Here is a 71,309-nt window from a genome sequence, read left to right as displayed (position 1 = left end):
ATGTTGGTCTTAACTATAATTGTAAAAAAACAAAACAGTCAATTTTGGTTAAATGACACTAAACAGGAGTAGCAATGCTTCAAAATTCACATTTGGCTCAGTATTTTTAAACTACTGCAAGTTTTTCTTCTTTTTCTTTTTTTAAAAAAAAAAATAATAATACAAAATACAATTTGTTATTCTGATTAAATTACATGCATCCCTCATAGATGAAAAGTAAACAATTCAAAATATTGTCCCAGGAGGATTATAATTATTTAATAAAAGTAACTTACTGACAACATCTGGTAATTGTGGGAAGTTATATCAAAACTTTTATAAATCATCTTCCTCAGGTAACGATTAAGGACACAAATGAAAGGTTTGAACAGTTTATTAAATTTGCTCTGTGTTGTGGGTGCGACTCCAGATCTCTAAAGACAAGAGGTAAGTGGTTATTGAAGACACAGTGATGTGTTCGGCACATGGACATATGCTGGCAGAGTTTCCAAGAAGGAAGTGTCAGTCAGAGCTGCAGATTTACCCGACATGCTAAAACTTAGAGAGTGAGGGGAGAAAGTAGTCAACGTTGTCATCTCAGTGTGTTCACCTATTGTATATCACAAGCACAGGTTTTCTGAATAGCACACAGCGCTGGTCAGTGCTCTTATATTTCCAAAGAACCGTTAAAATCTGCAGTGTTGTGTCATTGCTTCTCAAAACAAACTACGTCACTGCAGAGAGTCTGACAATTCTCAAAAAACAAGAAAAAGTGCACTTGACAGATTTGCTGGATGTTCGGCTGACTTTTGCTCATTACGTGATTGAACCAAGAGCCAGCCACATGATTTTAAGCTCTTTGAACTTCTCATCCATTTGCATTCATCCCTCTGACTCTGACAGATTTATACTCCCCCCCTAACCCGCCTAAGCGGCCCACAGACTATTAGAGATCTGTGACCTCAGCGAGACTTCTCCCTCTGCTGCTCCCTGTCTAAACATCTACTCACTGAAACTCTGTGTGCTGCTTCTTTCTCGCTGTGGCCTTGGGACAGTGTGGGAGCTGTTCAGAGAGCTGGAATGCAGAAGGAGTGCTCAGCTTCTGGAGCAGAGAAAGGCTGAAAAGGGGGATTTTCTTTTTCCCTTGGATGAGATCATGGATGATGGCGCTCCCAGAGCGGGAGCTGAGCTTGTGGCAGACGCGCCCCTGACCTCCCTCTGCACACACACACACACACACACACAGAAGGAACACACACATATACATTATTACATATCCTCAAGGGGATTATGCAGCGACTCCCATTCATGTTTAGTTAATTTCCACTAACCCTATCTAACACTTAAACTCAATTCATATCTCACTCCTAAACCTAACCCATAACCCCCCAAAAAAAGCACTTTTTCTTTGGGGCCTATAACGGGCAGTCGGTTCTCACGAAGTATATATTAGGAAAATGGTCCTTACGCTGTGGCAACACACACACACGGACACACACACACACACACACACACGGACACACACGTATAGAGGGGATGAGCACGGTTCATGGAAGCAGAGAGACGACATCTAGTTTTCATCTCTGCCCATTACACCCACAGCTAATCTCAAAATCCAGATTGTCCTGTCTTTATCAACACGCCACACACTGCGGCTTTGCAAAAGTCCCCAGTGGACCACTTTAGTGGGCTCAGCCATGCGAGGAGCTCTGCTATAATCTACCCCATTACTGGCAGAGAGATGGAGGTGATTAGTAAACCACGACAATTAGCCCGCTCAGCACCCATATGCTGACACAGCGGAGTCGACGGCAGCACTGTCTCATCTTGAGGAGTGGTCTGTTATGTGGTGCTAAACTAAGTGGATGAGGAGTCTGTGTTCACGCAACGGCAGTCGAGACGGCAGGATGATGCTTATTGTGATTCGTCAGCCCCTTGTTACCCGTGTGTGAGTCACGGAGACCGGCACTCATGGCTTTGTACCTCGGTGTGAAAAATATCTCTCTTTCCTGAGCCCTTCTCTCTCTCTCTCTCCCTCTCCCTCTCTCTCCAAACGTGACTTTTGGGAATTTGACAAACCAAAGCTCTGACAGGGGACATGAGCCTTGGTCTAATTGTGACACATCGCTGTGGGAGCATTTGTTGTTTTTATAGATCCTCTAATCATTCCTCTATGAGCTGGAATAACTGGAACCAGTGTTAGTGCTTGATTACAGCACCGAAGAGGAATAAGCTCAGTGTCTAAGCTGACACATAAAAAAGCAACAGTTTACTCTTCGGCAGTATGTTGTTGACTAGCTGCGGTCCTGATTGTTGACAGTTTGCGGGGTTTGTCTGTCACTGTTCTGTGGCCACAGAGGACTGGCGTTATGATGACAAATCCTTTTCGCACGACAGTGGATTTCACTGAAAAGTCCATGGTTGGATAAACGACCCAGTCATTTTCTGTTGAACTCCTCTGTGATGCAATGCCACTCGAAACACAGGAGTAAGCATCACATGTGGCGCTGGCCAACCAACGTAAGTGAGCCTCTATGCAGATGATAACGCACTGAACCAGAAAAATCAGACTAGATTGCTACGTGGCGTGTAGTTGACGCCTGCATATTTTTTTTTATGTAAGAAAACTGAGTCTACATTTTAACAAACAGCAATGTGATTGTGTTCATGTGTTTTGCCTTTTCAGCTTTCAGTATTGTTTTCGATCTCACCTCGCCGCTAACTCTTCGTTGGAAAACTGTTTCCTGATAACAACAACAAAACAAAGCCACCAAAAGCAGTTTCATCAGATTATTTGTTTGCCAAACAAGTTTGTGTTTTATTAAATTTGTCTATTTAACATCAGCTACAGCCAGCTGTGCTGCTCTGATTGACATTATCAAGATTGGCCTTTCAGGCTTCAGTTGAAGGCAAACAAACAAGACAGTACTTTGCATTGTATTTTTTCCTGGCATTTGAATCTTCTCTCTCAGACTCCTCAGACACCTGCCTTGGTTTCTTCTTCTGTAAGACAGCTAAATGACTGGTTCACAATGCAGGTTTGTTGGTTGCCGTGTGAGTTCCTTTGCACTAATTATAGACGCCAGCCTGACATCTTTATCGTCACTAAATTCTGTTCCGCCTGAAATGCCCCGATGGTATTTCTGTTGTTGTCTAAATTTGCTCTCAGCTCAGAGGCTGTGGAGCAGCTATGCGTCAGTGCAGGAAAGGCCTGGGAAAAGAATGAGTTTGGTAAACCACTGAGCTGCGGCCCATCTGACCTTAACATCCTCCTGCTTCTGTGCGCATTAAAGTTGTGCTTTCCAACTTGCAGTGGGGTACAGCGTCACCCTCTTGGCTACCAACAAAGACCCCACATCAGTCAGAAGGAAAGGCTGCCAGGAAGTGACGCCACCACATCAGTAGTCCTTGTTTTAAAAGCATTAGATCACCGTGAGCCCGTTTCAGTAGGAGTTGAGATTAATGAGAAGGAGAATAATGCAAAGTGAGTAAGTATTAACTGCTGTCCACAGCGAATTTCCTATAACAGACAGGAACTGTGGGTTTGAGAGGCTACAAAGAGGCTTCACTGCAACTCCTTATATAGTGACACATAAAGGGAAACTTGAAGTTTACAACGGTCAAAGTTTTCATCCTTTACTGTAACACATGAGCTCAATGTTTTTCTCTAGAATTAGTGCCCGGCCGCTCTGTCCATCTCTATAGTAACTGCAAGCAATGCCAGGCGGGGAAAACAACATCATAAAAGCTGACTGCAGTGCTTCACAGTCATTATTGGATACTATAGTGGCGTTGGGTGGGAGTAATTGATTGCAGATGTTAGTGAGAGAATGTTTGTGTGCATGTATGTTGTCGGTGTTGTTATATAGCTGACAGTAGAGATGCGTTATGGGTTTTTGCTCAAAGTTAGTCCATCGTCCTCTGGAGCTCCAACATCATAGTTCCAGCAGTTTTCATTTTCTTGTTGATGTTATGAGGGGGGAAAAAAGTCTACTATTACTAGCACAGATAGTTTTTGGTATACATTTTGTATTGTTATTGCACAGTGACAAAAACATTGCAATACCTAGGTACAAAAATTGAAACTGTTCCAGAGAAGAAGCACTAATCTTCTTGACACTCTTCTTGACAATTATACAATTATACATAATAAATCTGTGAATACATACATTTAGTCAAGAGGTTCCGGCTCCAAAAGGTCTTCAACAACCTTTATCTCTAGTGAGAAAACACTGAGAAATACATTCTCAGCCAACAGATCTAGACCCAGAGCTGTTAGGCTCTGACCACAGAGCAAATTATGCTAACTTGATGCTAACTTGATGCTAACTTGATGCTAATTGATGCTAACTTATTTTCAGACATGCAACGAGTAAGTTACCAAAATGTTTGGTTTGGCATGCAAGTGTACCCAGTGATTATAACAACTTTAATGATTAGTTGAGCGGACCCCAGCTATTTGCAGGTTCAATGTTTGCAGATTAACCTATTTGCAGATTTTTCTTGTGGAATTTAACACAAAATAATTGTGAAAAAAGTATTCGAAAGAAAATGCAGCTTGGGAAGCTGCAGTAAAGCACAGCGTTACGTGGCATGCTTATTTGCTGGCCTTTGCGAAGCTGCCAATTCTCTGCACTGATTGGTTGCATTCCCAAAAGTGGAGATGTGAAAGTGATGTGATCCGTTTTAACTCAGTAAAGTTGGAAAGCTTTCTAATCAACCCTCCTCTCAAAGTTACGGCTGTTGTACGTATAAAATGAGATGATGCCTGCAGGAATTACATGTTTTTATGAAATTCAACTTTATAATCTTCAGTAGTTTAATTCCATAAAATGCAATGAAGTATTTTAATATCTTCTTTTTGGTTGATGTTTGAGGTTAGCTGTGAACATATTCACTCATATTGTAAATTAACATCAGTGCAGGGTTCATCTCAGCTCCAGCGGAAGGAGTCACATGTTTCCTAATGATTGAGCTTTAGAAGACATGTTGTATTTTTGGATAATTAGACATGTTCTTTAAAATGACACTTAACTACCTAAATAGTGTCACTGACTATCATAAATGAATGTGAAGTTGCTGATTTATTAAAACAATTCATGACACAGTTGCTATAACGATACCTTCAAATTTATTTATTTTTTTGTTTCGCTGACATTTGCGTTGCCCCTCTGCAGTTCTTGACTTGCACATTCCTACATTTTGTCTTTTTTTTTTTTTTACATAGTTTTCCATTCTCTTATCTTGGCATCCAGTTCTCTAAAAATAACCCTTTTATCGAGACCATTGTGCCTATTTATGTCACAGAAAGCAGCCCAACAATGTGTGTCACACTTACTCCTTTCTTTTGCTTTTTATTAGCTTCTTCCTGGTATTTTTTTCTGCTTTTGCAATCTAAACTCTGCACATTGTTGTCTGTGAGCTGTAAATGACACAGCAAAAGAGAAAAAAAGGGAAAGATCTATGTTTATGTGATTTGGAAGCTTTCGTATGCGACACTGGGTGGATCCTCAGGCAACGGGAGATACGCTGTCTGCACTTAAACAGACCTTTCCCCCTGGCTGATTACCCCAGAGTCATAAACGGAAACCCAGAGCGGGACACCAATGCACAGACAGACACAGACGGAAGCCTACAAACTTGACGACACACCGCTGACCCCCACACGCCCAAGAAAAGGCCGGTCTTGCATAAACACTAAGATTGTTCATTGTTTTCCTTATTTTTCCAGCCGGCCTTGTCGTCACTCAGGGTTTTCTTCCACTTGTCTGTCAGTTTGGTTATTTTCAGAAACTTTCTGCTGAAATGGGTGTTTGTGGCCTCAACTTTGTTGAACACGCTAAATATATAATTTTCTCATAGAGTTAAAAATAAGTAAAAAAATAAATAAATAAATAAAAAGGGGAAGCAGAAGAAAATGAGGATGTGCAGGAATAGCAACAAATGTCTGAACATTGCTTAGAATTAGTGGTACAAGATGCCGTCTAGGTTTGCATGCAAAGAAGCACACAGGACTCTTTAAGCGATAAAAGCTGCCGCCTTCAGTAGCTTAAACTTTTTAAAGGATTTCTCTAATATGCATGTAAGAACCAAGGCGACGCTCAACATATGTTTTGATGAGGGAATAACATTGTAACATGACATAAAGCTCTGTTTACAGTCATAAACTTCGTGTTATTTAACTGAGATTTTATGTTAGTTACTAGTGAAATGCTTAAGTGAAAGAAAAACGGCACAAGTTCTTCAACATGAAGCGACTGAAAATCTAAAAATGTGCAGCTCTGACACCACTAAATAAAATCCAGCACAACCGATTGCATTTAGAGGTAAATTATTTATTTAACAGAGGTCAACCACATGTAATTTATTCTCAGCGTGTACACAGCTCTTATGAGAAGTCCTCTGGTGTTTGTTCAGAAATATAAGGTGAGAAAAAGCATCGTGAAGACCAATCAACACAGCTGATAAGTAGGAAGAAAGTTGTGGAGAAATGTAAGTGTTTTAGATTCTGAAACAATTTCCCAAGAGTGGCCAGATTACAGCTCTTAAACTCACAAGACATCTTCTTGTTTTATGCTGCCACTGACCATGTAGGAAGAAGGTACTCTGTGACCAGAATGTTTCCAAGCAACACGATAATGTAATTAGTTAAAGGAAAAAGACTTTGAAGAGCTGTATCAACATTTCCTTCCTTCTTGGTTACAACATTAAAATAACTGCCGTTGTATAATTTTTTTTTTTTTTTTTTTTGCCAAACTCTAGAGGTGTTGTAAGATTGCTATTTAGAAATAGTAACCAACTCTCAGCACTTCTGAGACAACACTGCTTTTTGACATACGGTAGTCCCCTCTCCCTCTCTCTCTCAGCCAGTGGAGCTGAGGAGTGAATTATGGGCCTCTTTACGAGCTCCGTTTTTATTGAGGTAGGAGGCCAGTTCCTGTAGACGTTTCAATAGAGATTTATCGTCTGTAAATTGATCAACTTTTATCTTCCACACATTCTTTCCAGGTGCAAACACAGGGTGTGTCAGTATTTGTTAACAGGGTCAGCCAGAGTTCCCTTGGTGATAATAGGATAGTTTACTTTAATATTTATATTATATAACTGAACATGTTTGTGTATTAAAATTTAACATGTTAAGCAGTGTGACCACCAACAGGAGTATGCGAGGATACATTTTTGAACTTTTTTTTTTTTTTTTTTGCTGCAAAAGGGCAATATTTCGTAAACTACACAACAACTTTGAGAAAGAGGATGAGATTTACAGAAAATGAATTTGTTTACACTCAATGTAGGTGAAAAAAAGTCAGTGTTTTTCTGGCTTAAAAACGATGTCAATGTTTTGTGGGAATAATTTTGGCAATCATGAGAGTACATCCTGACCAATGTTTACTGTAAACTTTCAAACTTGCACATGTCGACCTCTCAGACTGACGAGGTGACAAACTGAATGAAATCAGCTTCCTCTTGGCTCATGACACACCGGTTTCTGGACAGGAAGAGGTTTGTACCTGCAGATTTCTTGATTATGTTCCTGTTCATGAGTAACTGCGTTGAGGTTTAAAATATTACAACTCTGAACTCTCACACCATCCGTCTCAAACGGTGCATGAGTCCAGACTGCAAAAAAAAAACAAAAAAAAAAACTTCAAAACTGATTCACTGTGCCACCTTCTGACCTATATTACTCAGAAAAATGACATCTGGGAATGGACAACACATTGACCACTTCCCTTCTTTATTTGAAGCACTGCGGTCAGATCACCATCTTGATTTTCTTTGCAGCGATGATGTCTGTAGCTAATGTGGTTTTCTCTTTTTAATTCTTTCGTATTTTGATGTCAAAAGTCCCTCCACTGACACATTTCTACCTCCGCTGCAATTATTTCTCACAGCTTTCTTTTTTGTCTGATTTGGCTGAGTGTGTGTGGGCGCTCTCGGCTTTGTCACTGCATTCCTCCCAGACCAGGACCTGGAACGATGCCCTCAAAGAAGAAAAGAAGAGCTGAAGGCTGAAAGCGGCCAAAGTGACAAAACGGAGCGACGTCAGGGTGGCCCTGTGAGGTCACCCCTTCCAGTGATGGCATGGGGAACATGGCAGACCACCCCAACAAGGTGCTGCAGGAAAATTCAGACCTACAAAAGCACACAAACGTGACACGGTGAGTGTTTACAGTCTCTCTGAGTTAATAGCAGCGTGCGGTTTGAGAGGATGTGGCCTCGCCAGCTCACGAGTAAACAGTGGATCTTCAGGTCGTCCTCGACAAGCAGCGAGAAGCTGAAACAACAGTGTTTGAAGCTCATGAGGAAACGAGTTGAGAGGACGAAGGGGAAGCGAAGAGGCGGGGAGGAGAGGGGGCGGAGGAAGATGCTTCAGATTTTTCTCCGCTGGGTCACTTTCAGAAGACGTTTGTGTGAGAGTCCGGTCAAATAAATAAGTGGGGGAAAATGAAAGACGTGCAGCAAAACAAAACCACGCTGAGAATGCCACTGTGGTGAACGTTTCACATTTTCACATTACTATCTTGGGTTTGGTCACACCTGACGGAAATTAGGCTGTGATGAGGCTACCTCAGCTTTATATCTGTTCTCACAAAACATACTTCCTGCTTGCTCCTGGATTACAAAAACATAAATAAAGTGAATAAATAAAAGCTATTTTCCCACCTTCATGTTTATGAGCCGGGCCTGTTTCTAAAACATGTCTTGGTTTTTTTTATGACCTGCTTTGTTTCTGTGGAATGCTTATAAAACCTCACAACAAGTTTACTATACTCTGAAGTATGCGCCCGCCTCATCTGCTGACATGGAAGCTCTTACTAAGCTGCATCGCTATTTACCATTTCAACGGGAGACATTTGGGCACCTGGCCTTTTAAAGACAGATAAAAATGATTTGCAGTGGTCGATCACTCGTGCATTTGGAGGCAGTTATGGAGGAGCTTTGGAGACCAGGCAGTGGAAGAAATGTAATGGACACCATTAAGCAGCAGCGTCAGAGGTGAAGCAACGCTCCCCATTAGTGTTTCGTGACTTAAAGATTTAAAAGCGTATTTTGATGCTCCGCTTATAGGAATGAGAAATAAATAAGTAGAAAGTGTGTGGGTTTTGTTTACTCAAGAAACTAAAGTCTTTTTCCTTTGACTCGAGCTGGGCCGGGCAGAAAAGCTTGTTCTTCAAGTGGTTGACGGGGAAAAGAGAAATCTAGTTTTGCTGCCCATCAGTCCCACTGCTTTTACGCCTAATAACATCCACTCTAAAGACAGATTGGGATCTTTGGTTTGTTTTCTGTAATTAGCTGTTGGAAAGTCTGTTTCTCAAGAAATGTTTGTTAAGAGATGAGGCTGTTCCAGTAAAAAGCTTTCATTGGATGCAAAAAAACAAAACAAAAGATGCAACAAAAAATCTTAAAATTCATTTAAATACAGTTCATAATAAAAATGTGAAAATAGTAATAGAAATTAAATAGCATAATACCGAAATAGCTATACAACTTATGTATTTTTTCCTTAGCATATGCTATTGGAATATATCTGTTAAAATAAATAATCCTTTTTTTATTTAAAATTAAATCTGTTTAGGTCTCTTGTTGGAATGTATCACTCAATAAATCAATCAAGTTTATTACCATACCACACTTCAACAACAAGGTATTTCAAAGTGTTTTACATCATGAAAACAAAAAAACATCAAATTGTCACCAATTGTGAAAACCAGTAATAGACATTTCATTTTGTGTCATAGTGTCATTGTCAAAACCATCAATACACATCAAGGTGCAATCAGAGGAGTAATTCTAAGCAGGCGGGTTTTTAGTCTAGATGTAAAGGAAGTCAGTGTTTCAGATGTTTTACAGGTTTCTGGAAGTTTGTTCCAGATGTGTGATGCATTAGAAGCTGAATGCTGCTTCTCAGTGGTTCTGGGGATGCAGAGCAGAACCAGAACCAGAAGACCTTAGGGGTCTGGAAAATTGTCACAACAAATCTTTAATTTGTTTTGGTAGTAAGCCATCCAGTGATTTATAAACTAACAACAGTATGTCCTGTCTATTTTCAGTCTATTTTTTGAGCTGCAGGGAGTCAGTGTAGGGACTTTAGAGCTGGGCTTTAGTGGTTTTAGTGAGAACGCAGAGTTCTGGAACAATTGCAGCTGTTGGATTTGTTAGACAGACCTATGAAGATGATGTTGCAAGAATCTGCTTGGGTTTATAATTCTCTAGATCTTTCTGGGACATTAGTCCTTTAATCCTGACAATGTTCTTCATGCGATAGAAGGCTGACTTTGTGACTATCTTTATGTGTCTCTTAAGGTTCGGGACTGAATCCATCAGTAAACCCAGACTTCAGGTCCTGGCTGTAATAACAGATGTGCTTCATAAAGCACATCAAGTCTCTCTGTGTTTCAATTAAGTCGTCAGGAAAACACAAGATGGAGCTGAAGCGTGTGGTGGTGGTTGTGCACCAATCGGAGGAAGGGCAGCAGGCGAAGTGTGCCAAGTGTAGCCTGGAGCCACCTTCTGCTGTCTATATTGAGTCAAAGCGTGCTTTACAAAAGCAGGTCTGACTCACAGACATGATACTGTATTACAACAATTTGTGCTCTCTCTTCACCGAGGGCCCGGTAGAGCCAGCTGGAGGAACCTGAGTAAACCTATAAAAAGGCAACAGCGCTCAGGTGACTTCAAAGCGCCGTTAACAAAGGTATCACTTAGCACTGATGGAATGCTTCTCTTCCAAAGAAAAGCTTTCATGAGCTTTCAGGCTGAAGATGACAGAGAAACGTTTGATCGCTGCTTAAACGTTGGATGCGGACTGAAACAAAGGTCAGAGCAGGAGTCTGTTGTCCTTATGCTGAGATTTACAAAGACCTGATCTCAAGGTCGCCACAAAATTTCCATACAAAATCCCCTACCTTTCCTGTGTCAGTTTTCTTCCCCCTCCCCCCACTTTCTTTTTATGACATACTTGACATTCCCAGACAAAAATCTTCATCTTGTTTCATTTTTAGCTAAGTGAAACATGGAAGATATTAAGTTATCTGAGATAAATGGAGATTCTTTAAATCATACAGGTCCAGTTTGAAACTTAGAACTTTTCAATTTTTAATGAGTCAGTATTTATCTAAGAAGCAAAAATAATCATTCATTTGACTGAAGATTTGATGAGGCAAAGCAAAAATGCTCTCAGCATATAAATCAAACTACCAACACAGATTTTTTTTTTTAAATAACTGAATAATAAGACATAAAGTCTTAGAAATCAATCCCCCCCCCCCCGTTCATTTTCTTTTTTCTATTATTATCCAGATGTGGAAAAAAAAAATGATTCAATGCTTTTCCATACTTTTCAAGACTCTGAACTCTGTGATCTCCCTCTGCAGCACCTGGTTAGTGTGGAAGGAGCCTGTAGTTAACCACACCGTTCACATGCACTCCCAGCGAGAAACCACCGACGTTTTGTTTTTTTTAAAGGTTGGAATGTTTAGGCAGCTTCACATCATTCCCGTATGCAAGAGCAGGAGAATCCGTAAATTATCCAGATGGTTTCCAGTCTACGCGTTTGCCTTGTCATTACAAATGTATGTCAAAAATGACAGATACTCGCAACACTGAACCATGAACCCTGGTCGCGCTTGCAAACAGCGTGTCGTTACACAACCGGAGAGAGAGGGAAAGTGAAGATGATGCAAGGCTGTGACATCTTGGCTTCTACTGACTTTGCAATAAAACTAATCTGATGCAAACCTGTGAAACTGAAAATGTTCAATAATGCTTCCTGCTTTCTGAAACAGAGTGATGCAAATATCTGACAAATACTTTTAACTGTTGAATTTTGCAACATTATTATGGTACAGGGATTTAGTTAAAATATTTGGAGACCCACACAGAGATATGGACACGATGCTCACGTTCTCTTTAAAACAAATTAAATTTTACCTTAGAATAAACTGCTTTAAACACAAACTTAAAAGAGTTAACTTTCTTTCTATAAGTCAAAAATCCTTCTGAAGATTCGCAGTAAATCCCTTGCATTTTATTTTCTAAAGCGAATGGAGGTCGTACAATTGTGAATGGCATGTTCATGCTGACTAGCAGGTCGAAGCGCTGATTTGACTCTGACAGCTGGCGCATAAAGCTGTCTTCACCTTGTGTTTTATAAGGTTTCCGTTTAGGGTTGGGCCCAGCTGAGCAGGATGGCCCAGTGCTGCAGGTAACCTACACAAATCAAAACTTGTTCAAGAACCATTTATCATCTATAGCTAGAAAAATGAGAGGAAAAATAGTCACGATAAGAAGCATAGACAAAGCTACAATAGCAGCAAAAGTATTCATAAACTTTAGACTTTCACACTTTGCCACTAGCCTTTGTCCATTTTCTTGGAAGTCGACATAATATTTCAACAAAAAAGTAACCCACAATATGAGGTGAATAGAAATTCTGTGAAAATGTTTGGCATTCTTTTAAATTCAGCCTATTTTACACCAACATCATTAAATAAAATCAGAGCAACTGAATTAGAGCGTAGTGTGTACATTTAAGCTAAATCCTGCAGCTCTGTGAAGACCTCGGTGATCTGTGGTTGTGCCGAAATGGACACAGCAAACATGGGGAAGAGATCGGTCTGGTCAGAAGAGACCAACATTTTAATTTTCAGACTTCCGGCAGTGGACATTAAAAAAAAAAAAAAAAGGTGAAGAGTGTGACTTTAAATTGCCATGTGGGAGAAAACATATGCATTGCTTTACTGTTTACTGGTGTGCATTTGTATTTAGCTCCAAAAGTCAATGTTTGTGGAACCTTCTTTTGCTGCAACCATTTTTTTTTAAGGGATGATGGGAGTTGTAGGCTTTGTCGGCTAACATCAGTGACTCGAATTTGATGCTAGCAGCAAATGGTAGCCAGTTGAGCTTAATGCGTGAAGAGAATTAGTGACATTTATTTTATTTAGGGTTTCCATTTGACTATTATCCACCGTCTTTGTGGGTTCTTCATACAGGTTCCCATTGAAAGTTGTGGATGTAGTGTAACGAAATGTGAAAAAAGTTCAAGGAATATCACTGGTTCTGCTCGGCAGACTAGAATAATTTTCGTCATTCACAATATTTTGATATAAATTCTAGTCAGTGATTTACACAGACTCTGCCCCTCTCTCTCCAATATCATGCGTACCGGCTGCTTTTATGACCTGTTATCTGATCTCCGGTCAGTTGTCTAAGTTGATGGTAGATTTCCTCATGGTTTCCGCGCTTGGAAGTTGAGTTTCGGGTCACGCAAGCCTCCCACCCTTTCAGACACTTTAATTGAAAAGGATAATAGGCAGTTTGTGTTTGCTGTGCATGGGTGGGCCATTTTGAGAAGATGTGCCCTGCATAAAGGAGTCATTGTTAAACTGTGTCCCAGCCGTTTATCTTTGATCAGCATGTAGTCTCAGAACGATGAGGACCCATGTAGTCACCGTCTACCCAGCAGCTCCACACAGAGGCACACACCCATCATGAAACGCAGCGTCACACTCTCTGGCTTTATCTCAAGTTTCTCTGTAACAGGATCTGTCTGTTTACCGCTTTTGGGGAAAAGGTGAGCAGCACAAAAGTAGACATCCGTATTGAAGCCTCTGCTGAGCTTTCAACAATACTCCTTTTGAAACTAAAGTTCTAGGAGGACCAGTGGATATGTGTGTGTTTGTGCATGTTTTTTTTTTGTTTTTTTTTGTGGTCTAATAGGGGGACAAGACACTTTTTTGAACAACCTCAGCAATTTACTGGTGGATTTTTCCAACAATCAGCTGGTTTTATTTACTCCTTCACAAACTTATTATAGAACTGTGTGTGTGTGTGTGTGTGTGTGTGTGTCTGTGTGTGTTCTGATGAACCTTGCATGCATTTGAAAGGAAAAATGAGTAAAAAAGCATAAAGTCTGAGGTCTGTCTGCCTCAGTTTCCCTGACGAAGCGTTGCCTGCCGTGATGAAAGGCCTTGTTTATTTTTCTGTCACGTACCGCACTCCCGTCCTACAGGGAGGGAATATGCAGACGGCCCTCAGCTGCGCCTCATGGATTATGTGAAATATGCAGGGGATGTGTGGGAGACAGACACATTCAGTCTGATACTGGAAATAAAACCAATCTGAGCAGACAGGCAGTCTGATGACACCGCTGACACACAGCATCTGAGCGGCAACATGACTTTCCTGCGAGTGAGTGAGAGTTCAGTCAAATCTCAGATCACATCAGGACTTGTGTTTGTCTATCCGGACATGTAGACTTTTGTGGCTTTGGTGTGTTAGGTGGAACAAGAGCTCTTTCGGGAAGTGAAAAGGTAGTTTGAACTTTTGTCGTACATCTACAAACCAGCAGCCAGGTGCTTCACCGCTTTGCAACCTGAATATAAGAAGAGTTAAACTGCTGCTGCCTAAATTGTATGCAGCATTGATTTAGGAATCAAATCTTCCCCCCCAAAAAAACACAACAATACAGCCAAAACAAAGATCCAGTCCCGGCCGTCTATTTTTGGGTTTGCTTACAACAAATACTCTTTTATAGTGAGGTGAAAAAAAATTATGTGAGGATTAACTCCACAAAACGTTGGGCGTCCTTTGGTTGCTTTTACAATACTTTGACTTACTTCTCATTTTTCTATGCAAATACCTACATCAAATCAGGGAAAAAGGTAAATTTAAAGGATGTGCTTGCAAACTGAGGAGGAACACACGTGGCAAAATGCAGGAGAAAGGAACTAGTGGAGACCAAAGGAACAAATGCAGACAATTCAACAAATAACAAGGGGACGGAAAGACACCAGAAAGGAAGCGACTGGCCTCCAAAGCAAACAAATATGTAAATGTACAAGACAGTGCCTTCGGGAAAATGGTACCAAATATATTCTGCTGGTTTTGGAGAGAAAAATAACACTATTCGTCGACACAAACACTAAAATGAATTCCAACTGTGAAGCATGGTGGAGGAAGCATCAGCTGAGGGTCTTTCTGTGATGAATTTGAACATTCTGCCTGTCTGTGTCGCCTCTCTTCCATTTTGCTCATGTCTTTTGAGATTGCACAGCTTTGATTACTGAATATTGTTCAAGTAAACACCCCTTGAGACATGTCATCACTTCCTCTCTTAAAGCAGATAAGAGCGGAATGAAATAGTTTTTTTCCCCTCAACTCTTTCAATTCCTTTATTTGCAGTTCATTCAGGGATAAAGCACTGATTCTTCTTTTGTGCAACGCCACAGAAAAAAAAATAATAATAAAAGCACACCACTGGAGTAAAATCACAGTAAACTGCCTGGTCATTGATTGTCTTCATCTCCACAAATTCTTGGCTCGCGTGAAGTTTTTATTTAGGGAATGTTGTTTACATGCTCACCATTCAATCTGTGTTCATAATCTGCTTAAAAACTTCCTGTTTGCTATCTGTGCTGCATTCACTGACTAAAGGAAATGTTCGTCTTAATTGTGCAGAAAATAAGAACAAAAAAAAACAACAAAAAAATCAACAGCAAGTGGTTGGATTTCTAAATTAGAAAAGATATGCTCTATCTTTACATATACATATTCTACTGATAGAGCATATCTTTTAATTAAAGCAATTTGTTTATAAGAAAAAGCTCTCAGGAAGGCAAAATACGCCAGCAAAAGAGTTTCAGGATCCCATTTCTGAGTTAGAGTGGATGCAGCACACATAGTCAGCAAATCAAGTATCGATTTTTCTCTTGGTAAACATCATCGCAGTTCTCTATTGTGCAGTTTTGCAACAGAACTTCTGTTTCTGAGCGGAAGGATGGGAGTGTAACGTAAAGGACGATTAGTAACAATAACTGAAGGAGGAAGAGAGGAAAACAGAAAGCCTCCATGATTTCGAAACTGCCTCCAATCTGGGCATTATGCTGCAGAGCTGCCCAATGAAAGACAAAAAAAAAAAAACAGTTGAGGGCTATATTATTATATTATTTTATTTTTTTTAAGTCTGTGCCATGAGTTTGCTGGAAAGAAAACGGGGACAGTTCTAGAGATGAATCTTATTTGTTTTTCATTCTTTATCTACAAAACACAACAAACCTGAGATTTATTATTGTGTTACTTCTGAGACAGTTTCTACCTTATGATACGAGTCAGTGGCCTTGAAGTGCCTTGCAAAATCGTTTTTTTCTCCCAGACCTTTCCCACATGTTGCAACAGTGTATCTTATTGGTATTTGTGCGCGAATCTAACACACACCAGGATGTGAGTATGAAGTAGAAGGAAATGTTGCAAGGTTTTCAAAATTTAAAAAGTGTTTCTTGTATTTGTATCCAACTGCACTCAACCGCTTTCAGAAATCTCTTATTTAGAAAAAAAAAAAGGATTTGCTTATTTTAATTTAATCTCGGCATAAATACATCTGTTTTGCCAAGACCTCACATGTATGAAAGCATGAAAATAGTTCCGAATCTACTAGTTTCTCTTGTCCAGCTAAAGTGACCAGCTGGAGGTGGGCTCCCCGGCTCCCCTGTGGCTCAAACACACCCCCAGCCAGTCTTGTCTGCATCGTCAGGGAGGTGGAGCATGAGTGTGTGTGGCACGACCCCATAGATGGTAAACTATGCATAATGGAGAGCATAATGCAGACGAGCAACCAGGAGACTCATGCCAGCTCCTAAGGAGCTGCAGAAATGCACAACTCAGGTTGGTGAGTAGTTGTCACTTGCAGACCAAATATTTTTAATCAAGACAACAATGAACCTTATGCAAGAGTAACAGGGCCATTGTTGAAGGTAAGCGGTGAGAAGTCTAGTTTGTGGTTTTCTATGAGTCACATCGAGGAAACAGCAAAAACCAGACAGAATTTGCTGTGGAACCAAAACTGAGCTTCGTGGCTGCCAGAAAAAGACAGACGTCACAGGAAGCTAACCGCTATTAACATGCCCTTTCTAAAACATGGCGGTGGCAGCATCATGCTTTGAGAAAGCAATTCTGTAAAAAAAAAAAAAAAGAAAAAAAAGAAAGACTATGATGTAAAAAAAGGAGTGAGATGTTAGAAAAGACTTAAGACGGGGGAAGAAGTTTGCTGTCCAGCAGGAGAACGACCCCGAGCATTCAGCCAGAGCTGCAATGGATATAAATCAAAGGGTGTGGTAAAATAGTCAAGAAACATGCTAAGAGACATTCATACTCACAGGTGCTACACGTCCATTTCAACTGCATTTGAGCTACTTTGAAGAATGTGCAAAACATTTTCCCTCTGGATGTTGGAATCATAATAATTCAATACCCTACCTGCAAGGAAAGGTAGATGAATAACACAGTTTCTAGATTTTCATCCCAATAAATGTTGAAAATCATGTAAATGGGTTAAATCTTATGCTTCACATTAATATTCTACCATCTGTTTGTCTATCGCATAACATCCCTGTAAAACATAGTGAAATTGTGATTGTAACATTAAAAAAAAATACTAAAAAAGTTGAATGAACGTGAAAATGTCTGCAGGCACCGTCTCTGGTGCATTTACAAACCAGCAGGTTTCAAACTCATCACTCTCCCAGGATAAAGGTTGCCCTGCAACCCTAACCCTCCCGGTCATGAATATGTGTGAATAATGGATGTGATACTGTAAAACATCCGATTTCTGCAGCGAAGCAGTTGAATGTTATTCCAAACCGAGAGGCTGTTTCACAAAATATTCAGCAGCGAAACTGGAACCAATTCAACTGATGTGAAAGATTTAAAAAAAAAAAAAAAAAAATGATTCAGACACACGGAGAGAAAAACACTGAAGTTATAAGTGTCTAGTGGTTTACACCTTAAACTCAGAATAAGATCTTTTTGAGTGGACAAGCATAACTAGACTTGTTATGTCTGTCAAATCTAGACTTGTTTTTTGCCCTTCCACGTGAAAATGTTGACTAAATCTGAGAAGTCGCAGTCACAGATTTGCTTCTTTCCTAACCATGGCCGTAAGGGAGTTGAGAAACAGTGGTCTTATCACATAGCGGATGTAAAGAGAATAAAATGTACCTGCCAGGTGAAGGTGTGCTGTCAAAATGTCGACACCGCTCTCCGCCTGGACATGTACCTGAGCCGATTATGACATCACGCCAAGTGATTACACTCAGGAATGCGACGCAGGCTTTCCCGACTTGCCAGAGGCTGCTTGTGGTACTTTTCCAAAAGAGAAGTGGAGTGCTTTTCCAAAATAACAAACTTAATACTGATCTATTTTTACGTGTCGGTTGGTTTTGTGGTGGAACCTTGTGCTTCTTCTCCCCCTTTTGGTTTTGTTGTGAGATCGTGTGGCTTCATCAATATTGCACAAACCTTACACACCTCACAGGTTACAGCTATCAGTGCTTGCATGATTTATGGCACCTCTCTCTCTCTGTGCCACTGCATCTGCAGTCTATGTGCGCAGCACAGAGGTCATTAAACTCAGAGTGAGGAGACTAGTGCGTACGTGATCTCAGTTTACTGCCTTGGGTATTTGTTGTCTTGGACTTGTATCCAGGAAACGCTGAAAATCAGGTGTTCACCAAGGGTCCTACATTGTTTGATATCTAAGTGTTCATAATCCACCAGAGCACTTAAACTTTTTCTTTTGAAAACGCTGAAATTATGAATAGAAAATTTGCATAAATTCTGGAGAGATTTCTACCGAAATCAGGCTTCAATACACAATTAGCTAAAAGCAACTGTAAGGTGTACGATGCGCACAACTCACAAAAGGTTAGGGATATTTGATTTCCTGTGTGATTTCCTCATCTCAACCAATGTAATGAGGCAAAAGCCAACAGCAGTGGCGGATATGCCACAACAAAACAATATCAGTGTCTCAATAATGTGTCATGTGCCCTGGAGCATCAATCACAGCTCACCAACGATGCCTCATGCTGTTCACAAGTTGACTTATTGTCTGCTGAGGCAGAGCGTCCCACTTTTCTTGAAGTGTGGCCCTCAGGACGTTGGTGTTCTGGGGTGCAAAACTACAAGCCTCAGCTGAACTCCGGAGGTTTTCAATGGGATTCAAGTCGCCACTCCATTCGAGGCGCCCCAGTCTCCAGCAGCCATCCCCTAACGACACAACATCGATGAGCCGGAGCATTTCTGTTCGTGAAGATGAAATTAGAACGCAGACCATGTTGTTGTAAATGGTTTGGAATGGTCCAATTTTTATGTGCTCAGACAGCAACCTTTACATTTTTGCACCTGCCTGCAGACATTAATACTTTTGAAGTATTAATGTCTGCAGACAAAGTTTGGTGGGCTCTCTGTGAACGTTACTTAAAAGCGAAATAGAAAATCCAGGGAGGGAGTGGAAACCCCGGTGGGTGAGACGTGATGAATACTGAAGTCCCCCCAGGTGGTCTGCAGCGTTGTATGAAAGGTGTGTGTGCGTGCGTGTGTGTGTGTGAAAACAAATGATCTGCAACCTCACGATGGAGGGTTGACTGTTCAGCTTGTTACCTTTGAGCAAAAGCACAGAGTAAGAAGGCAAACGTACAGGAATTAAAAATAGTATACATTGCAGTGAGTATGCATTGCCAGCATTCTGCCCATCCTTCCTCTCTATATAGCAGCTGACGACCCCTGCACCCTCAACTCCATGACAAGGATCTTCAGATCAACATGACCTCATCATTTAAGAAGCTCTTGTGTCCACATGATTGGGGTGACAGTTGGGTAGCCAGGGGTGTTCATTTACAATTTTGCATGATGTCATTAAACTAGTCATAGACACAATCTTTTCGTGGCTCAGTATTAACACCCATCTGTCTAAGAACTGTTTTTATTATTATTATTCAGAGGTAAGTGAAAATGATACTTTACAACTTTCATCGACCCGAGAGCTTGCTTGAACTCACAGCTTTTTAATATGTGCCTTGCTGTCAGTCCTTATTATTTGTTGGATGTGGAAGTGTTTATGGGTTTGTGTTATTTATACCCCAAAGGGAGTGAGATGGGGAGATTTGGGAGGCTTCTAGTGTTTCAGAGCTCACAGGCAAATATCCCTACATGGAGAGTTTCATTGAACAAGTTAAGAACTGGACCGTCTTAACTAAAAATGCAACTCCAGTGCACCATGGCCATCAGTGCAACCTGCAGAATCCTTATCAAGGGTAAGTACACACGGACATATTCGGCGGCTGGCTCTCGTTGCAGATGTTGGACAAAATCTAGGAGCTGAATATAAAGCAAACTTGTGACTGGAGTGTCAAGAGTTTGCTATGAACATGCTGCAGGTCCCCAGAGAGGCCATTAAACTCCACATAGAGTGGATGACAACAACTGTCAACCACCTCAACAATGTGGTAAACAAAGTACCTAACCTTGGACTAGCATACTAAGACGAAAAGTTCAATCAGCAGCAAATTCAGCATCGTTTGGCGGTTCATTGAAATGAAGCAAAAACAAAGAGCGCTTCTTTAGACTTTCTTTGACCAAGTAAATGAATTGCAAGAATATTAGCTCTAAATATGCACAAAAGGCACGGCTTTGTTAAACAGAGCTGTTGCAGGCGGCTAGTTCTAGAAGATATTCAATGTGCAAAAATGCTTTTTTTTCCTGCAAAATTGATTAGATGCATGCACGCTTTGGTTTGCTGAACTGAATACGCAACACCACAGTCTTGAGCAGTGATGCAGCAGGTCTGTTTATCTGCCACTCCCTGACCTTGTCCATCTGTCTGTCTGCTTGAACTTGCTCGTCTGGTCAGCTATTTGCAGAAACGGACTGTCTATGCCACTTGTATTGACAGTTGACATGATGTCATTCAGGTGTAGGGTGCCAATACAGAAAGCCCAGGAGTCACCATCAGCTGTTTCTTCTCCATCTTTTTCTATTCTGTTGCTGGACAAACTGGACAACTGCGCGACCTGCATGACTTGTTTTGAGTCTCTGCTGTTTTGAAAAAAAATCGGTGCACAAAGAGACACTTTACAGTATTTTGCAAAAGCATTTATACCCTTTGAACATTTCTACTGTCTTCAATGTATTTTTGGTGGGAATTTATGTGATAACTAACTCAAGCATCTGGAAGCAATAGGTATCCAGCTCCCTCTAGTCTGTTACCCTTAGATAAAATTCAATACAACCAATTACCTTTTTAACGGTAATGCTATTCAGGATGTTAACCCTGCAAATCACCCTGAACACAGCATCCCCGGTCCCCAAAGTGAAGCATGGCAATGGCACCATTATGCAGAGGGAAGTCAGTTTTACATAAATAGTCTCTGGATGATTATTTTACAATATTTAGAGACAAACCGTATTTTTTCTGCATGTGTCTCGCATCTTTTCCCTGTACATGCCCGGGTTTGGTTCAGGTCCTCCGTCTTCCTCTCATGCTTGAAAAACATGCAGGTGAGGTCAGTTAGTCTCTCCCAGGTGGAAGTGAGTGTGTTCACGCACAGTTGTTTGTCCCGTGTGTCTCTGTGTTGCAAAATTGTGTTGGGTTTTTAAATAGGCAACCCCTGAGACCGGACTGTGGTGACGGATGGGCTACACGTTCCCTTCCTCGCGCTCTGGCTGTCTATGTGCTTTCACACCACCGTGATGGATACCCATCCTTCTGTAAATATAGCCTTACCCCAGATAGTTAGCATGGCTGGCATGTTCCAGGGCTGTGGTCACTAGCTAAATATACGTCCAAAAATAAATACTTCCAGATTTGATTCTCAACGGTTGTTTAGACTGCCCGTTGCATAAATCCCAAAGAAAACGAGCAAAAAGAACAATTCAGAAAGAGGCGAAATCCTTGGTCCAGTGCTCCAAAACCACAGAGCGATGCATTTTTAGAGACCGTTGGAGGGTTCTGTAAAAGCCGACTGGAGCTTTGCCCGGTGCTGTGGTGACTGTGGCAGCGAGTCACTGCTGCGGTCACAAGTCATTACCATGGTTTCCATCCAAACTCAACGTTTGCCCTTCAAATGCACTGATGCTGCGGCGTGGATGCTGTGGGCCTGCAAACGAAAACGGCCACCATGCAGCGAACCACATGCGGTGACGCAAATCCGGAGGCCGTGATGTTTGTTTGTCGCTGAAGTTTTCAATCAGGTATGAACAGAAAGGGACAACCACTCCCCTCACAAAGCTGTCCCATGATGCCGAAGCAATTATGACAAAAACAACTAAATGTAACAGATGACTTTAGAAAATGTATTAAGTTTTATCATTTATCCAAATGCTTGTCATGAACTTTGATGTGTCCTACTGAAATTTTTACAGCATAGAGCTCTGCTAATATAACTGCACATTTTTTTCCAGTGGTTTCTCTATCAGCTTTGTAAATGTAGAGACTGAAGGGTTTATTTGCCCATTCGTCTCAGTTAAAAAGTTCAAGCTCACTCAGGTTAGATGGAGGTCGTCTGTGTGAGGAGCAATTTTCAAATTTTCCATTTACTTTCAAATTGATTCATGTCTGTGAATCAGTTTGACTGGAAAATACTGTAATCCAGCCAATATTAATGCAAAAACTGAAAGCGTGGAATATCGCTTACCACGAAGCCCTGCCTTAAAACTCACAGGGGGCGCTGCACTAGAGGAGGCGCAAAAACAATGAGGGGAATTTTTTTCTCATCAGCATTTTATGTACTTAGCAGATTGTGTATGAAATGATCGATAACAGAGGAACAGCACTGACTAGGCGCCGCTCCCCCCCCTGCCAGCCGCTCTGCCCTCCCATACAGGTAGCCTGGTTCTCCCTTCGAGAACCAAGCTCTTCCGTTTTCTTTCTTTTAAATTTGAATTGCAGCGCACTCNTCCAGTGCTCGTAGGTTTTAGTTCTTCCTGTGAGCTTTGCTAAAGTTTTAAGTTTTACCCTGTTGAGCTCAGTGGCGCAAAAAGTGGTTATGCGCTGTATGCAACGCAAAGGGGCGCTGCACTAGAGGAGGCGCAAAAACAATGAGGGGAATTTTTTTCCTCATCAGCATTTTATGTACTTAGCAGATTGTGTATGAAATGATCGATAACAGAGGAACAGCACTGACTAGGCGCCGCTCCCCCCCCTGCCAGCCGCTCTGCCCTCCCATACAGGTAGCCTGGTTCTCCCTTCGAGAACCAAGCTCTTCCGTTTTCTTTCTTTTAAATTTGAATTGCAGCGCACTCGACAACAGGGAGCTAAAGATGGGGCGGCAGAAAAAACTCCGGGGCATAAAACAGAAAACGGAAGAGGGGGAAGGATAAATATGTTGGAGAGACGAAGAAAATATTTTCAAAGTGGTTGAAAGGTATACTCGGCACTATTACAAGTTTTATAATAATTTAATACAGAAATCCTCGTTAGCTCATCAGAGCCACTTGCTTTCCTCCCGCTGCAAGGCGGAGATCAGCTCCTCACCACCACAATCGCAGCTTTCCTCCCACCGCGCATTTTCTTTTAAGTCTCAGAAAAGGCAATAAAAAAATAAAATAAAATAAATAAAAAAGCCCAAAAGAAGAAATACGTCTGTAGTTGAAAAGCCCATTTCCGCCTCCTGCTCTTATCTGCAGTCGCTCCAACTCACGTGACATGGCGTTCCAGCTTCAGCCTGTCATGTGATTCACCTTGCTGACGTCAGCTGCCTTGGGCCTACGCAACATACGCAGTGGCGTGGCTAGATAAGTAAACTGTCCTATGACGTCACAGAGGGGTATGTAAGATCTCTGTTGTTTCCATTCAGCTTCCTTCACCAAGTGCAAGCCTCTGGTACGTTTAAGACACTTTTTGAGAAAAAATTAACAAAATGAGTTTTTTACAAAGAGTTACCACCTGGATCGGAGCTGGATTGGGTCTCCATGACCTTAATAGACAAAGCTTGAGAAAAAGCTACAAGATAGAGACCTTCAGAGACAACAGAACTCTGCAAAAAACTGGAATACTGTCCTCCTTCTGCCCCAAACTGGATCTGGTGAAGAAAACCAGGAGATTCTGCACAGGAGTCCCATTGCCGGCCGCAGAGCTTATAAAATCATTACATCTCCCAACTGAAGTTGAGTCGTCTGCAACACAAACACCTGATAGCGAATTCAGATATGGCAACATACCATTGCTGTCGCTGCCAGACTTTGGGGCAGGGAGGCCAAGAAGCCCTTTTTAATGCACTGGAAAGGACTGTTATTCCATTTATCTTTTTGAACTTTGTGAGGCTTTCTCTAAGGTTTTCACAGAAAAAATTGTAGCTCTTAGAGGCTTGAATACCCCGATAGATTCAGATTCCCATGAAATGCCACAATGCATAGCTATTCTTGAGCATTTTTAGCCAGTTTCTTTAGATGAACTAACCTCAGTTATTAAGCATCTGCGGCCGTCAAATTGCACCACAAATTTGGAACAAACTTCCAGAAAACTGTAAAACAGCTGAAACACTGAGAACCTTTGAATCTCAACTTAAAACCCACCTGTTTAGAGTTTCTTATGGCTAAATTAAGATTAGAGTGTGGGTTTTGATGTTTTTAATGTTTTTATCTTTTTTAATCTTTTTCAAAATGTCTTTCTCTTTCTCACTGTTTATTCAATGTCACATGCTGTTTTTATTTTAATTATGTAAAGCACTTTGAAATGCTTTGCTGCTGAAATGTGCTATACAAATAAAATTTGATTGATTGATTGATTGATAAAATATTGGCCTTTTTTGTTTCGCTCATTTTTATTTGCTGCAATTTATCCATACATCAGGAAGGAATAGGAACATTAGGAAGGCAACAAAAACCTAAAAACCATGATGGCTTGAATTGAATTTCTGTATTTTATAAGTGCATGATTAGGGGAGAGCCGTATGGACATATTCAACCAGGGGGGGGGTTGAATATGTCCGATGACATGTTCGCATACACCTCAGAAAGCATGCGGTTGCACCCCTGATCACAGGTTTTCTATATTTACTCATTAGGTGACATCTGCTGGCAGCTGAACGATTAGACTGATGGAAAACAGCAGAGGGAGACTTTGTTATGACTAAAAACAAGACAAGTTCACACAGGTATAGAGGGAGACTGATGGGGGGGGAAAAAGAACCTGTAGAAATAGAAAACAAACCTAGAAGCGCGGAATAAACCGAACCTGAACGCCAACTTTTATTTAAATAAAATAAAATCACAGTCTAGGATTCAATGCGTTGCCGCTATCATCTGAAACTCGTTTCTCGATGAAGCCAATTAATGTGTCACACACACGAGGGTGTGCAGTAATTGTCTCTTAATGGACTGACAGAGGCGGTGATGCGATGGATAAAGTTTTCTCAGCGGTGCTGTGTGAAATCTGCCAGAACTAAAAACCGATGTATCACATTTGCCTGCTGTCAGCAGTTGATCATAATCACCTCAACAACAGCTGTTTCTGTATTGTAAAGTAATCTGACGACCTGTCGACACAGATTCCCGTCACGTCAAGCTGCAGTTGCTGCATTGCATTCGCGGGGCCTTGGACTCTGTGCCTCCACCGGCTCTGTGTGAGCCGTTTGTCTGGAAGCACGCCACGGCGGTATTGGGGAAGTAACTTCAATCTGTCAGGCCAGGACAACGGATTCTTTGAGATTGGTTCGGAGGGAGCTTATCAGAGCGCTGCCTGTGTGACCACACTGGAATCTGCCACTGTGAGACTATTCTCCGCGCAACAATAGAGGGCCTTCTCTGTCTGCTAGCTCAGGCTGACACTCAGAGCTATAATCATCCAAGCATGCCTTCTGTGATTCACCCTTTTGGTTTTCTACTAAGGTTATACATTAGTCATTATGAATAGCTGATGGGGCCTCTCTTCCTACGTCAGCTCAGCGGTTCATTTTGTGCCTGGTTTTGGCCATATGTTTTCATCATTATCCTGTGGAGCGACTCGTTAACAACTCAGCTTTGGTCCATTGATAAAGTCCAGCAGATTTGAAAATTCGAGTTTAGGTATCTTGAAGAGCTATGCTGCGCTCTAGCAAGGTTTCCACGACTCTTATGATTTGTTGATCTTTAAAGTCAAAGTTGTGTTTTGCAAACGCAACACGTTAATAGTTGAATTAGGACAGAAAGCATTTGTTTGTTTTTTTACTGAATTACCTCTGAGAGAACCAGTTGGCAAATAGGTGGCGTCTCTTTATTATGGACACATGGTGACCTTGACATGTTAATCTTTGATGCAGTTGTCTAACAGTGACATTTGATCAATTTCAACCCTCCTTCAGCTTTTCAGCAAAAGAGATTATGAACGAGGATTCTGTATCCCTTAATATTTGTAGCCAAAGAAAACAGGAAATAGTAGAAAAATAATTAAAGTTTCCTACACAAAAAAGGCAGAAAAAAATATCAAAATTAGGATTATGCTACTACAATAAAAGTGGATTTATTTTAACAGTTTTTGAACATCTTTACTAATAATTGAGGGCGACGACGTATTTGAGAATATGTAATGTAGGTCTGCCTTCATGCTAATCTGTACTCCGTAGCTTTTCTGCTGCTTCAGTAGTTCAGATATCATCTCCCAATTAGCAGAATGATGTCAGAAAGTGCTATGTGTCAGACTTGAAGCATCTCTGGACTGTAGGAGGAACTCCATGTAGCTCTGACAAACGTTTTAGCTCCGCTAATAAAGAGGATAGCTTGTTCTTACAGCTACCACTTAGTAACATTTAATGTAGTTACCAGTGTACGTTGTCCAGATAAAAGCCTTTGGCCTTTATCTGGTTATTTCTTGTTGGAGGACAATACGTTCTGCAAGAAAGGCATTTTGAAAATATTTGTGTTGACTGGTAACTATCAGTTGTAAGTATTTTTTTTTCTTTTTTTTTTTGGACTTGGTGTTTGTTTTCCTTAGCTGGCAACGAACGTTTTGTGTCATTTCCCAACGATGCAAGACTGCATCCATGATAAAAGTTTATCTGTTATCAAAACGCTCCCCCGCCCATTAACGTCTGAACTGTGTTAGTCTCCGCGTGTTTATTGGTTCTTGGAAAAAAAAAATAAAAATACTGATAAGTCAAGCGGAATGCTTTGGTTGATGGAGAATAAAGGAATAACAAAACAGGCTTTTCTTTGTTTTTCTTCAACAGCACCAGCATGGACTTGGATGAAAAATGTCACATAGCAACTGCCTGCATTTTTCACAAGCAATCGGGGGGCAAAGACCTTTATGATAAATGACAAATGACAAGGCATTGAATGGACAAAACCATTAAGTTGCACTGATTGTTTCCACCTCTTCCCACTCGTCTAGTCTCGTCTTTGTCATGGTCGCCGTGATGGATGGGATCACACCTCTGTGAGCTGATTCAAATAACTCACACCTGCAATTTGTTCTAAATAAGACGCACCAAGCAAAGGCAATGACTCACGCAGGTGGTTATTGTGAAAGAATATAATTATTTATTGCATGGTGCACGTCAAAGTGTTTTCCAAAACAACAACATTTTTCAGTGCTATTTCCGTCCTGTATTCTGAAAGTAAAGATTGTGGCTTCTTAGAGATTATCAGCATTAGATGTCTTATCTAAAGCGCATCTGTGTGCCTCACAAAACTGCAAAAAGTGCTTCTGACCAAACTGCCCCTTAACCAACACAAAACCTGAAAGCTTTCCAGATGTCTTCATCATTTTCTCTACCATGTAGGTCTTCATCTTCTCTGTCTGACTTGTAAGAGTAGTACAATAACAGGTTTTATTGTGGGACAGATGTGTGGTTATAACATCTGCTGCCTTTGTACATTGAGAATCGGTCAACATCTGCTTGTTTTGAAAGTAGGAACTGTACTCCACAAAACTGTCATGGTGAGCTGTGCACATGGCGCTTTTGGTCTGAAAAGCGGCATGTGCTGCTGACACTTTTGCCTTTAGATTCTTATTGACATGCAACGCTGTGGTTTTTAGTAGAATAGCTCATGTGGGCCCACAGTCAGTGACCACAAATGCACCACTAAAAACCCATGTTAGATCACAGAAAGTGTTGACTTTTCTTGGTAATTGACTGATCGTTATCAAGTACAACTGATAACAATCTGGTTTGACTCAGATTGTTACCATTGCAGGGTAGTTTCAATTTCCATTACGTGTGGAATCATTTCTTAAAATGGACTGTGGCTCAATGTGCTGTGTTCTGTGTAAATAACCACATTTCCATGTCATTTGACCCCTAAGATGCAACTGCGATGGAAGTGTTTGAATGAGGAGTGAGGAAAATCATTTGCAACAATCATTTGTAAGTAATTAACTGTTTCTAAAAATAGCTAAATAGCAGAGGTAAGACACTGATGGCTGATGACTACAAAATCCAGGTTGGATTTCAAAATATCCAACCTCTTCTTCTATTTCTTCAGTTTTGGTTCCCACAAATTAACCAACACACGGATCTGCTGTGGTGGCGCAGGGGTTAAAGCACAACCCACATATGGAGGCCTTAGTCCTCGACGTGGCCGTCGCAGGTTCAATTTCCGACCTGGCGACCTTTGCCGCATCCCTTCTCTCATTTCACACTTTTCTGTCAATTAACCATCAAATAAAGGTCACCAGAGCCAATAAAAGCCTTAAAAACAAACAAACATGGATCTCCTTGACAACAAAACAATGTTATTGTTTTGCCTGATTAGAATAAAATTCATCCCATTTTGGAAGTCATTCACAACCCCATCAGTGCTGTTAACAGCTCTTCTATCAATAACCATTGACAGGATTTCTCAGACTGGCAAAAGTCCACGAGTTTCATAGTTTATTGCATATGCCTGATTAAGATAATTATCTGTACGCCGAGTTGGTCATGCACACCTTTAATAGCATCACATCATGGAGGTGCAAGGTCCACACAAACTAATTTACCAACTTTGAATTTATGCAAATTCAGAAGGACTAATTTAAAAAAAAATCAAAGGAAACTGAGTGAGAAGCAGAAGGCATACTTTTGTATCTTAATCAAATTATTAAAAGTCCATAAAAAAAGAGCTGTTAAATATACAAAGCCTTGCAAGTATTCACACGTCTTAAACATTTTAGAGCGTTTATCGCACAAACTTTACACCTTACATTTAGATTTTTTTGATGCACACAACTCCCCATTCATAGCATATAGCTGTCAATAGGAAGTGACATACATTTATAAGTCATTTTAAATCCACTTCAACACAAAAATATTTTGATCAAAACCATCCTGTTGGAACTCTGAGTGTAGATTTGGAGTTTTTTGAACCTTCCTGCAGCCTGCATTTAACTCCACTCATCTTTCCACCAACCCTGACCAGCTTCCCTTTCTCTGTTGAAAAATAACACAACAACCATATTTCTTTTAGCTCCAGCAGCCTTTATTTGATAATTAATTGACAGGAAAGTGGGTAATGAAAGACATGCAGCAAAGGTCGCCAAGGCCGGGAATCAAACCTGCAACAAGGACCAAGGCCTCTAATGTGGGTTGTGCTTAACCCCTGCACCACCACAGCACACCCCACAACAACCATATTTCACGTGCAGGTTAATGATTTTAAAACAATTGTTTTGCATTTCAGTCTTTCCAAGCAGAGTATCATCCACAAATCCCCTACGTTGTCAGGAGTCAACTGCAGAGGGGACATCCTGCATCACTCTGTTCACAGATAACAGAATAGAATCAGCAAAAACCATTAAGCAAACACACAACAGGAAGTGGATTCCTAAATTCAAAACACAGAATTCAGCCCAGATATTGGAACGGTCTCACTTTGAGTTGATTGACAGTCAGGTCAAAGCAATGTCCAGAAGTCCAAAAATTGATGAAAAAACACAAAAACAAAAAAACTTGCTCTTTAAGCAGAACCTGTTGGTACTGTTCATTGAAAAACCAAAATGTACCTTCTCATCGACAGGTGCAGAGACCCAGCTTCAGCAGGGCTCTGGAAATAGACGTCAAAAAGATTTTGTACAGCCAGGTTCCTTTCCCAGGGGTACTCAAACTCTGCAAAGAAGAGTCTTTACAGATTTTAAAATATTTTTATAAACCTCATCTGAATTAATTAAAATGTGCCTTGTTACGGTTTGAAGTAAGTCTAGTTTCCTGAAATAAAGGAGTCGTGGGAAAATCCTCTGATTTTCCCTAAATCAGAGGATTTAGGGAAAAAAAATAAAAATAATATATATATAATATATATATATATATATATATATATATATATATATATATATATATACATACATACATAGTATTGCGTTCAGTCTGATGTAATTGGTTGTAGAAAAGACTGCTGAAGTCTGTAAACTTTGACCCATATAATCGTCAAATACCACATGTACAAAGTCCACGGCTAACACTTACCTGACCTGTTAATATTTGCATGATAAAGTATCGCCATGTGTCCGTGGTGCTTGGTGCTATGTCCAGGTCAGCTGTTTGACACTTCTTTGGAGTTGACCGGGTAACAATGACATTGGCTGTCTTGGCAATGGGATTCCACACACACACAGTGATGTAGCCACCAATGAGACTCATTAGGAGTGGAAGATAAAAACAAGTCTGCTTTCAACATGGAGAAATAAGGAGAGTAATACATTATATTTGCAGGCTCTAAATTTACAAGGTGTAATGACCAATGTCTCTGTGGTCAGGGCTGTCCTAATTTGACTCATAGCTTTGCATCATGCCTAAGGAATTCAGTGCATACCACCTCGGAGCGAACACGTGGACTGAAACCAAACTGAAGGCGGATTCTCTGGAGATTCCCTCCTGTTAATGTTTGCCAGGCCTCTCTGCAGGCGATCCGAGCCCTTATTGGGCCGGCCGCCAAAATACGAAGAGAATATTTGACACGGCGCGGCATCAATAAGAGTTCAGACATGTAATCAGCAACGAGCGACTCAGGATCGGAGACAGCAAGAACTTGATCCTGCCAATAACTGTTGTCGTCTCAGTAGCCACACACACACACACACACCCCTCACACACACACCCATAAACACAGAAGTTTGTATTTCTACCCATATTAGGACATGTGTTGACTTCCATTCATTTTAGTAGCTGGATTCATGTCTAACACAGATATTCTCCCTAACCCCATTCATTACTATTGTGTACCGAGCCCCTAACTTTTACTAAAGCCTAATTCACACCTTAACCCAGCGGTTTATTGGTACTACCAGTCCAGACCTAACCCTAAGCCTAACCTAAACTCAATAGATTGATAGATAGAAACTTTATTAATTCCTTTGGGACTTTCCCTCAGGGAAATTGTAGAAACTGTAGTACTAATGTGCTTCAATCTAACCCTTAATGACAAAAACAGCACTTCTTCTTATGGGGCCCAGGCTTTGGGACCTATAAGGAACAGTTGGTCCTTGCAATGTAGTAGTTGTAAAAAAATGGGCCTTTTACTAGAAAAAAAAAACTGCTAAACACACAAACAGACACACACAGACTCCTGTCATTCCTTCCATTCCCATTGATCCACAGCCCAGCTCCTTGTTGGAAGAGGTGAAGAAGGACAGCGGGTAAAGTGATCCGGCTATGACATCACTCCCAGACTGCTTCATTTTCAAACTCTCATAACTTTTGTAGAAAGGATGACAGACTCATAGTATAAAGCAACAATTTCCTGCCTGGACATGAGGGGTCCTGGGACACTCGGATGACTAGACAGGTCTAGATGAATAATTTCCACTATTAACAAAAAAAAAACCCAACAAACAACCCTTTTTGAGCTGGCTTCAGGTTTGCTTCATGCTCTCTGCATAATGTAGCACCCGGTAAAGATCAATAACCTTGAAGACGTTTGCCGATTTCTAAACAGATGAGTCAGGCTGAGCTTGCTGGACGAAAAGGATGAAGCAACCACCGGGGCGTGACAGGTAGGCACGCACCACCTGGTGGAGGGAAGGAAGTCTGTATGACACACGAGTGTAAACACAGTTGTAAGGATTTTTACAACCCTCGGCAGTTATTGTGCCCTGGTGTTGCCAGGCAACAAAATGAACGCACGGTCTCAGGTGTTCCCTCGCGTCTCAGATAGCTGCTGGCTGTTGCTTCTGTCGTTCTCCTCCCCCAGTCGGGATGAGCTCACAACACGCAGACAAACACCCACTCGCAGTTTGTCCGCCTCTGCTGGGTCGAAAGGAAAGCCTTTTAAGGGTATGGGCGTGAGTGTTCAGGTGACTCCACCGAAGGTGCAAGAGTGACATTTTATTCTGCTTTTTTTCCCCCCTTTAATATACATCTTCACCAAATGTTATAAGGTTTAAGAGGGGGTGACAGAGAGATCAATAAAAATAATAACAAAAATGTTTTTGCCGAAGGCCTGAAATCACATTGTGTCATAGTTCAAAGTTATGAAAAAGCAACACAAATATAGTCCTTTTCAATAAATTAGAAGATCATTGGAATGCTTGGTAATTTCAACATAAAGTGAAACATATATATAAATAAAATAAAACTATAAAACTAATTAAAATGCAACTTTTAATGAACTGATGTGCTTGTTTAATTGTTTTTTTGGGGGGGGTTTTTAAAGTCAGGGATAAACATGAGGCAGCAGTAGTTCTGAGCTGACGCCGCATGGTGAGAAGTAGCAGTTTTATTGTAAAAGAGTGGGTTTTATTTTTATACTAAATCTTACTATTGGTGTTCTTAGATAACTCAAACTTTCTTGGAGCCCTCCCATCAAAGGAGGCCATTCAGGCAGGAGTTATGAGCACGAATGTCTGGCAGGGGACTGAAATGCCCCCATGACCTAACTTCTTCCCCTTTTAATACATGCACTTACAGTCATAGGGACAATAAAATCAGCCTTTCACTTCTGAGCAACACAGCCGTTAAAGCCAACAATTTCACTTTTACAGACAATGGAGATCTAATCTCTTGTAGCACAAGTTACTGGAAAATGTAAGGAAGCATCTATCCAGCCTACTGTTACCTAAAGGTCTGTCCTATCTAGCTGCCAAGCCCATGCCACCCACTCCTCTTTTTCAACATTCCTGATATTGAACAATGCCGAGAGGAGTTTTTTCCAGTGAATAATCAGCTGTGCTGTTGGTCCACATCAAACGTGGCTCCAGGGTGGGTCGATCTCACCCACACGTTCCTGGGCGTGCCGTGCCTTACAGACCTCCTGGGGTCGACACCTTTCAATACAGAGAACAGATCAGAGAAACAGAGCGAAAAACAGACACTGATGGAAAGAGACCAGTGGCCAACTGATGATCTCATGGTGTGTTTTGAGTGTTTGATTGAAATGTGATGTGGAGGATGTGCATGGAAACTACGTGTCCTCCACATGACAGCCTTTCTTTTTAAAAACTCAATCTTATAAACATTACTGTTGTCATGATATCTTCCGGAAAGTACTGGGTTCTTTAAAGACAGTTCGCAAACTTCTTGAAAGAAAAAAAAAAAAGCGTTTGTTGGATAATCTGGAAAGAAAATGCTGCAGAGCTGGTTGTTTCAGCTCAGATTTAATCGGATTATAGGACACACTACACTGTAAAAACTACTGGGGCAGATCAAAGTCAAATGGAAACGTGGATTTGTCTAATAGTCATTTTGAAAAAAGGCGTGTCAAGAGGTTTACACAGATTAGTGTGCTTTTCCAAGGTGTGCCTTTCATCATTCTACAGGTTGTGAAAATGTAGGTGTATGACAATAAACGTAGAAATTTAATTGACACTTGCAGAAGTTAAAAGATGCAAGTCTAGGCGGGGGCTTGTGTTCTGTCAATGATTAATATATATTGTGAATGTTGCTATGTAGTCATAACACACTTATTAGTTTGCCAGACAGCTATTAGAAGTTGTCACATTTACATAATCATTAGTTAATTTATACTACTCTGTGGTGATAATGGAAGTTTCCGGTTCAGTTGTTATAATCAAGCTAACTCTCATGCTATTTTGTCTCCATATGAGAATGTGTATGCTTTAATCTTATTTCCCCCCCACCTGGCAGTCACGTGTACACAAGAAGCCACCTGCAGACCATAAACTTTATCGTCGACCACATTAAAGAATGTGGTGGGTACTTACAAGTGAGCTCCTGGACATAGTTAGGTGCAGGTTTAAGAAGCGAAGTCGTAAAACTGTCTTCATGTGGTTGGTTCTACTTACACAGAGTAAGTAGGTTCTGTGTAACTTCCTGGCATGATCTGTTTTTCTACCTCCGGTCAAGGGGTCCCCCTTGTGGTCACACTGTGCTTCTGCAGAACATTGCATGTTTGTTTTTCTTTGTTTAAATAAAATCTGACAGCTTAAAGTTATAATTTCCTTTCAACAAGCACTATATTATCAGACTCAAAAGTAACTCATGGGTCTTCAAATCTAGTCCTCGAAATCTACTGCCCGGAAGGTTTTGGATAGATATACATCTGAATCAAATGAATATTACCAGGCTTTTGCCAAACTGCGGCATGGTGAAGAGGTAATTCAGTCATTACATTAAGACAGGTTGGTGCAAGGATGCATCTACAACCTGCAGGACAGTAGACGTAGAGGACAAGGTTTTGAGACCCCTTACTTAACCACGCTCAACATTATGCCGTTATTTGGTGTTGCACAGTGACCTCTAGTGGTTTAAAATGAAATACGTTTCATATCGACAAAAAATATGTTTCTGCGGTCATCTTCAGAACCTAAGAAGAAACCACTAGTAATCATCATATTTAAGCAATTATTAGAGATCATACATGTTTTCATATATCCATTTATAATTTTCTAGAGTATTTAACTAGTTTTATGACGTAAACAAATTTTCTTTAATAATTAAAGTGTCATGCACTTTCTCTTAGAGTAAATGACATCATTGTTTAGTTGTAAAAAAGCTTTAAAACATAAACCTATTTAAGAATTCAAAGTAACATCTTGTAAGACTAAACTAGAGTACTATAGTTAAAATTTTGTCTCATTAAAAGTGCAATTATTAGGGAAGAAAGACTAAAGAGAGGAAATTTGACGTTTGACATTTTATTGAGAGTGCTGCATTGTGTTGCAGACATTGTGTGCACAAACTCACTCAACCTGTGTAAATGCATTATTAAAATGAATATGAGGTCTTTTCATATTGCATTTTCAAGTTTCTGTGGACATTTACAGACTAAAAACACATCAGTAAATTAATAATCCCACAGATGTTTTTGCTCCTGTGCATCCCTTTAATCATCTTACATATATAAAAGTTCAGGTAATAGTTTAATGAACAGCTCATAGAAAAGGCCCACACACATAGATATTTCTGAAGACACCAACCTAAAAATCTTTTTTGTAAAAGCAGCTCAGCAAAAAAAGTATAGCAGCATCAGCAAATAAACAACAACTAAAGAATTGCTTTCTTCAGCTGCAGTGTCAAAACTCAAATAACATCACAGACTAACTTTAGCCACCCCATTTATACATAGTGTATTTTAAACTCCACAGGCTCCAGGAAGGCGGCCTCTGCCCTCTATTTCAGGACCTTTTCCCCCCAGTCGTGGGTAAGTTAGAAGGATGCCTGTGGTAATAGTCAGGTGGGGTGGTATTTGGGCTTGCATTTATCACACTTGGGACATAATACATATTCTCAAGGTACCTTTGGTCCAATGGTGGGTGGTTTTTAGGCTCTGGCTTTGATCCCTGTCCTGACGGATTCCTGTAGCTGACCCCAGGCCCACTTGGATGCAATGGAGGTGCAGCAGACGCCTCAGGATATTGGGGTGGCTGAGGTTGAACCTGAGGGTGGGCTAATGGGGGAGGAGCAGCACAGGGCATGTATTGAGGAGCCGGGGCATAGATGCTGTGGTTGTGGAGAGGTTGGAAGTGGGGTCCAGCAGGAGGGTACAGGCCTGAATGTGACATCGCCTGCTGTGGGATGAGCACTTCCACATACTGACCAGTCTCTGGGTCGAACAACATTTTCCTAAGGGGCTGCACAGGCACCTCGATATAAAAATACTTCCCTGTCTCAGGATCCAGGAGTACTCTACGTGGTGGCTGGGCATAGCTACTTTCTGAATACACGCTAGAGCTATCGCCGCCATATTCTGAACCATAGGAGGGACCCATGCTTTGGGGGCCACATAGGTACTGAGGATCTATAGGAGGCAGGACGGGAGAGTGGCTGTGGCCTGGATCACTGTAAGGAGCCCCAGTCAGATTTGGTGGCTGCTGATGGGGAGATCTGTGAACAGGAGGCCGTCGAGCTCCAATATGTTGCTGTGGCAGCAGAGAGCGGTCAGCAGGGCAGGCCTGCATGAGTGAAGGAAGGGGAACGCAGGCAGCGGAGGGATGGAGAGGCTGGTACATGGATTGTGGTTGGTTTGGACCAAGAGGGCTTGATTTTGGAGATCTCGGTTGGTAACCCAATGGCTGCGTTTCAGGTCTGCAGTGGTGAGCATGCAGAGGGGGCTGAGCCACTTGGTAAGGTAGAGCCTGACCCGGAGAGTGTGGCAAACCAGGTGGGGTAAGGTTATGGGGACTGCGATGCTGGTGAGGAGAGGTAGGACCACAGTGAGAGGGGTAGCTAGCTGTGCAGGAACAGGGAGGATGGGATGAGGGTTGATACCGATTTGACCTCGCTGAAGTCATATCAGGAAGCAAGAGCGGACTAAAGCTCTCTCTTTCGTCATAGCTTGGAGGGTCATCTGAGGTATAAAAATTTTGCTCGTCTATCCTTTGGGCATGCTCATTGGAGACTGTTCTTCTGTATGGTTGATGGGTGTACTTTTGAGTTGTGGAAACAGCAGGCACTTGCTTCAGATTGTTGGAGCTAACAGGCACAGTTTGCTCATGAGCACATGTCGCCCAAGAACACTGTTGACCCTCTGGGTCCGTTGAAGTTGATTGGTCAACTTCAGATAGAGTAAATCCAGCATTTTGATGTGGATTTGGTTGTGGAACAAGTTGTTGGGCTACATCTAAACTGGTGTCTGATGTTGCAGTTAGGGATTCAGGTTTCCTAGCATGCCTAGAGCTTAGAGGCGAAGCAGCAGATTGTTGGTGCTGACCTTGGTCAGCAACTGCCTCTGTGTCTGAACATGCTGTTGACATGTTAGAGATGCTGGGAACATTGGCTGCTGTTGTTCTGTGAGGTGGTGGTTTAATGTTTGACACAGCAGATACAGCAAGCTTTCTTGAATGATTTGATGCAGAGGCAGACTCATTGGAAATCTTCCTGTAGACTGTAGGCGAGCTCACTACAATTGTCTGCGGTCTCTCCTCGTTTCGTTGTTTCCCACTAGAGGAGGTTGTTGATGATCTCTGTGCTTCATTTGTCACATTTCCCAAATCTCCAGGCTTAAATTTGCAGTTTGGTTTCGGAGGCACTGCTGGTTTTTGAGAGTTTTTAGCTATAGATTTCACTTCAATCGTTTGAGGTCTGTGGCTTCCCAAAGACGGTGAGGGGATTTCTTTTTTCTCTGTTTCTTTTGATGGTGACCTGGTCTCACCTGGCTGTGGTTTGAATCTCCGTACTGCAGGAGACCTGGGGGGGAAGGTAGGATCTAGCCTTTTGACTGCTTCAAAATCTCCTATAGTGTCAGTTTGTTTGGTGGTTATTAGTGTTTGGTCCATTGTGTTCCTTTTTGTTGTTTCTGTATCTTTCTTTGGGGGTTTAATACTAACTCCCTCCTCTTCTGTGGGCTTTTCCAGGACATCCGCACTTTCAGTCATTGCTGAGGGGCCAGAGGTGGTGGAGGACGAGGAGAAGGTTCTCCCTCTGTGAGATTCAGGACAAACTTTTTCTGAAGGAGGAATGGTCTGAAGAGGGATCTCCAAAGAGTTCACATGCTTACAAGTAGGTCCTTTACCTCTAGTTAAGTTCTGACCATCGCTCACCACTGCGCCAATGTCAGCCTGATAACCTTTCTCCTTTAAAAGCATTGAAACTGAGTGGCCAACACTACCACCAGATGCACCGCCAGAAACAGTGGGGGCAGGTGAGAGAGAAGCAGGAGCTTTGATTTGGGCAGAAGTCTCTTCATGACTTAAAGATGCAGACATGTTGGATTTATTTGATTTCTCTCTTATTAAAACTACAGCAGTGGACACCTCCCTCTCCTTACTTGGCTGTTTAGGGAGGCTTCCGAGCATGGGGGGTTTTCGGTCTGTTCTAGCCAATGTGGGTTTGTCCTCACTGTCTGGCACTTTGTGGATTTCTATCGCATTCTTTTTCTTTTCTGCTGCGATACTAACATCATGTTCACCAAGCTTTGGGATCATCTTCTCTTCCGTCATGTGTTTTAGTCTGCTTGCTTTCGAGTTTGCATCTGGGGAAGACAACAAAGGGCTTTGGTTTTTATCGCCCAAGTCTTTCCTCATGCTTGGTATTTTATTTTTGTCATCTTTCCAACAAACAGCCTTGCATTCGATTTGCATTGGCTGTGGACCAGATGGAGAATTTCTTTTATTCTGAGTTGAATGAAGTGATATTTGATTCGTTGAATCTTTTGCTTCATCTTTCTCTTCAGGTGTTCTGAACTCTTCTCTTTCCTCTTTCCTCTCTTCTCTGCTAGCCTCCTTTAATTTATTTATTTTCTCCTCTACTGGCACCTCTTCTCTTGTTTCCTCATTGCAGTTTTCTTCATTGACGCCTGATTGGTTAAAAGGACTAACTGCCTTGAAGGACAAGTTGTATGTATTTTTTACAAGCCGCCTTACATCTCTAACTTTGTGAATGGGAGCCTTAATGCTGTCATCCCTGTCCCCTTCATCCCGTATTTTGTCTTCTGCTTTGGTCTTAGTATTTTCTTCCTTCTCTGTAGCAGATCCATCTGGTGGAAAAGATTTGCTTTCTGCCTCCGGAGTGAGACAGACATTTAGTGAGGCCTTTTTCTTTTCCACAGCCTTGAGTTTGATCTCCTGTGTTTTAGATGTGTAGGGATCTTTGTCTCCTTGTGGAAGTTGTCTGCGTTGATCTTTGTTTTCAACTTTTTGATCTCTGTTTGTTCCTCTTGCTAGTGTGTTGCCAGAAGGACGTTCTGAGGGAGCAGCTGTGTCCCAAGCAGGTGCTTTCACTGGTGCGCCTACCACAGTTTCATGTGTTTGCCAGGACTGTAAACCACTTCTTTTACCTTCAAACGGTATACCGCAGTTGGATTTTATCTCTGAAGCTGATGATTTAGTACTTCGAGTTTGGGAATCAGCTTCTTCGCTGTCGGTCTGGGAGAAGGTGACACTTCTGCCACTGCTGGATGAACTTGGTCTATAACTAGATTTTAATCCATAGTCCTTAGGGAGGGTGGCTTGATCCTTCATGCCTGTTTCTCCCCTCAATGAAAGTCTCTCAGATGAAAGGCTGTGATCTGACTGAAGACTGGAACTCAGATTACAAGAGTCAAGTTTCGGTGATTCTTCCCATGGTGCTACGGCACTCTCTGTTGGTGGGCTCGCTTCTTCACTTGCTTGCTCATCAGGCTGTCTGTCAACACCTTGCATCTTCTTTGACAACACGTTTTTGATGAGGCATGACGCAATCTTGGTTTTAGAGTATGTTTCATCCATAGAAGCAGATTTCTGGAGTTTGGACTGTCTTTCATTTTGCTGTGAGAGCTCAGAGCTGCTCTCGCTTGGGGGAGTTTCTTGCATTGCTGCTGGCGTACTGTGTTGCCTCACAAAGATACCTCTAGGGTGAGTCTCTTGAGAGGGGCTTTCCACCATCACTGGTAGCCCAGGACTGCTATTTTCACTGCTCTCATCCTGCTTCCCTTCTGTGTTATTCCTTCTCTTCAGTTGGATCTGTCTTTTTGGCACTCCTCTTCTTACTTTCCTGCAGTCCTCTCTTTCCACAGCTACATCTATGCACTCAAAGCTTCCTAACTCGCATCTTCTGGCTGGATCTAGGCAATCTAAAGTGTGAGGATATTGCTGATGAGAGGAGAGTTCATCAAGGTCAAGCTTTGGTGCAGAACCTCTGAAGTCAGCATAGGACAGGCAGGCAGCATTGACCCCAGCTGGACTGTCATGGGTAGATGGTTGAGAAATGTTTGTAGATGAACAGTGGCTGGAGTTGTACATTTCAAGGTAATCTACTTCGGGACTTGACAGGCTGCGGAAAGCCACATCTGTAAGCCACTTCACCTCATGGTCTGCTTCATCAAGTTCACTCCCCATACTGGAGCTGGAGCTCTGACACGGCCTGCTCGTGGACACGCGTCGAGGCACACTTCGCCTGTCCTGAGATGTGGGAGGTTTAAGTCTTCTGCTGGCGCTGCATCCGCTGGGGTCTGGCAGAGGCGCAAGTTTAAGCAGACCCTGTTGTTGCTGTAGCTGTCTTGTCGCAGGGAGACTCTCTGAATAAGAATGTGCTGTTGGCAGTCCCTGGCGCGTCTCTCTGGTTGTGGAAGCTGCACTGCGACTCACAGGTCCTTTTCTATTCCTGGCATTGAATGACAGCTCAACCTGTTCCCCTCTGTAACTGGCAACCCCCTGCCGCCCCTCTTCTCTTTCAGGAGCTTGCTCCTCCCTCTTTCTCTCTCTGTCTATCTCCCTACTCATTTGCCTCTCCATACCTACATCCCTCTCCTGCTCCAATGGCATTTCTCTGTCCATCTCCAGTTGCTTTCCAATTCTGACCCAATGGGCCTGGCTATTATTGTCAACAGGGTCAACATTGGGGTTTTCCCTACTTGTCGCTGCTTCCTTTAAATTACCACACAGTGAGGATGCTACAACTTCAGAGGGGCTATTGCTTCTGTTTTGCCACTTTCTGTGTGGTTTCTGAGGGGCTATAATGTGAACAGGTGTAAACCTGGTAAGAGGTGGAGAAGGAGTGCGACGTCTGTTTATATGACGGGACATGTCCCCTGCCAGCCTCTCCTTGTCGTCTTGTATAATTTTGGGTAGCAGCTGTCTTCTTGAGTTCTGAGGTGTGCAAGTCGAACCTGGTGGATAAATATTACTGTCAAAATTCAGGGAGTTAGAGGCGACCAGAGGATGGAGCTTTTCCTGTCTTTGCACAAACTCCTTGGATGCAGCTCTATGAACTCTGTGGCTTGTAATATCGTGGGAAGGAGACTTGACTTCTTCCTGAGAAAGCGGGGTTTGGGTGTTATGTTTTTCCTGAGTGGAGATGGCTACACTTGATATTTCTTGACAGTGTCCTTTCTTTTTTGTCTCTCTTCTTTCTGTGACGAGTTGTATCTGTGAATTGTACAAATTTTTATCTGACGAGACAGATATCGGAGTGCAAACTTCCACCACTGAAGAGTTTCTCTTTATTTCAGTAGCACCAGTTTCCAGTCTCTTCTCTAATTTAAATGAAGGTGACACAGCTTTCTTTGCCAGATGTGTAGGTGATGGTATTACTGTGATACCGGCAGTAATGGTCTCTGTCTGAAGCTCAGATGTGAGAGGAACAGGTGTTGTATACGGGGGGTTGAATTCTGTAGACTGTGCTGTTAGTGATTCCTGGAATATTCTCTCTGTAAATGGAGTTACAGGTGATGAATGCTGGTGCTGAGATGAATGGCTTTGGCAGTCGTCTGGTGAGCAGGTTATGGATCTTGGTTCAGGTGAAGGTGTGAGATAGTTTGGCTGAGGAGAAGGCGTTTGGTTTTTGAGCTGAGACGGTGAGACTGAACTTTGGATGTCTGATAAACGCGGAGAGTTTCTCTGACTACCAGCGGACTGTGCTACTCCGGTGTCAACACTGTCTTTACCAGACTCGGAGGACACAAGAAAATGAGTTGGGTCTGGGGAGGAGGTATGAGAAAGTTCTGGAAATGGGGAACTTGTCCTGCCCTCAGCCTGAACAACAGAATAGGACACCCCTGTGATTTGAGGGGAGAAAGAGAAGCTTCTTGGTGACACAGAGACAGCTTGTTGCTCCGTGAGAGAAGACTCTGAAACCTCTTTGACTTGACAGGGCCACTCTTTCCTGATTAGATCTGGAGGGGGTGTAACAGCACCTATCTCAGGCGTCTGAGAAGTATATTTTTCCTCTAAAGGTGAGCTGCTCTGGTGCAGTCCAGGTGATGGAGCTACTTGAGAGTGTTGTTGTTTCCTTCTGAGCTCTGGAGAGGAGGAGAAAATCCTTACTTCAGGGGATGGAGAATTGTACCTTTCCTCTAAAGGTGAGGCTCTCTGATGAAGTTCGGGTGATGGGTTTACTTGAGAGCTATGCTTGTTTCTGAGGTCAGGCGAACTGCTCTGCTGCACTTCAGGTAATGGAGAAAAACTATTACTGACCACAAGTGAAGACACTTGCCTCCTGATTTCAGACAGTGTCAAATGGTTTTGTACTGTAGGCGAAAGAGCAGGTGATGGACCTCTTGACCCAGTGTTGGTTAGAAAGGCAGGGGCAGGCAAGTGAGGGGAGGCTGTTACGTTCCTTATTCCAGCTGGAACTCTATCCTCCACAAGCCCGGGAGACGTGGCTACTGAAATGACAGGAGAAGGGGGCGTAAACCTAGGGCCTGGTGTGGAAACAGAGCTGCCTGGTCCAGTTGATAATCCTGTGTCCTGGCTCTGTGGAGTAGTCGTGATCTCTCTTCCAGCAATAGAAAGATCTGAAATAAGTTCAGTGGCATTGGCAGAATCTTTTATATCAGGCGTGGATTCTCTGCTAAAGAGATCAGGTACAGAGACCCTCCCTCTTGACTCAGAGACAGGAGGTAATGTTTGAGTGGTGGGGGAAGGATAGCTATTTCTGAGCTCAGGGGAGGCTACCCACGCTTCTGAGGGAGATTCTGAATCGACACCATGGAGTATAGACGATGAAAAATTGATTCTAGATTTAATGTCTGTATAATCCTGAGAAAGGTCGGTGGGAGTCTCAGGTGATGACCTGCTGTTTTGATTTAACTGGCTGGCTTCTGGCTCAGCTAAATTGTGTGGAAGTGATGGACTTAAAGATTGATTTGAAGGATTACACTGTCTGTCTTTGGATGAAGGGTTTATTGTACTTGATTCAGTGTCTCTGTACGATTCTTGAATGTCAGGCGATAGAGGTGAAAGTCTTTTCTCAGCGGAGGAGGAAGACAGTGATGACAGCCTCCCTTCTGGATTGAAGGAACTGGGGCTGTTATATCCGGGTGAAGGTGTTGTCTCACCGCTGTTGAGGCCTTGATACGATGGGGTGAGAGATGATGGGGTACTTGTATTGTGCAGAAGCTCCGGGGTTGCGGTTTTTTGTTCAAAACTTGCAATGCTATCCTCGGCAACTTCTGGATGTTTTAAATGTAATCCTTTTTCATCTAATTCCCTCCCATCTGAACACTCTTTTTGCCAAGCAGGGCTGTAACACCCTTCTCTTAAGTCATCAAACCCCTCCTCTCCCTCGCTCGATCCAGGCGCAGTGTGATAGCTGCCAGAAGAGTCGTTCAAATCATCCACCTGCGGTGTGGTGGCAGCTCTTCCTTCCAACTCTGTCTGGGGAGGTACAGAGGGCCCTGCAGCAGGGCTACTCGAGAGGGACGCCGACTCACCGTCGTCTCCAAAAATGTCACACAGGCAGGTGGTCTCAGAGATGACACTCCGCTGAGTGGGGATGTTGATAATGTCGAAGATTTCAACGTGGTTAGGGGTACCCTCACGATGGCACAGGGAAAATGTGCGGGGCGCGCTGCGCATGAAGGAGTAGCTGTCCCCCTGGAGAGTCCAACTGTCCATCGCTACACCATGTGCTCCAAAGATTCACTGTGGCCAGTCCTGCCCGCTCCTCCTGTGGGCTTTTGGCTGGGTTCCTGCATAAAATACACAACAAAAAACCCCAAAAAGATCACCTGGAGGGCATATTCATTTTTACTGCAAGTAGATTAGATAAAAATGATTAAGTTAGTAATAACAAATATTGATTTGCACTATTTAAGTTTCCTTTGGACTTTAAAATGTCAGAAAAACAAAAATGAACTAAGTTACCATTTCCTTATAAGCAATGACACTCAGTTGTATCTGATTAAAAAAAAGAAAAAAAGATTATTTGGTTTTATGACATTTACAAAATCAAATTTTACTCTTTAAATTATTCATATAAAATAATAGTTTTATGTCATTTCATATTATCTTTGCAAATGTGGATCCCTTACTTAATCTCACATGTTGTAATAACCACAGAAACACACATGTTCATGCTTCATTATATGCAAGAAGAGAAACTCTGACTGACTTGTACTGTACCTGCTTTTTCTGATGGTTCTGAGCTCTTTAGTAGTGAAAAATCCAACCTTCATTCAAAAAAAAAAAAAAAGCTCTCTCAAGTCTGCAGTAGACTCCAAGGTAAAAAAGATCTTGTTCATCTCCAGGACCAAACAGCTCAACATCTCTGACTGACAGAGCCAGAGTGACTGGCTAACCTCAGAATATGGAGAGCACTGCCATCCATTAGACTTGAATAGAAAAAGAAAAGAGGAGGAACCTCCTTAATACTCATATCGCCATTTCTGCCCCGCCCCTCTGGTCTGGCAGCAGGGAAAGAGCTTACAGCAAGTAGCTCATATAATTTTTTTTTCTTCTTCTCCAGAGTGAGGTTTGCATGGGCATTGGCTTTCCAGTGTAAGCTGGGGTGGCGTACCTCATGGGGTGGGTGGGTTTATAGTTAGCAGCAGATGCTGATCAGGCCGGGACCAACAAGTGCGCCTGGAATCTGACACTTACAGCCAGCTCAGTCACATTGCTTCTCTATATATAGACCTACATTATCAGGGCCAGAAAGACATAGCTTTAGTTCTTTGAGTGGGTGTGCTGGTGGGGAAAGAAAGAGTAAATACTGTCCTCGAAGAATGGCATATTCATTGTTCACTTTGACACAACTTTTAATGGGGGTATTTAACGCAGAGGGTGCAGTAAATCTAACTTTGCATGTAGGTGTAAATGAGGCTCTGCAGAGGAATGGCTATTGAGGGAGGTCAAAGGTTGACACAGGCTATCCAACATGGTCTCACATGAAACACTCAGTGCTGAGCTGGCAGCACTTGTATGGTAAGGTGAAGTAACATATTTTAAGCCACGTTTTGCCCTGCAATGTCTGCAAATGGCGTTTTTCAAAAAACAAATTGCTCAATAAATTTTAAAATCCTAATCTCATAAAGCAATCCCACTCGAAGCAGGTGATGATGTCATTTTACTATACTTATCCAAAAGTAGTACAATGGCAAGGCCTAATCATGCTGTACTGAGGGAGTCTAGACATGTATGATGGGGGCAAAGTTAGATAAGCCCCCTATTCCTATTGTAATACCTCATGTCATTACCAATTATTCTCAGTCATTAAGTCATTCATCGGCAGCCAGTGGAAAAATCTCTGAACAAAAGGTTCCAGTTTTATCACATCTCACTGGTAGAACAAAGTGCTATTTTTACTTTCTATGATGACCTTCAAATGGCACGCCTGATTTGAGCTGTCCGTGTAGACATGAATCTTGCTTCAAACACTTTGGATGTTTAGGTTTTTACTTTTGCTGGGATTCATTTTCCAAATGTGAAGACATTTATTTTGTCATAAAATATAGACAAGGGGTTAGGTTGAAGCTAACCAAACCCCTTATCTATAACTGGTTTACTGCATTGGTTTTTATTTTACAACTGCCCATTATTACAGTTGTGAGTTTTTAGTATTAGTATATGATATCAAAAATTTAGAGGGTCTTTCCAGACATTACAAAATTAATGTACAACCCTTTTTACAATACTTCATTAATATTTTGTTTTTATTTTAATACAAAATTAACAGTTAAGGTAACAAAAACAGGACTAATATGACAAATACCTGAGCTTTCACAAGAATCAGTCTTGTTTGTATAAGAAACTTGTATAAGACTATTTTATTAATTTACACATAAAGAAATTCAATTAATTTTAATGTATTGGCTGATACCTTTTTCACACCCTCTGCTCAACTTAATAAAGAAAACATGCAGGTAAAGCAAAAGAAATCTTTACTTGAAGCCTGATAACAACCCCAGTTATGAAATCTGAAGGCAATTAGTAGTTTCAAAGCAAACTCAGCTGCCAGTGAGGATGAAGACCTGGAACAGCTTTTGATGAAAAATAAGACTTTTATTTTGGAATCTGCAGCTAACGCAGAATGCGACGCAGGAAGTTCCGCATTACGACTGCGGATGAAGATAACAGACAAGTGGCTAAGGCTAATGTTTGCTAACTAATTAGCAGGATAGGTGAGTGTTTTCAGCTCAAACTTTGCCTCTCTGTTTATTTGACCTGTTGTAGATGTTTTGGGTGCTGCATCGATGCCAAACGATGAACACCAGCGTGTTGTCATTGTGTTCCCAGGTTGTTTGGGCCTTGTCAGTCGGCAGCAGGCTAACACCGAACACTAGCTGCTCTCCTCTCGTTTGTTTACGTTAGCTCTGCGGCTCGTCATTTTTCCAAGTTATCTCACAAAATGAAAATACAAGGTTCCCAACTTTTGGGACGACACAGACAAGCTATTATAAATATTTCAAACTTCACATGAAATGAGCTACGTTTGTCTTTAAAATGTAATAATCCGTTGGAGCTCTTGTAGCTGGTTAGCCATGAAACATAGGTGGACATTTTCTGCACTCTGCTTTTAAGCCGTGAGCTACAGCAAGTATACATCTAACAACGGGTATAGCAGATTTAACTAACACATTTTAATATTTATGTGCTATATCACTAACCATAACAGAAGTCCTAAAGTAGGAAATAAGTTACGTTTTATTTCCTTTTTTGGATGATTTTATTCCTCTCCTTTTTATGGGGATGTTTCGTTAGTAAACAGAAGGCCGCAGGATACTCTGACTCCTTTTAGGAGTGTTCGGGCCCTGTTTGTTGTCAGAACTATACATAGATACTTTACAAGGAAACTATGCAACTATACTTTTAATTTGGGGGACATTGTCTATGAAAAAATTACTACCATTTTCATCATCACACATAGAGTTTAAGTATTCAAAAGCATAAACAGCAAATTTGCTGCAATATGTTCTCATTCCTGTTTTCTGTTGCTATCTAAAAGTAGCACCCAAAAGAAACAGCTGACATGCCTGAATACTTCCCCCGTCCCCACCCTGTCTGTTTACTTCTAATTAATTTAATTTACAAATGACTCGTGTCTTAATTTTCCAAAAGCTAACTGATACTAAAAACTACTAAGATTGCATCCTCAAGAATGCCTGTGTTGCTTGATGGTGTGTTCACTGATTGATGGTGGTGTGTTCACTGACTGAGCCTGTGTTGCTTGATGGTGTGCTCACTATTGGAGAAAAGATTGGACATTTAGTTTGTGATTGTGACCTACTGATAATAAATCAGGCCAGGTGAAGTTTAAAATGATCTTTTTTTCTGGTCTCCAAAAAAAAAACCTCCTCTGTTAGAAAGATTTTGTAAACAAGACCAATTCATCTGTTTAAATACTGAAAATGTAAAAGTCTTTAATTTTCTGTTCATTGTTTAGATTGTGATTACTGTTGACTACAAATTGGATAACAGTCTTTTTTTCACCAAACAACAAAAAAAAAATCATTACTAAGATATTTTATTTTAGAAATAATTTGAAATGAAAATGTAACAACATATATATATTTTTAAAAATATTTCAATTCTCATAACTGTATACATCAAAAAATCTAAATGCTCTTCTTGATATTTAAAATAAGGGGTTTGGATAATAATAATAATAATAATAATAATAATAATAATAATAATAATACTAATAATGAGAAATGGCAGAAAGGACAAATGAAATGGGAAATGAAAATCAGTACCATCATTTTATATCTAATCATTGATTAATCAGATAGAATTGAGTCTTGTGCTGAAATAAAACCGTCCTCCAGACTTTGGATTAATTTTTTGTGGTCCCGCTCCTCTTAATTTCAGGTCTTTGCCATCGTGTGTGTTCCAGCCTCAACCATGGAACAGTGCGCATGTGTGGAGCGGGAGCTGGAGAAAGTGCTCCACCGCTTCGTAATGTACGGCCACCAGTCTGAGGAGAGGCTAGATGAACTTCTACGCAGTGTCTGTGAGATACGTGCACAACTAGTTGCTTTTGGTGAGGAAAACACAGGTACAAACGGGGGTGAAAACTGTAGCTTTGGAAGATGTACTAGTTCCGGCATTTTAAAATTTTGACAGGAAATCCAAATCCGCTTCATCCTTATTCATTGTGCAAGGTGTATACTTGGATTCTGATCTCATTTCTTTTTCTGTCCAGCAGGAGTACAAGATGCAGACCTATCAGTCCTATCCCAGAATATGGCCCAGTGTTGTAAGAATATTAAAGAAACAGTGCAGTTGCTGGCATCTCGACATAAAGACATTCATGGCAGTGTGTCAAAAGTTGGCAAAGCCATCGACAGGGTAAGAAGAGAAAATGTTATCCTGTAAGAATAAAAGTTTTGCATGCGTTTGTTTCACTTTTTCGCTACGCCTCTGTAGAATTTTGATGCAGAGATCAGTGCTGTGGTGGCAGAGACGGTGTGGGATACTCCAGAAAGACAGAAATACCTTAGTGAGTCCATTGTGGAGCACTTGTACCGACAAGGGATGCTCAGTGTGGCAGAGGATCTTTGTCAGGTAAGTGAAAATCAGCAAAGTTTTGTCTGTATCGTGGCTTGAAGGTCTTTGAGATGTTTCCTTTGCCAGTTGTCTAATGCAACTCAATTTACACAAAATTCTATGTATACAATTTAGAGAAAACATAATATTCCCATCTGCTAATTGTCACTGGTAATTATCTTCTTATTTTGTTAAAAAAAAAAAAAATAGCTTGAGATATTGTCGAAAAAAGAAATACTTAGATTTTTTTTTTTATTAAAAAAGGAGCCTGGTATGGCACTGGTGTGTTGCATTGTGTTATTTTGAGCTTGGATTCCCCATTTCCAGGTCAGGTCACAAGTGAAAATGAATCAAGAAATGTTGCAGTGACAAATCTAGAGACAGTGATGTTGGTAATAGTGCTACTGTAGCTGTGGATCCAGATCTATTATATATATATATATATATATATATATATATATATATATATATATATATACACACACACATATAAAATCACAGGTAAAATCACAGGTAAAATTCTAATGTTTTGTTTAACCAGTGCGCTGTGGTTTGCACTGACTCATTGTGTAGCTAAAAATTACTGACATCTAGTGGTTAATTGGAGAAAGATACTTCCGAGCTAAAATCTTGCAATGTATTGCATCTACATTATTTGGCTAATTTACTTTTCATTAAATAAAACAACTCTTTAATATCTTTAATGTTTTTTATTTTCCTTTATTCTGTGGTCATATTTTCTGCCAAAATGTGGTGTATTTTTGTTTTGCCTCTTCATGTTTGTGTTTTATTTTCTTAAGTGTTCAGGCCGTCCTGGTCATTTCACACCTTTTTCGTTTCGTTCTTTGTCAGTTTTGGTTTTTCAAAATGAAATCTTTACCTTTTGGGCTGTTTTGAACCAGCCATGTGTTACAAAGGTGCTTTGTAAGTACTTTTACAACCAATTAATTGTAGCAATTTCCTAAAATTAGCTCAATGAACGGTAAGAGTCTGGTTTTGTTATTTAAGTAAATACTGCTTATCATCATTGGAGGTCGTGTCGTTTGGATTTATCATATTTCAGAAGAATTGGCTGTCCTGAACATTGGACAGGATCACAAACAAGCACAGTGTGATATAAAGTCTGAAGAAAATAAAATTCATTTTAGAGTTTTATGTACATTTACCTCAATGATTCATCAAAAAACTTCATCAAATGAAAATCAGCGATAGGTCATAAGTTAGCAAAGGAATGTTTGCAAGAAGCTTCTTGCTTACTTTTAAAATAAAAACAAAAAGTTGCTCCTTCAGCAAAAACACCTGCTAGTAAAATGGTGTTGCAACCTTGGCATCATTTCATTGTAACAAATAAGTTAATTGTATTTAGGGAACTATTTTCTGCTGTATTTGATTGCAGCTTTGCCTACATTGCTCCAATTTTAGATACAAAAAAAACATAATCGATGGGATAAAAAAAAAATACAAATGATGTGTTCCTCTGAATTAATAGAGCACAGATGAAATGAAGTACACATTTGTGTTTTTTCAGGAGTCCGGTGTAGTTATTGACATGAGTATGAAGCAGCCTTTCCTGGAACTAAACAGGATCCTCGAAGCTCTGAGGATGCAGGACCTCAGGCCGGCATTAGAGTATGGAAACCACTCAGACACCAAAGTGATTCGCTGCTGCGTTCCATACTTAACCGCGGCGGTCTCGCTCTCGTGTGCATTTCTTGTAGGTGGGCCGTCTCAAATCGCCAGCGTCTTCTTGAACTGAACAGCAGCTTAGAGTTCAAGTTGCACCGTTTGTACTTCATAAGTTTGCTCAGTGGAGGAATCGGCAACCAGATGGACGCCCTGCAGTACGCCAGGCACTTCCAGCCATTCGCATCCCAACACCAGAGAGGTCAGCAGCTGGATGAGATTATGCAAGATGAGCTTTTGCCAGATGTTGATTTACCTTTTATGTAAACAGCTGAAAGTAGCTTTGAAAAACGTAATTTAGACTTCGGTAGCTATTTTTTTTTTTTTTTATATACTCTGTAGGAATAAGGTTGCATTTTGGAATTAATGTTTTTGTAATGCTGTCCTCCATTCATTTGCAGATATTCAGATCTTGATGGGCAGCCTGGTCTATCTACGTCACGGCATTGAAAACTCTCCGTATCGCAGCCTGTTGGAGACAAATCAGTGGGCTGAGATCTGTAACATCTTTACCAGAGATGCCTGTGCTCTACTGGGCCTCTCTGTAGAGTCTCCACTAAGTGTTAGGTGAGTAGGAGATGGGTTGTATGATACACACAGATCCACTTTTTCCTCCTTCTTACTAATTAAGAGCAGCCCTAGAAAGGCAGTGCAACAATGAGTTTTTGGCTTAATCTTTTGTTTTTGCTCTAACTCCATTTAGAGTGACAGTAAAAGCAGCTGGTGTTTTATAACTACACAGTCCGATTAAAAATGCATTCCTGAGACATTGCCAATATTTTTCGTTTTAGTTTTGCGTCAGGATGCATGGCCTTACCGGTGCTGATGAACATCAAGCAGGTGATCGAACAGAGACAATGCAGCGGAGTGTGGACGCACAAAGACGAGCTCCCTGTAAGTCGCATTTTAACTTGATTCATCGCCATGCCTTTATCCTGAGTGGGCTATCGGTTATTTCTCTTTCTCTCTGCACATGAAGATTGAAATTGACCTGGGTAAGAAGTGCTGGTACCACTCTGTGTTCGCCTGCCCCATCCTTCGGCAGCAGACCTCGGAGAGCAATCCCCCTATGAAGCTCATCTGTGGCCATGTCATCTCCAGAGATGCACTCAACAAACTCACCAATGCTGGGAAGTGAGTCGAAATGAAGCGTTGAACCACTTTGGCTTGTTCCACGTTTTCTCGCTTTGCAGCGTCAGCCTTTAATGTATTTAATTTCTTGGAATAGACCAAAACAACGTAATGCGTAATTAGAAGAAATATGTTTAGTAGTTCTTTATTCAAAAACAGAAAAGTGTTGCATAAATTTATATTCTGCTGTCGTTAATCAGAACTTTGCAGAATAACTCTTTGCTTCAAGTGTTTCTCTTTACCAGCTTTACATGCTAACAAACTCCTTTGTCAAATAGCTGAAGCTTATTCAGATTGTATTTAGGTCTGGAAATTGGCTGAATTTCTCTATATAGAAGTGATTTGACCTAAATCATTCCATAGTGGTTTAATGTTGACTTGCTGGAAGGTGAGTTCTTGCCACCGTTTCAAGACTTTTGCAGACTCTTGTTGGGTTTTGTTGCTCCGACCTTCTCTTAACACAAGCTTTCCTTTTGCCGTTCTTCCACAAAGTCCACATTTTTCCGAGTTTATCCTTTCTAACCCCTCCGACAGCTAAGGTGGGCATCATGGAGTCTTTGCTGATTTATTTTAACGCTCTGCTTTCTCACTCAGTCAGTTTAGATGGACGACTCTGTCCAGAGTTTCCATTTTCAGATGATTTGTTGAACGACCCTTTGGTTGGATGTTCAAAGCTTTAGAAATTATTTTATCACATAAACTTGCTTTAAACCCTTTAACCCTGACCGTTTTGCTGTGTTCTTCATGATGCTGTTTGTTCATTAATATTTCCACCAAACATCTATTCTCAGCATGAAAACAGTTGCTTTCATGCTGAGACCACAACTTGACCACGTTTACTTTTTAAATTGACCTGAGAATTGCTGTAACTTTATCTTTCTGCCTCACAATTATGCGCTACTTTGAGTTGGTGTATAGTGGACAATTTCATTAGTATGCAATGAATCCAGAGTTTGTAATGAGTCAAAATGTCTGAAAGTTCACTGGGATGTGAAACATTTCTGCAGCGCACTCTGACTTGCTTGAAAAGATGAAGTTGATCACTGAGCGTTGCTAATTAAACATGCTGCTGTTCTCGCCCTGCAGGTTGAAATGCCCTTACTGCCCCATGGAGCAGAACCCGTCACATGCCAAGCAGATCTACTTTTGATACCATACACTCTCCTCGTCAAGGATGAAGTTACCTGGAGCTCTCTGAATGTCCAGGACCCTTTGCTCTGGCCCCTGTCCTCTATCCCTGGCCTCTCGGCCTGTTTATTGTAAAAGCATTAAGGTTTTACCCCAGTGCTCCTCCGGACGGCCTCGGCAGTCCCGTAACCCAACTCGGACCCTCTGACTTTGCATAGCATTCAAGTCCTGCACGGTTGGTTGAACGAAAGCTTGTAGTAGAGTGAAGAGTCGATCGGGTCGTCTTCATGAAGAAGAGCCTCCGAAAAGATCATAGAAATTCATTTACAAATGCCTGCAGAGTAATAGGCTTATCATATGTATTACTTTCTGTTGTTTAATTTTTTTTTTCTTTGCTTTTTTGACTTTTGGGTTGAACAAGTTGGGGGTTTTTTTCTTTTTATTTGAAAGCAGAGGGATAATTATAAATTTGTTTAGTGTTTTGAGTAAATGGTATAGGTAGGCAGAGTCTGCTTTCAGGACGGTGATAAGCTTGTATTACTTAAGAGATAACCCACAGAGTAGCAAACTCCACTGAACGCTGACAACATCCTGGTTAAGGGGGAGTACAAGTGTGGCGATCTCCCTTTAATTGAACTCTCGATTGTGGCTCCTCCATGTTGTACTAAAGGCTTGAAAGCCACTGCTGATTGATGAGTAAAAACGACAAATTCCTCAGCGGTTGGAACAGCTTTCTTTTTCTTTTTTCTTGTTCTGTTTTTGTTTCCTTCTGTGACTGACTGCACCAGCAAGATTTTTTCCTCATTCTAGAAGCCATTTGTCTTGTCCTGTGTGTGTATTTAACAAAAGTGACAAAAAAGCAAACAAAAAATATACAGTGTACTACTGTGAAATGTGTTCTGCTCCTATTTTCCTTCACCACCACCTCATATGAAGTAGTTACCTTGCACAGCGACACACTTAATCGGCACGATTGCGCGACGTTAAAGATGATAGTGACTCAAAAGCCTACTCCACTCGTGCCATCGCTTCAGTCTGTGTATCCTAAGCTAGCACGCCATGTGATTTGGAGATGTAAATTGGTGTGATGGTAGCCTTATAGTATGACTTGCAGTGACTGTGGGCTTGTGAAGTTTTACTTGTGGTGGGTGGGTAAGTCTTCTGGTCATTGTGGCAGTTGTTTCATATATAAATATATACATATATATACTCAAGAATGCCTCTGTTTGAGTCAGGAAAGTGGCAGTAAGATCTTCACAGTTCCTCAGGGTTCATGTTAGTAACTCATACCACACTTTACATTTAGTATTTAAAAAAAAAAAAAAAAAGTGCATTTATATAAGGAGTCATGTATTACATTTGACACAGTCGAAGCTAATGGTTTGGCTGTGGGAGTTCCTGGAGTTTGTACATACTCTGTGTTTCATGCGTCAGGTTGAACTTGGAGGAGGTGTGAAGGCGGCTGGATGCTCAGCGCAGTTTGTGCAGAGCTGACGCAGGTTCCCCGGACATGTATGGTGATGTCACCTCACGTTCCCGTGAGGCAAGTTTCTTCAGCAAACTAATGCACCAGCATCGCTTCCCCCCTACCCAGCCCCACCCCACACCGATGGTGCACCGTTAATCTCCGTTTCAGAAACGACTTTATATCCTGTTTTTTTATTTTATTTTATTCCCTCACTTGGTTGACAGTCGTTCACCGCTTCTCTCAGTCTCCCTCCGGATAGAATGCGAGCGTGTTGTGTACTCCTTATCCTCTAATTTTTTTTTGCTAAATGTTTTTGCATTTCCTGCTTTTGTGTCTTATGCAACTTTTACTGTACATATTTATCCGCTAACATGTTTCATATATTTGCATCTGATATTCAAAAATAATAATAATAAAAAAATATACTCCAGTCAGTTTTGTAGGACTGCTTCTACGGTGAAATACCATAAACATTCATTTGTCTTTTATCGCCACTCGGTGGCGCTGGTGCTGCATTTTCACATCTAGCTAAAAAAAAAAAAAAAACTGTCTTGAAATTTGAGAATTTTTGGACCGTCAGCCGGAGCAGAACTACGTTTTTGCTGATGAGAAATATTCCCACAGATTTGACCATCATTTTAAGTTTTTGGATAAACAGCAGCGACGGAGTCCAGCACAGCAACACTCCCACAGAGTGGAAAACATGCGAGATAAGAGTCTTTTCTCATCCCACTTCAGTAAATCACTCAGCCTCTCTGGAGCTGTGCAGTTATAATAATCCCCAGTTTATATAATGCTTTAAATGCCGGGCTAAGGGCCACGTGAGTCAGCGGAGCTTGTATCTGTTCAGATTACGACCCTGCATAAAACAAACCTGCATTACCAACTCGCCCATGCTCTCTTGTGCTATTTTTTTATTTCTTGTGCTATCCACAACACATTTGGATTAGGAATAAAGCCTTAAAACCGTTGTTTCTCGCATGATTTTTGTGGCGTTAGGCTCTTTAATTTGCATGGGATTTCCGTTTCAGCTGACCTTCCACCTCTTTCTACCAAAAGATGCTACGCGAGAAGAAATTATCCAAGATTTGGCGTCTTAAAACTTGAATTAATCTAAAATACCAAAGATACTCTATAGAATTGGAGGCCCTTGATTCTTTAACCAGAATGAATGCAAAACAAAGATTTGTTTATTCTGTACAGTTTTAATTCCAGTAATTTGACAAGTCACAGTATATTCAAAGATTAACAGAGAGCTGGCTTGTGATTATTTATAGTTAAGAAAGAATACAACTTTTTTTTTTTTTTTACTTCAGTCATGCACTTGGGAGGACTAATTTAGCCTTTATTTACAGCTAGCGGTTGCTTTTTACTGCAATCAAACAATGTGGAAGTTGACAGATTTCACAGTTTTAAGACAACAGTCTCTTTGGAGTACAACTACAGAAGGTGAATCGAACTGAAAGTGCAGGTATATACAAAATTTGTGTGTCTCACCTGAAAGGAGACCCAACGAGGTTGAAATATGTTCAAGAGATGTGCACCAGACGGATATTTGTGGGGGGGGGGGGGTTCTGCACCAAAACCAGAAAAGCAGCGTTTTTACATGAACTCAGCTGAAAGACGAGTGCAGTGATGTTTCTGCAAACATTAATCAGGCCCCACAATCATAAGTGGAAATGCGCCCATGAGAGTTTCGTGTCCAATTTCCGTTCTCTGGGTTTTGCAAACCTTTGACCGCAACTAAAAATTTGACTGTTTCAGCTTATGTGAAGAGCCATAACTGAATTGGCGTTGAAAATATTTCTTCCGTGCCTTCCTGCCGTAAGCGACCCTAATTTATACCAGCAGGTAAAGTCCTTCTGCCTGGGTTTTTAGTAATTTAATCATTGGCTTTACCATCTTTAATCTGGACTTTCACTTTACCAGTTTGTTGTGTCATAAATACAAAGCAATAAAACCCAGTCTAATGCATTAGAACCCTTTGAAGGATTCATGCAAGTTATTCTGCTTTTGGAAATTTTAGATTTTCAACCCCGTATTTGGAAAACTTACAGAAAAGTTTCTCACCAACTCTGACCTCAAAATCCAACATGGTTGCCTTGAATATAAACCTATTGAGATCAATAGTAACAACATGCTTATTAACCCATGACAACTCTCTCGCACACATTGCACAGTTGGACTTTTGTAATGGTTTTCTCCACTGTGTCCAGGCCAGAGATCAGTGTGCTTGAAAAAACAAAAAAGGTTCCAACTAGCTCTACATCACTGTCATGTAATTCATTCATGTATTTGTTGTTTGCAGATGAGTAGGCTGGGGATTTCTTGAGTTCATCTAAATAAAGCCACAGTTTAAAAAACCCTAGAGAATGCACACACGCCTACTTCATTCTGAGGTTTTTAAAGGCAGCCAAGTTTTCTAAAGCAACATATTCAGCCTTCATGGTATCTGGTGAAGATGTGCTTATGGTCAACTGTCTCCTCTGTGAGTTGAACAAAAACGTTCCCATGGTGGGAATAACCTAACGTGGCAGATGGGCTCCTTTTCCTTTCTGAAAAGTTGGGTGTAAAGCAACAAAAGCTGCAGAAGTAGGAGCAGCAAAAATGCTCCTTTATTAAACGATTTTGATCCTAAAAGTAGTCAACTATAAACCTTCTTCACTCAGTAACAACATCCACAGCAAAGAGTGAACTATCTAGTTTCCAACCAGCCAGTGAAGCTGATTCCAGTCAACAGCTAGTTGCTTGTTGGGTCACTATTTGAATGCTTTGGTTATCGTCACCAATAAGATCATTTTAAACGAGTCTCAGGCAGCGCTTTTATTTTGCAGTTATTCTGCTGAGGATAAACGTGGCACAACAGACGAGCGTCGGCGTGAAAACGTCCAGAAGGATGTGATCGTTCCTGGACTCTTACAGGAAAAGGGCAATATAATACAATCAAGGTGCAGAAGCAGTGCGGGGGGTCAGATGGGAATCTATGAAGCTCTTTTGTTGTACCACAAAAACACATGAGAAATTATATAATAGGTTCCCATTTCAAGATTGTCAGTCAAAAGTTTCACATTGACATGTTTTTTTTTTCTTTGTTCTGACTGAGCTGTTTTTGTTTTAAGATTTTTTTTCATTCCCAAATTTCACAATTTACAAGCTTCGTTTAGGTAAATCGACACATAATTTGTACTTTTTTTTAAAAAAGTGGCTCCAATGAGGGTCAAAGGTTTAGCACAGTTTAATTACTATTATTATTTATGTCAACCTTTTTTTTTTATTTTTTTAGGTCTACTACTTCTGACTTTATATTTTTTTAATCTTGATTACTTGGTACCACAACTAATCCAGCAGCACATCCTGTCATCCTTTTCAGAGATTTAGTAAGTTGTGTAGGATTTTGATTTGGTAAATAATTTTTTTTTTAAATAATCTCTAAGTTTGTGTATTTTGTGTCTCATTTTTTATTTTTTTTCCCAGGCAGACTTGCTCTTACGTAGGTCCATGCTTTCGGAGAAAACAGTTTGCATTGCAAACAAGTGTGTCACATTCAAATTTCAGACGATTCAATCCTGTCTATCCACGGCAGACTCGAGGAAGGCGTGTCTTCTTGTTTTCCTGCTGCTCTGTCAGCTGTCGGCTCCTTCGCCTCCTTCTCAGTTGTCCCCTCTCTGCTTCCTCCTCCTTCTCCTCCTCCTCCTCCTCCTGCGCTGCCTCCCCTTCCTTCCCGCGCCCCGCCCGCCCTCAGCTGCTGCAGCTCCCTCTCCAGGGCTTCGTTGCGGTGATACATCTCCAAGTAGCTGGCCTGCAGCTCCTTCTGGTAGCGGATGACCTTGTCTTTCTCCGTCTGCCACGTGTTCCTCTCCTCCTCGAAGGCCGTGGCCTGGGCCTCGCTCTGACGTCGCTCCAGCAGCAGCTCCGCTCGCAGACGCTCTTCTGTGGGACCCCCAGAGCTGCCTGCGAAAGAAAAAGTTCAAGTGGATTCAGCTGGAGTCCCCAAAAAAAAAAAAAATCATGAATGGAAGATTACGAAAGACACCAGCTTCTGGTAAATGCTCACAGCTCTGTACTCCTGACCTGGTTACACAGCTATAACCCGATTTTGGATCTAAAATTGGAAACACGAAGCCACAGATACCCGCTGATGGAGTCTCTTCGGCTCCTTTTCTGCTTTCTCCGGCGGAGGAACACCTGCCGCGCTGCGTCCCCTGCAGGATGATGTTCAGAGCGTCTATCTGAGCCTCCCTGTTGCGCAGCTCCGTCCGGGTTTCCCTCAGCTGCGTCTTCAGCTTGAAGATCTCGCTCAGCTTCTGGGTCACTTCTGCCTGGGAGTCCCTCACCTGCTGCTTCAGCAACGAGATCTCCCCTGACTTCTGACAAACCTGAGAAAGACAACAACATGACAAATAAAATCATTGTTGAAAACTCTATAGGATTTTGACATTTCTTTTTTGTTTTTTTAGAAAAAAAAGAAAAAAAAAAGAGAAAGATTCAGAGTTGCACTGCAAAACCACACAATCTTACTAAGTATTTTTGGCCTAAGTTTCTAGTGCAAATACTTTAGTACACTTAGAAAAAAAGACAAGACTAACTAAGCTTATTTTAAGTCAATTACTCCTTAATATTGATGGAAAAAGTACCAGTTGTAACTTAAATAGCGGAACAAGACATTTTAGCTTATGACATGGGAAAAATGTCATGTTCCACTGGCAGATTATTTTACTTTTTCATCAGTGTTAAGGTATTACTGATTTAAAACAAGCTTGCTGAAAAATTAGTTTGTCTTATTTCAAGATTACTAAGATATTTGAACTAGAAACTAGTTTAAAAAATACATTTTGTGGTATATATTGCATTCCAGTGCAAAGTATTGAAAAGATGCATGATTTTCAAAAGTTTTTTCACCACAAAAAGAAAAAAAAAATCTGAAAAGTGTGGCATGCACCCTAGACATATCCTCCCCCCACCCCAAAGCGTCGCTCCTTTCGCCTGAACTCTTCTCACCTCCCACTGCGTCTCCTCCAGAGTCGGACTGGTCGCCTTTGGCGCGGCCGTGGCGTCCCGGCTCACGTCCCGGCTCACGTCCCGCTTCAGGCCGTCGAGCTCCTCCTGCAGGCGGTTCTTCTCCTGCTGGGCCCTGAACAGCTCCAACTGCATGCTGCGCTGGGAGCGCTGGGCGTGCTGCGAGACCTGACGTAGCTTGGCAGCGTACAGGCGCTTCAGCTCCTCCACCTCCTTCTCCCACAGACGCTGCTTCCCTTCGAACACCTGCAGGTGGCAAGCAGATGGGGTCAGCGCGGACGGAAAATAAAGATGAAAATGTTTTTAAAAAATGAAGTGGCGTTCAGATCGAAAATGAGATTCACCTGAGCGATGGCGCCCTCGCTCTCGTCCAGGTTCCTCCTCATCTGTTTCAGTTCGTGTTCTTTTTCCACCAGGCGCTCCTCCAGATCCCGCACCTGGAAGACGCAGTGGCACCAATAACTTACAGAGGTTGGCAAAAGTAAATACACCCCTAGAACCTTTCCTTATTTTGTCATGTTACTACAACAAACTTCTGTCTCTTAGAAAAAAAAAAAAAAAGGACCATATGTGTGAAAATCTGACATTTTCACGCATTTCTTTTTTGCAAAGTACGTCAGATTAGATAGAGATCACCTGTGAACATTAACTTTCAGATCTTCATACAGATTCTGGATTTATTCACTCTAAGACATGAACAAGCTTCGATTGTACAGTCGGACGGGGAAGCTCTGTACCATGCAGACCTCTAAGAGGTTTTCTTTCAGGACTTGCTCTATATTTGACCTCCCTCATCTGAAGAAAAGCTTCCCCACAAACCCAGGCAGCCATCGCCACGTCTCAGGGTACGGAAACATTTGTTCAAGCTTTGCTTTTCCACCAGATGTGTTTTGCACAAAGGAGAAAAGTTGTGTTTTTACACCGTTTGTGGTAGAATGACCTATTTTTCTGTTCACAATGTTTTTTTGTTTTTTTTTTGTTTTTTTTTTGCCACTTTTCCAGAAAGGACAGATTTGAGGAGTTACTAATAGTTACCACATGATGTCCCTTGGCTGCGTATGCGATTAATCCTCTCATTCACAAGTCATGTCACGATTGAAGTTGTGCTGTACTTTTTCTATTTTCCAACGACCGGACCGAACAGTTCTGCTGAAGACGTGCAAAGCTTGTTTTTTATAACCAAAGCGTAGCATTGAACACGACTTTCTCTCTGACCTGTTTGTTCTCTAATGTTGGCTAATTCACCTCAGAGATCTTCACCAAATCGCAGTTGAACTGAGATTAAATTACACTGCTTCAGAAACTCCAGGAATTATTTTATTTTGGATTTATCAGATTAAAGGTGGGTAAATACCTGAGCATGCCACACTTTTCAGGCTTATATTTATGAAAAGAATCCGTAAAAATCATTTTCCTTTCACTTCACAATCTATAAAATAAATTACAGCAGCTCAGGAGGTAGGGGTTCGTTCTGTAAGCGGGGCGGCTTACAGGCGGCTGTGGCTACAATGTAGCTAACCACCAGCAGCGTGTGAATGGGTGAATGTAGTGTAAAGTGCTTTAGAGGCCTCTGACTTGATAAAGCACTACAGGTCATTTGTCTTAAACGTTGGTGGCTTTACCACGAAGCAAAAGTTTCAAATCAGTCATTAAGTTGGGCTCATTATCCCTTACCACGTCCTCCACTGAGAGGGACAGCGTCCATTCATAAGGAGGCGGAGCCTCGCTGCCGTAGGGGGTCAGGCGGTTCAGGGTGGCCATGCTTCGGCATGCTACCTCCCCCATAGCCACGCCCCCCGACCCGGCGGCCTTCAGGCCCTGAGAGGTCCGATCCAACGAGCCGATGGTGTTGATGTGGCCCATGGAAGCGCTGGGGAAAGGATAGGAAACCACAGAAGCTGTTAAAATCTCGTTACTTTTCACGATCCACACAGTCAGGAAAAACAACGAAAAACCACATCTGTGGAACTCAAAGATCAGCGGAGAAGACATTGGATGTAGCGGCCGACCTGATGTGAGACAGATGTGGACGGAACGGAGGGCGGTACGGCGGCAGACTGCTCATGGAGTTATGGCCCGAGTCTGACAGGTTGTCATCCTCGTGGCTCATCACTTGCACCGAGGAGACGGCCTGCAAAGTCAGAATTTATACGGTTGTTCAGCTTATGTGGAGCGTGATTGCAGCCTTTGACGGAAATGCTTGAAAATAAAAAAGGTAATTCGTGGCGCAACATGCCTGGATCATGCATCTAACGAGTGATTAATTCGGCAAATTTCTAGCTAACGACAGAAGACGCTAAGCTAATAAAGCCGGATCAGGATACCTTGTTACCACATGATGTCGGTCCTCCATGACGGGAGGGAGAGGAAGATGAAGATGAGGTGGAGACGGTCTTGGAGATGTGGCCGTACGCTCTGTGCAGTCCATTAGAAAGGCCGTGATCCATGTCCTCCGACTTGGAGGAGGGGTAGAGGTTTTGCATGGAGCTGAAGTTTTTAGGGGTGACGGGTTTGAATGCAGAAGACCTGAACCGAACCTAAGAAAAAATGGCAAACAAAGGTACAAAGAGGCGTAAGCAGCAATGATAGCTGGGTTACGTAACATGAGTCGCAATGTTCTGATGAAATCAATGCTACTACACCCTCTGTGTTTTCAGCATTGATCAATTTACCCTAACCCTAAAAAAGAAGAAGAGAGATCTGATCACCGCAATAAATTCAGAACACTTGCAAGTGGCGGATTTTTCAATCGGTGCTGCTGAGGTGGATCACATCTGCGACTGATTTATGCTCCTAAAAGGATTCGAGGGTGTTGCATCATACTGCAGGAAATATATGAAAGTGTTGCTAATCAATTTACCACGACCCCAAGGAGCCTTTTCACTGGCTGTGAATCATTTGTACAAAGAGTACTTGTAGTAAAACTGATAACTTGTATTACTAATCTAATAACGCATACGTTTTCCAGAAAACAGTTTAATACGGTACCTTGCTGAAGTAATTTCATGCCTTGAGTATGTTTACATGTTGTCCCACTGCAACTGTAAGCTGCAGTGTGATTTATTAGTATTTTATGTGATCGATAAAGATGAAGAAAAATGTTACTTTTTTATTTTTTTACAAATGAAAATGTATAACGCTTATGTTCAGTCCCCCTTAATAAAATACCTCTAAATACTATCCTGGGGATAACATGGCCTAGTTAAAGTCTGGATCTAAATCTAACTAGATCTAATTAAAAATAATTATTCTGAAATAAAAAAACCCTGACCAACATATTCTACTTTGATTTGATCATTGATTTGATCATTGATTAGAGATATGGCCGTATTGATTTGAAACATTTTGTGTTTCTATGGGAAGTGTTTGTTGCGGTAATTCTACAAAACGTGGAAAAAGTTCTAGGTTTTCCATGATGTAACACAACTGATGCTCATGTAAAGACATTCTTTTTTATTTTTTTTAAATATACAGCGTAAATTCTCGTACATTCACCTTTTCGTACTTGCTCCCGCTCGGCAGTGAGCTTTTAGTCAGGTCTATTTCAGTGCCATCTTTACTGTAGACTTTGGCGAAAACGTCATCCTCCACCAGGCCTCCGATGACGTCCCTCTTGCCGTCGCCGCTCGGCCCCGCTTTGGGCTCTTTTCTGTTGGGAAGCGCAGGAAGTCAGGCGACATCTCAACGAAACGTCCCGCAGAGGTACCTGCTGCTCTGCGGCAGAACCCACCTGGTGATGTTGAGGTAGTTCAGTAGCTCTCTCTGGGTCAGGCCTTTCTTCAGGAGGCCGTTGGTTTGTCTAGGTCTCACCTGAGGCACCGCGCGGTTACCTTTAGTCGGAGACACATCCGGCTTCTCCACCAGGCTCCCTACGCTTCCCATGCCGCAGAGTGAGGAGAGGGGGGAGGCGGGGAAAGGGCTGCGGAAGTTTTGGGTGGGACCACGCGTCACGGGAAGAGTTTGGACCGAGGTTGCCATTGATTACGAGAGGCTGAGGGGAGGTAAAGAGACCTGCGAAAGGAGGATAAAAACAGGTCGATCACAAGAGTAGGTGGGACTGGCAAAGGTGAACAATTGGACCTTGACGATGTCTTGGTTCAAAGATAGCATCATGAACCTCCTGCCGAGGCATGCTTGGCTTCTTTGGAAACAAATTACATGCCTCGAGTTTGATGATTCAGAACATTACAGAGCTACAGTAGAAGATTATAATCAGTAAAGGAGAGACAAACAGAAATCTGTTTGGGAAAGAGCTTCTCAGACAAAACTACGAACCTGTTATTAGATTCTGAAATGTTCTCAGCCAGAGATTGAAATCGTTCAGTTTTCCCCTCGATTGCCTTCAACTTAGTTCGATCAGCAGATCAAATACTTAGAATTCAGGAAATTTCCAGTTCATGCCGATGCATAAATTGAAGAGCAATCTGCATTTCCCGTTTATGAACACACAAATAATGGAATTAAGACATAACCTTAAAGATATGATCTTATAATCCAATATGGCTGCCACGTGTTATTTGGACTTACTTTACGAAATCAATCTAGCAGACATTATCGTGCAAAAATCTTTTTGTGAACATGCTTCATGTCCAAATTCAGACAAATATTTCTTGGCTTGCTAATCACTAAGTCACTAAGCTCACAGTTTTTCTTTGTCTTGCACCATGAAAACTGTTGGATTAGTTCCTACTAAAGGTGGCAAATCTCTACAGTCATCTTTTCCTCTTTCCAAACTGTTGCTCACCTTTGCTTTTGTGCAGACAGTTGTCAAACCAGCACACGAGCCCTGAGCATGAAGCTGCAGATCCCTGATAAGGACGTAGCAGCCTACAACAACAATGGCACTTTTTCAGTGTTTCTTTTTGGAGCCTGTATGTTTTTGCTTGGCACTGTTACCATTGAGCTTTAGCGATGGACACACAAAAAAAAAGATTAAAATATAAGAGATTTGAAGAAAATGTTGAGAAAAATGTGAGTTACAACTTTCTGTGGAGAATAATTAGCAATGTTCAAGGTGTGTCCCATGAAATGTCCCTTCAATGGGACAATAAAAGGTCCGGCTGCATGGAGCGGACACACCTGATGTTGTGCACTGCCAGTCAGCAGGCTGAAAGGAGGGCGCTACACTTTCCCTTAAAAAAATAAATGTACATTTTTGGAGAAGATTTTAGCCGTGCAGCACACAGAGTTTTAGTGTGAAAATCTAAGGCGTGCCAACAATCACATTTATATATGGCAAACTTTAAGCTCCATCTCTGCTAAGAAGCCAAACCAATATGAGCTTGTTAGACGTGTGTTACTCTGCAAGCAACAGTAAATTCAAGGCACAGTTCTTTTCCATAATTTATTTGAATGTATCAGAATACCTACAAATATTTTGCGACATAAATACCTCTAGTCGGTATTTCACCACATTTGTTGCTCTAGCGATGATTGTAAACGGTAGTAAACACGATAAATGTGCAAGTTCACAAAGCAGTGGAGGCACTTTAAAGAAACCTGAAAGGTTACGACACACAATAACAACGAAACAAACATTATTCCTTCCTTCTCCGCTGAAATAAACTCCCCTGCTTACCCCGCCGACAGTATGTGTGGACGTCTGTCCCCGGAGGACAAAGGTGAGCTGACATGCGTCTCCTTCAGCTGTGTTTGTCTCTGCAGTCAGCTGTCTCACAGCACAACAACAACAACTCAGCAGGACCAACCCACACATCCTGACCGCCATGCAAATGCCATGATGGAAGAACAAATAAATGCAAAATATCTCCTATCAAACGAGGTTGAGGTAGCTGCAGTGCTTGACGAGCCTTTCTTTACTTGAAGCAAATCAAAAGAGCACAGGATCATGTGAGGTAGCGGCACTGCAGGGTCATGTTGTTGTTGTTGGTTTGTTTTTTTTTTTCATGACAAATCTGTTACGTAACTCGGATCCAACTGGGTTACTACAACTCAATTTTTTCCCTCCAAAGGACATAAACTCCACATTTTAATCAAGTTCTGAAGCACAGTTTTCTAAAGTCTCTGGGGAAAAAAATAAAATAAAAAATCACCGATAAACCATTCGGTGTGTCTCAAGACGTCGAGCCCAGCATCAGAAAAGCTCCAGCTGAGTGTGAACATTTTGTAATGTAAGCGAACAATGAGCAATTTCTGCAGAATTTTTATGAAACTAAACCAGCTGCCAAGCGATTCAAACACCCACCTGAAGGCCCTAAGAGCCTCTTCACCCCCCACACACCATGCACTGTTTCCTCCCGTCACCCCTCTGATTCCTCTCACTTTCTGATCACCCACACGTCCCCTCCTCCCCTTCTTTTCAGTCAACCTCATTAAGGTGCACTATTGATTTTATCCTTATGACCCTCTCTGTTCCCGTGCATCAACACCGCCAGCAGTCATAAACTACCGGAGACCATAAAACACGCACTGGCACCCGGCTCTATTTCCGACTATAAATATGACTGAGGGTGGAAACAAAGGCCTCCGTTCAGGTTGACGCCCAGAGAGCAACCGTGGCGCAAACTGTGCTGTGACCTCAGCCTTGGGTTAGTTCCCTAATACTGGTGGCAAAAAGTGTGGAGAGACATTGTTTTTGGAGGTTGAGGAGAAACCTATAGTCTCTTCTGTAGCTTTTATTTTGATTTGCTCAACCACTTTTTCTTTATGCTTGGTGTCTGTATGTTCACCTCATCCTTGGTCTGTGTTGCCAGTGAGTGGCTTCGTCCTAATCCCGCTTAAAAAGGTCGTTTTCAGCGCCAAAACAATACATTTTCTGTTCACAGATACAGTTACAAACTTTCAGAGACTATGGTAGCAAATTTTTGCTACCATAGGCCTTAAAAAGCCGTTTTATGTAAGAAAAATGCACTTTTAAGTTTCTCGCTGTCTTCCAAACATATGTTGATTTACGTTCAAACATATTTACAATTTGAGGCTGTAAAATGCTCTGATTCAGAAAGCAAGTGTGCATCTTAGTCTAAAGGCTGTATCTTTGCAAAGCAAATACATCGGAAAAGTTTGGAACAAGAACAGGGGAGAAGGACATGAGGCAAATGTTCAAATATCGAGCGGTCACTTTGGACTTTGCACCCACGTGTCCTGTGCTATGTAGTCGTTTCACACAGTAATAAGCACCACGTGCATTTCAGGGATTCTTTTATTCAGAAGCTTTGCTGGAATCGTAATCTAACCAAATATTTTATTTCCTGCATAAAAGATGAAGAAGAAAAAAATTAGAAAATGAAAAGCCCTTCTGATGTTTGGAAACTTGTTAGCAGCAGAGAGTAGATTATGGCCATTACTTTCATCTTGAACCTCTAAAAGACGGTCAAGGATGCTTAGGCAGTTTTCTCTGTGCATCAAAGATCATAAGTGGGCTCATCCCAAGCAACGAGCAGACCGTCCTGCCGCCCGCCTGAAGGCACTTTGGCTCAGTGAACACAAACTAACGCTAACAACACGCTCGCTTAGCTAAAGCTGCTCCGCTCTTTCGTACACAAAGCTCTTGTTTTGGATCTCCTCTCATTTGCAGCACAATCCACTTTTATTGAGCACCTCACACTGCTGGCCAGGACAGTTATAGCAATTATGTAAATGGTTAAAATAGGTAAGTAGAGAGAGAGAGAGAGAGAGAGAGAGAGAGCTGTGCAACTCCAGCCCACTCTATTCAGGGCTCTCAGCCAGGCCCAGATCAAAGCAGCCCAAGCTGCTCATGTTTATATGCATGAGGTCCCATTTCCTCCCTGATATGAAACTTTCTGCTGAAGCATCCGGCTACTAATAAGCCAGTAAAATAAAGACCAAGCCTCATAATCAATGATAATGTTTATTATAATAGGATATTGCACGACACTAAGGGAGAACAAGTGCTCCCTCTTTTTTGGTGCAGCTGATTTATCAAATCCTTTTGTGTCCAAGTAAGACGTGTTAAAAGTAAGTGTGGGTCAGATCTTGCTGAGTGTGCACGAATCAATGCGTTTGATTTCACGTAAATAAATAATGAGCGTGAAAAGCCTAATCCACCCCCCACGGTCAAGGTCGGGCGTGGTATTCTTAGTCTCATTTCTTTACTAAGTTTGTTCGTTGTGCGAAACGCATCCAAGAAGTCAATCGATGCTCGACGGGAAGCTGAGCTCGGAGCCGAGGTGGATCGAGGCGAGGCCATGTTCGTTTTGGGTATACGGACAGAGCGGCGATCCATTTAGGCTGCGGCCACAAATCCTGCGGGACTGAAGAAATCTCGCATCCCGGTTGTTTTTTCCCGTAATTGCCTTCAAGTTTACGGGCCCAGAGTACACCAGGAGACGCAGCAAGATTTACAGCCCCGGCCCAGACCAGACGAGGGGCCACCCCCACCCGAGATGCAACACACCTCCTTAAAACTCACACACGCTCATGCACACGTGCACAGATCAAAGCGATGCCAGCCTCGAACAGTTACGGTCTAATTGAAAAGTGTTGTGTGTGCGTGTGTGTGTGTGTGTTTATTCCGTCCTCCTTAGAGCTCCGATGAGCTGGTTTGGAAGTGAGAATAGCGTTTCGAACCGAGCACTTTTCCTTCCATCTTCTGAAAAATATATGTTTCAAACTTTCATCAAAGACGTTTTGTTGAATACAGAGCAGAGGCATCAGCGACTGCAACTCCTCTCCAAAGCTGCAAAATCACCACTTAACTTAAGCGCACAAGAAGAACAAAGCCCTCACGCTGAGGGCTTCGGGGACAGTCTCTTTATGTATTGCAACCAGGTCTCTCATCGAGAACGGGAACCTTTCAGTGAAACACTTCAGTGTGAAGAGGGAATATTAAAACCCTCGTGGACAACCGGTTCAGGACGCAGAAACCAAATTCCAGAGATGCCTGACGGGAGCGCAAGCTGTGGCTCGTCGGTTTGTAATGCTGGAAATACTCCCAGCCCCACGGAGGAGCCGGTCACTCAGCGCCATCCTGATGAAAACAGTATTTACAGTTAGCAGCACCTGATCCTGCGCCCCGCTGCCTCTGTTCTCCGAGCGCGCGCGATCAAGGTTTGTTTCGACTCGGATACGTCGCGAGCTGCAGCTCGTGCTCCCACGCAGCAGTGCTCGCTGTTGCGTTGCATAAGCTCGATGAAAAGCCAGCCCGGCTCACTGGGTTTTCACAGCTGGTGGTTGTGGAAAACGCCCGTGTGTCGGTACCAAATTTCAAACGGCCAAAATACAGAAAAGTACAACATGCGACTGGATTGACACCATGCATTTTGCTAATGCGAATGCTAAACTCATAAAGCTAATTAGAGATGATATGCTAATATTGATGGCAGCCGGCAAGGGAAGCTTACTCTATATCTTGTTTTCACCATTTTCAGATTATTCATGAAGGACAGATTAAGCTGGGACTAATTAATCATATAAAATGAGCATTTAAGGTAATAGAACTCCATGGCATGATGCTGCCACCACCATGCTTGACAGTTCTCGTGTTTTCAAGTCTCACCGTGACTCCTCCAAATGCACTTATTTTACATATTAGCACTGGAAATATTCCTTTAAACATGTTTGAGCCCACCTTACTGGATGATCGGTCAATATTAATATGGTACGTCTATACTGTCACAAACCTAAAAGTCATCATAACCTCCACGTCAGATGAAAACTAGTGACACGAGTCCATTATTAATACATGAGGAAAATGTTTTCAACCTTTGATTGATACTGGTGTGAGGTTTTTACTTCCCAAGTCAAAGAATGGTGAAATATCCTGTATTCTGGTACTCTGTCAAAGAAATACAGTCAAAGGATTTAAAAAGGAAAACCTACATGTTAGGGAATCGGCCGGTACACATTTCTATAAAATGAGAGCAAGTAAAACTTTCCTTCGATGTGACCGAGCTTTAAGCTGCTCCAGAGGCCATATCAAGACGGATCTTCACTACATTTAAGTTAAAGGAGAGCTCCACTGCGTTACTATACATGTCAGGACGTAAGGAGTGGAAGTGTCTGTGGCTGCAGGGCTTGGCAGCCCCAGACGAGAGCTGTTTGTAATTGTTAGCAGGTTATTTATTACGTAAAGGAGGGGATCAGGCAGACTTTGTTTCTCTTAGCAAATCCTGAGGCCGCAGAAGAGAAACATGTTGAAATCGGGGTCATTAAGTGCTGCTCCTTCTGATATTTATCACCCTGTATCAGTGCAGCAAGGCTGGATTCAAGTTCAACTTAAACGCGGAGCAGTTCGTCAAAGCTTTTCTGCAAATTCTTGCCGTCTGTTTGCCGACTGAGAGCAGACAGAGCGTTCTGCGTTGCCTGAAAGGTCAACTTGAGAGGACAAGGAGCGCTCCAGTGAGACGTGGGTCATAATTCAGTGGCGGCTGGACACGACGGCGATACGGCTGAAGGGGCCGTGTTCAGCCTCACACTGTCTCTATTGATGACGACGGCCCCAGACTTTATGGAGGTCGAAGGTTATATTTAGTCAGAGCTGCAGATACAGGGTGCCTTTGAGAAGACAGACAAAGCAGAGGCTTCACTCTGGAAGTTCTGACAATACTATGCAATTAGAGCCACTTATTCCTCATTACCACCAGACTGCACGTTTCCACGTTACAGGAATAAGACTGAATCTCAGTTTACCAGGAAACAAGTCGGGGGTCCAATTTTTCATGCGCAACAGTGTAAATGTCTGAATTTATTCAGCATTTTTCAAAGACAAGACCACTTTAAACAGCCTGTTAAAGAGAAACGGAAATTGGTCCAAAAGTCTGCTTTGCACCTCAGTAAAATAAAAAATAAAAAATGGAGTACAATGAAACAAATGCCGTTAGCGTAACAATCAAATAAAAAAAAGTGTAAGTATATTTTAAAATAACAATTGAATAAGGGTTCTGCATGTTTTGCATCAAACATGTAGAAATCTTCTTATCAGAAAACCTAATTATTACCTGAGAGCAATCTTTCTGCATCAATTAAAGATTGTCATTAATTTCAATACTCAGTTTAATGGCATTGAAGTCGATATAGCCAAAAATGTGAAAACGTGTAAAAGTGTCTGCATTGGAGCCCCGTTAGAAAATGAGTTGAAAGATAAACTTTAATCGAAACTAATCTTCACGTCAGGACGAAAAGCCCAAACTTTTATTCTGATAATCAAAATAAAAGGTTTTTGATGTTGTCTGAACTCAGGAGTAAAATATATTGAGGAAAAAAGAGAAAGCCAAACAAATATAAACCCTGGGGAAACAGTGAAGTTCCTCACTAATGAGAGAAAGTGATGATTTTTAAAATTTACAAAAGGGAATATGTCAGATTTTTTTTTCCGTTTTGTTATTAGTGCCTTACACAAAGCACCATTGATTACTTGAGTATGAATGCAGCCAGAGAAATGATCAAGCTTGCCGTACTTTTACATATTTCATAGATATCACATTGCCTTACTCTTTAAACTGTCAAGCTTTCTTTCCACTGTGGCAGAGCGGCTGAGGTGGGTTTCCTCATCAGGGAAGTTGGAACTGTATATTTAGGCTTTTACAGCCGTGTTGACTGGACAGTATTGTATTTCTGCCCAGCATTCAATTACTGGTCCTGATTAGAGTAGCCAGAGGTTATCTGGAGCGGCTGGTTTCACTGCAGCTTCATGAAACCCCATTGATCTGGATCTGGCTGATGTTACATAAGACAGCACCCAGGGGAGAGCGCATTCACAGGGGCCTCCTCTTTTAACCTAAATCGATCACCAAGACATGTTATTTTTAAATTATGAAAAACAATCCCGCTATATTGCCCCTTTAGAAATAAATCTGTGAAAAAAAGAAAAACAACAATATTTTATTTCCAAACCTCAAATTTGTCAAGTCCGACAGCAGCTTAGTGGAATAATCCCAAACTTTGTATAGATTAATGCCGGTGCTGATCCCTCTGTCAGGACGGGGGTTCAGCGAGCGGGTTCGCTCGTGTGCATGTGCGAGATAAAAAGAGATTAGTACACGCAGCATATGGATACGGGCCCGACCTCGGTGTTGTTTTAAGTGAAATCCCTTTGCCCTCTACACAAACACACACAAACACACATTGTGTTAAGTCTTCCTATCCATCCACCTGGATACAAAGGTGAAAAGTCTGCCTTTGTGATGTAAAATTGGGGGATTTTTTTTTGCTGTCCTGCGTCAGTCAGGGATGATTTATTAAAGAAATAGGCTCAAATACTTGCTCATCATAACCTATAATATATTGATAATTGCTAATATTGATCAGAAATACAATTACTTTCCAATTATATCTCCTTAGATGTCATTTCCTTGCTTTACCCCATTAAATACATGCAAATCTTTCAACATTCAAACGAGTCCCACCTTTTCCACCGCAGCTCAGCCGGGATGAAGCTGCTGGCCTACAAGCAGTTCTTGTTCAAACATTGCGTTGCTACACTATGCTTTGCACAATGGCAGGAGGTATGATGTTGGGATTAGTAAAAACCAGTCGTGAAGACAAAACAGACAGAAGATCAACATTGCAAGGTTGACTTTAAGGCTGAATGGGCTTTAGACGCTACTCTCTGCTACATTCCCCCAGTTGATTGATAATCCGTTCAATTAAGCTGTCAATCATTGTTATTAAGAGCTAATA

The 71,309-nt window shown here is 41.7% G+C and overlaps 3 protein-coding genes across 6 annotated transcripts in view; 1 reads left to right on the top strand and 2 right to left on the bottom strand.

The window, feature by feature from the left end:
- Nucleotides 1–34,791: 34,791 nt before the first annotated feature.
- On the bottom strand, nucleotides 34,792–43,489 carry LOC103144527 (mucin-12). Its single transcript, XM_007561562.2, has one exon. The coding sequence runs from the start codon at nucleotides 43,415–43,417 to the stop codon at nucleotides 35,282–35,284; it is 8,136 nt and encodes a 2,711-aa protein (XP_007561624.1). The 5' UTR covers nucleotides 43,418–43,489; the 3' UTR covers nucleotides 34,792–35,281.
- A 2,325-nt stretch (nucleotides 43,490–45,814) lies between these two features.
- rmnd5b (required for meiotic nuclear division 5 homolog B) lies at nucleotides 45,815–54,126 on the top strand. 2 transcript variants are annotated; one of them, XM_007561559.2, is made up of 10 exons: nucleotides 45,815–45,921; nucleotides 47,609–47,780; nucleotides 47,943–48,088; nucleotides 48,167–48,304; nucleotides 49,815–49,915; nucleotides 50,005–50,171; nucleotides 50,371–50,536; nucleotides 50,761–50,863; nucleotides 50,949–51,103; nucleotides 52,187–54,126. In XM_007561559.2, exons 2-10 carry the CDS (start codon nucleotides 47,642–47,644, stop codon nucleotides 52,248–52,250), a joined length of 1,179 nt encoding a protein of 392 aa, XP_007561621.1. In that variant the 5' UTR covers nucleotides 45,815–45,921; nucleotides 47,609–47,641; the 3' UTR covers nucleotides 52,251–54,126. The 2 variants fall into 2 exon arrangements, with proteins under 2 accessions (XP_007561621.1, XP_007561623.1); XM_007561561.2 differs by having other exon boundaries at nucleotides 45,816–45,921; nucleotides 47,946–48,088.
- Nucleotides 54,127–56,895: 2,769 nt separating this feature from the next.
- Nucleotides 56,896–71,309, bottom strand: part of n4bp3 (NEDD4 binding protein 3) — a 29,888-nt gene continuing 15,474 nt past the window's right edge. The window contains exons 1-10 of one of the 3 annotated variants that reach the window (XM_007561557.2): nucleotides 64,291–65,317; nucleotides 62,443–62,723; nucleotides 62,208–62,361; nucleotides 61,037–61,249; nucleotides 60,722–60,843; nucleotides 60,387–60,582; nucleotides 59,057–59,149; nucleotides 58,695–58,958; nucleotides 57,829–58,072; nucleotides 56,896–57,647 (exon numbers count right to left, since the gene is read on the bottom strand). In XM_007561557.2, coding sequence (XP_007561619.1) covers nucleotides 57,241–57,647; nucleotides 57,829–58,072; nucleotides 58,695–58,958; nucleotides 59,057–59,149; nucleotides 60,387–60,582; nucleotides 60,722–60,843; nucleotides 61,037–61,249; nucleotides 62,208–62,361; nucleotides 62,443–62,690 — 1,941 coding nt within the window. In that variant the 5' untranslated portion in view covers nucleotides 62,691–62,723; nucleotides 64,291–65,317 and the 3' untranslated portion in view covers nucleotides 56,896–57,240. Of the gene's footprint in view, nucleotides 57,648–57,828; nucleotides 58,073–58,694; nucleotides 58,959–59,056; nucleotides 59,150–60,386; nucleotides 60,583–60,721; nucleotides 60,844–61,036; nucleotides 61,250–62,207; nucleotides 62,362–62,442; nucleotides 62,724–63,456; nucleotides 63,615–64,290; nucleotides 65,318–71,309 lie in introns of those variants that run through there. The other 2 variants (XM_016676146.1, XM_007561556.2) reach the window with 2 other exon arrangements.

The sequence above is a fragment of the Poecilia formosa genome, unplaced genomic scaffold (genome assembly GCF_000485575.1).
Source record: "Poecilia formosa unplaced genomic scaffold, Poecilia_formosa-5.1.2 Scaffold128, whole genome shotgun sequence".
Taxonomy (NCBI): Eukaryota; Metazoa; Chordata; class Actinopteri; order Cyprinodontiformes; family Poeciliidae; genus Poecilia; species Poecilia formosa.
The sequence above is the reverse complement of the archived record's forward strand: the minus strand, read 5'-3'. Positions and strand labels throughout refer to the sequence as shown.

Coding starts and splice junctions, on each gene's coding strand:
- LOC103144527 (XM_007561562.2), bottom strand. CDS start 43,417: ATGGACAGTTGGACTCTCCAGGGGGACAGCTACTCCTTCATGCGCAGC.
- rmnd5b (XM_007561559.2), top strand. CDS start 47,642: ATGGAACAGTGCGCATGTGTGGAGCGGGAGCTGGAGAAAGTGCTCCAC. Junction 50,537..50,760: donor GAGTCTCCACTAAGTGTTAG/GTGAGTAGGAGA, acceptor TTTTCGTTTTAG/TTTTGCGTCAGGATGCATGG. Junction 51,104..52,186: donor AAACTCACCAATGCTGGGAA/GTGAGTCGAAAT, acceptor CTCGCCCTGCAG/GTTGAAATGCCCTTACTGCC.